The following is a 72,089-nucleotide window of genomic DNA, read 5'->3' on the forward strand; positions in this document are numbered from 1 at the left end:
TTGTTACATACGTCCCCCCCTCAATTAGAAACGTCCCCGTTTCGTCACAAACAAAATAGGTAACAAACAAGGGGAAATAGAGCAGAGAAGAAAAAAAACTTCACAATCTTAATGCACACAACAAATCAACAATATTTTAACTGATCCACACAGTATTACATAGGCTAGCACACTGGCCCCTCAAAACATGCAAAAACTTGCAGATGCGAAGGAGGTCGCTCCAATCGCCCCCTGCGAGATAGTTCAATTGTGCGCAGGAGGTCGCCCCAGTCAACCCCTGCGAGATAGTCCGATTGTGACGCGCCATCATGCCCTCAGACTTGGGGTTATAGGCAGTGAAGGAATCAATAAAGTACAATCTAGTGGTGCTGGCAGAGTCTCTGGAAGGGGGCAACCACCCTGGGACCTGGGACCTGGGACCTGGGACCTGGGACCTGGGACCTGGGACCCCCCCCCCATGGGACTTACGGGCCACTCCAGAATGTCCATGACCACCCTCCTGAGGGGCCGACAAACCTGGGACCACCCCATGGGAACTTCTGGGCCACTCCAAAATGTCCATGGTTACCCTCTGGAAGGACGGCAACAATTCTGGGACCCGCCCACGGGGACTTATGGGCAACTCCAGAATGTCCATGGCCACCCTCTGGAGGGGGCGACAAATCTGGGACCCACCCACGGGGACCCCAAGGGACCGGCGGGCCCGACACGCTCCGCACTGCTCACACCACAATCGGATGTCCTTCAGCATGAAGGGCCAGTAGTAAGATTGCCAAGAACGCCTCCGTAACCAGCCGGCCAACGTCCATAGCAAACATCCCCAAGTTCTCCTCCGGAGAATGCACACGCGCCGATAGGCTGGCCCCAAAGCGGTCCACCAATTGTCTCTGTCCAGCTGAGAAACTCCGGCTCCTGTCGCCGGTGAAGGGAGCGGCCAAGTCCATTCCCGACACTCACGCCGTGTGAGTGTCCGTCAAACAGCGCCCCGCCGGGCTTAAAAGGGTCCTCGTCACACACCACGTGTCCGCAAAATAGCCAGGAAGCTTAGCAGCTAACTGGAAACTCACGAGTCCCGTGTAACACTTTAATCTTTTTTTTTTTTTTTTTTTTTTTAACACAGCGGTTAAAATCCCACCGCTGCCACCAATGTAACCGAGCGTTCTGGGTTCGCATATTCCATGTACTGATACAATATAATAATAAAATAATAAATGGGAGTCATGAGAGCAGGTCCGGTCTCCACCACTTCTTTAATGTCATCTCCACACTTATAGACCTCTTACGTCACAGCCCTACGGCAACCCTGGAGGGATAAAACTCCTTCTCCTTACCTAACACTCCGGTAACTTGGGACACCCTGAACTGTTTGTTACAATAGTGTTAATAAATAAATATGACGTTAGTAAAAATGTGAGAGTAAGAAGTAAACAAACCTGTTCTGTGTAACACAACTTGATGTTTCTTGAAAACAGCGTCCAGTAGTTGATGTTGTCGCTCCTTCTCCTCTTTTGTTGGACAAAGTTCCTCCTCATACTCTGCTATCGTTCTTTCGCACATTTTCACACAATCACAACACTTTACACTCACACTTGATCTCTGCTTAGCGATGTGTTTTCATCACTTCCGCCTCTCTTTGTTAGCGGCTAACACGCTAAGCTAACTAGCACGAGACGCTTCTCAGCTTTACAGTACGGTCTGGCTAAGCTAACTAGCGAGCTAAGTTACAAGGCGTTTTTATACTGAAATAAATGATCAAATAAGTATTTTTGTACGATATAAAAACAATTACATAATAGCGAACTGGCCATTTCTTTCTCCTCCAATGTGCTTTCACGACAGTTAGCACGCTTGACGTTATAAGACAGAGCGCGATGTGTCATGCGCAGAAGCGTCAAAGCTTTAAAGCTATCAAATGATTAGTTGTATCAATTGATATTGTTACATTATCCAATAGTTGTGTATTATATATTGTTCAGAAATGTTGTCAAAATATGTATCTTGTAAATCAACCATAATATAGCGCCATATACAATGATTTGCAAATCATTTTCAACCCATATTCAGTTGAATATGCTACAAAGACAACATATTTGACGTTCAAACTGATAAAAACATTTTCTTTTGCAAATAATCATTAACTTTAGAATTTGATGCCAGCAACACGTGACAAAGAAGTTGGGAAAGGTGGCAATAAATACTGATAAAGTTGAGGAATGCTCATCAAACACTTATTTGGAACATCCCACAGGTGAACAGGCAAATTGGGAACAGGTGGGTGCCATGATTGGGTATAAAAGTAGATTCCATGAAATGCTCAGTCATTCACAAACAAGGATGGGGCGAGGGTCACCACTTTGTCAACAAATGCGTGAGCAAATTGTTGAACAGTTTAAGAAAAACCTTTCTCAACCAGCTATTGCAAGGAATTTAGGGATTTCACCATCTACGGTCCGTAATATCATCAAAGGGTTCAGAGAATCTGGAGAAATCACTGCACGTAAGCAGCTAAGCCCGTGACCTTCGATCCCTCAGGCTGTACTGCATCAACAAGGGACATCAGTGTGTAAAGGATATCACCACATGGGCCCAAGGAACACTTCAGAAACCCATTGTCAGTAACTACAGTTGGTCGCTACATCTGTAAGTGCAAGTTAAAACTCTCCTATGCAAGGCGAAAACCGTTTATCAACAACACCCAGAAACGTTGTCGGCTTCACTGGGCCTGAGCTCATCTAAGATGGACTGATTCAAAGTGGAAAAGTGTTCTGTTGTCTGACGAGTCCACATTTCAAATTGTTTTTGGAAACTGTGGACGTCGTGTCCTCCGGACCAAAGAGGAAAAGAACCATCCGGATTGTTATAGGCGCAAAGTGTAAAAGGCAGCATCTGTGATGGTATGGGGGTGTATTAGTGCCCAAGACATGGGTAACTTACACATCTGTGAAGGCACCATTAATGCTGAAAGGTACATACAGGTTTTGGAGCAACATATGTTGCCATCCAAGCAACGTTACCATGGACGCCCCTGCTTATTTCAGCAAGACAATGCCAAGCCAGGTGTTACATCAACGTGGCTTCATAGTAAAAGAGTGCGGGTACTAGACTGGCCTGCCTGTAGTCCAGACCTGTCTCCCATTGAAAATGTGTGGCGCATTATGAAGCCTAAAATACCACAACGGAGACTCCCGGACTGTTGAACAACTTAAGCTGTACATCAAGCAAGAATGGGAAAGAATTCCACCTGAGAAGCTTCAAAAATGTGTCTTGTCAGTTCCCAAACGTTTACTGAGTGTTGTTAAAAGGAAAGGCCATGTAACACAGTGGTGAACATGCCCTTTCCCAACTACTTTGGCACGTGTTCCAGCCATGAAATTCTAAGTTAATTATTATTTGCTAAAAAATAATAAAGTTTATGAGTTTGAACATCAAATATGTTGTCTTTGTAGTGCATTCAATTGAATATGGGTTGAAAATGATTTGCAAATCATTGTATTCCGTTTACATCTAACACAATTTCCCAACTTATATGGAAACGGGGTTTGTAATAGCAGTCAATTTTTCCAGTATTTTTTTTCTTTTTTGGTGGCGTATCTTAGCAAGAATGTAATTTGTTCCATAATGTAGATATCCTGAATTTATTTGTTCCCATTCAGCAATTGTTTTTTGACAGACATTTTTTAATGATGTATAAAGTAAATAATAATATGCTTCCAGAAGTGGTCCAGAAGATGTTTCAGATGTGAACCAGTAAATATGAACTAAGAGGGATTTATGTGTACTCAAAAAGTAAAAGTATGAACAAATGCAACACAAATGTGTATATCATATAAGAGAGTTCATCTATGGAATCATTTACAATTAGAAATGAAAACATACATACATACATAAAAAACAAACATGTTTAAAACTGAATTGTGAATATTTATATGGTTGAGCTGTCAAAATAAACAAGTTACCTCGTGTGATTAATCCAAAAAAAAATAAAAATACTGCATTGATCATGAACACACTTAGATTAATAATGCAATTTATTTGCATACATCAGTACAAAAATGAGTGAGGAGACCCCGACCGGTGCGCCCGCTGGCAAATTTCACTCCAAAATATATCCTCAAAGAACTTCAGGCAAAATTGCTACCAGGTGTTGCGCAAATAAATGACATGCATTCAAGTAAAATGTTTAAAAACGGTCCTTAAAAATAAAATTCCATTTGTTTACAAATATTGGGGTCTTTTCTGAAGCTATTTTTAACTATAAACTAAAGTAATGCCCTGTGATTAATCATAATAAATCTAAATTCCTAAATGTGATTAATCTTATTTAAAAACCAATGAATTTGACAGCCCTACTATATGCACGCTACATGTTTATTGTAGCTACTGTTTCCTGTCACAGCAAATTGTTTATTTTCAAATATACAGTATGGAGACAATGTTGCATATTAATACATCAAACACTAATCTAAAATATATAATGTATAAATGGTAGAAGAATATTAACAATATTTGGTTATACACACAACAATGATGTCACACATGTTATATGTGCTGATGTTAGAAAGTTAACATTACAGTTTTAAGAGTTTATTTCCAATCCTGCAGCTTCATTTGCTTCTCAGCAGCACACTTATGTTTCTTACACTGGTACTTATGAGAGAATCTTTCTCAACACTTTCTCTCATGTGTGTATTCTCATGTGTACTACACAGTTTCGTGTACAGGAATATGTTTTTTACCAGCGTGTGTTCTCATGTGTGCTTTCAAATTTTGACTCTGTACAAAACCTTTACCGCAGACCGAACAGGTAAAAGGTTTTTCTCCGGTGTGCAATCTCATGTGTTTCTTCAAACACTGACTTTGTGTAAAACCTTTACCACAGATTGAACAGGTGAAGGGCTTTTCTCCGGTGTGTGTTCTCATGTGTACTTTCAAACACTGGCTTTGTATGAAATCTTTACCGCAGACTGAGCAAGAAAAAGGTTTTTCCCCAGTGTGCGTTCTCATGTGAACTTTTAAACACTGACTTTGTATATAACCTTTACCACAAATCGAGCAACAAAAGGGCTTTTCGCCAGTGTGTATTCTCGTGTGTTTTTTCAAATCACAACTTTGCGTGAACCCTTTACCACACACTGAACAGATAAAAGGTTTTTCTCCAGTATGCGTTCTCATGTGTTCTTTCAACACGTCTTTTCGCGCAAACCCTTTACTGCACTCTGAGCAGGTGAAAGGTTTTTCTCCAGTGTGTATTCTCATGTGTACTTTCAGATTATAATGCTGATTAAAGTTTTTGTCGCAGAGAGAACATGTGAAGTGTGTGTTGTCAGTGTGACATGTCTTATCATCTTTAGAGTCTTCATCATCAGTGTCAGGAGAGTGTGACGTTGTGTCCTCACTATCTGATAGTGGAGCTAAGAGCTTGTCTGCTTGTGATCCTCCACAGTGGTCTCCATCAGCTTCTGTTGTCATGTGTTGAGTTAAGCTGCTGCTTGGAGGCTCCGCCTCTCTCTTCTCCTCACTCTCACCTTTGACCTCATCACCTTCACTCTTCACAATGACACGGATCACATGGTCATCCTCCGGTCCTTCAAACTCCTCCTGACTGATGCCGTGTTCCTCATCTTCCTCTTTAATGTGAGGGAGCTGTGGCTCCTCCTCTTCCTCCTTAATGTGGGGGGCTTGCTCCTGCTCCATCCCGAAGCTCCACTTCTGCTGCTCAGGGAGAAGATGTTCTTCACAGACGTCTGTGGGGCAAAAGAAGAAAAACACATGCTTTAAAGGGGAACATTATCACAATTTCAGAATGGTTAAAACCATTAAAAATCAGTTCCCAGTGGCTTATTATATTTTTCAAAATTTTACCCATCACGCAATATCCCTAAAAAAAGCTTCAAAGTGCCTGATTTTAACCATCGTTATAAACACCCGTCCATTTTCCTGTGACGTCACATAGTGATGCCAACACAAACAAACGAAAAACGAACAACTATGAACTAGGTTTACAGCATATGAAATACATTTGGCAACAACATGCACTTTGAGAGTGCAGACAGCCCAATTTTCATCAATTAATATATTCTGTAGACATACCCTCATGTCAGCAGGCCAGGGAAGCTAGGATCGATATTCTTCTCTTGATCATCTTCGGTGGCATAAGGGACGGTGTGAGCCAAGACATCCAGGGGGTTTAGCTCGCTCGTCTGCCGGAACAAACTGCCGCCATTGCTTGCCGTGCTACCGAGGTCCTTTGTCCCTGAATTGCTCACACACTCCGGCAGATTCAATGGGGGTCTGGCGGCAGATTTCTTTGACTTTATCGTTGGAAATGCATCTGCTTTGAGTGTCGCAGGATATCCACACATTCTTGCCATCTCTGTCGTAGCATAGCTTTCGTCGGTAAAGTGTGCGGAACAAACGTCCAATTTCTTGACACTTTCGCATCTTTGGGCCACTGGTGCAACTTGAATCCGTCCCTGTTCGTGTTGTTACACCCTCCGACAACACACCGACGAGGCATGATGTCTCCAAGGTACGGAAAACAGTCGAAAAAACGGAAAATAACAGAGCTGATTTGACTCGGTGTTTGAGAAAATGGCGGATTGCTTCCCGATGTGACGCCACGTTGTGACGTCATCGCTCCGAGAGTGAATATTAGAAAGGCGTTTAATTCGCCAAAATTCACCCATTTACAGTTCGGAAATCGGTTAAAAAAATATATGGTCTTTTTTCTGCAACATCAAGGTATATATTGACGCTTACATAGGTCTGGTGATAATGTTCCCCTTTAAAAACATCCAGCTTTGCTCAGTCACATGAGGCATTCAGTACGTTTACATGACTTTATTGTCAAATAAAGTCATGTAAATGACAAACCAACTTATTGTATGAACTGGCTAAAAATCTTAGTGGGGGACAAACAAGTTGCCCTTTACTAGACATCGACCAATGTGTTTTTGTCAGGGCCAATACTGATTATTAGTAGTCTAGGAGGCCGATAAATAGAGATGTCCGATAATATCGAACTGCCGATATCCACAGAGTCCTTAAAGGGGAACATTATCACCAGACCTATGTAAGCATCAATATATACCTTGATGTTGCAGAAAAAAGACCATATTTTTTTTTAACCGATTTCCGAACTCTAAATGGGTGAATTTTGGCAAATTAAACGCCTTTCTAATATTCGATCTCGGAGCGATGACGTCACAACGTGGCGTCACATCGGGAAGCAATCCTCCATTTTCTCAAATCAGCTCTGTTATTTTCCGTTTTTTCGACTGTTTTCCGTACCTTGGAGACATCATGCCTCGTCGGTGTGTTGTCGGAGGGTGTAACAACACGAACAGGGACGGATTCAAGTTGCACCAGTGGCCCAAAGATGCGAAAGTGGCAAGAAATTGGACGTTTGTTCCGCACACTTTACCGACGAAAGCTATGCTACGACAGAGATGGCAAGAATGTGTGGATATCCTGCGACACTCAAAGCAGATGCATTTCCAACGATAAAGTCAAAGAAATCTGCCACCAGACCCCCATTGAATCTGCCGGAGTGTGTGAGCAATTCAGGGACAAAGGACTTCGGTAGCACGGCAAGCAATGGCGGCAGTTTGTTCCCGCAGACGAGCGAGCTAAACCCCCTGGATGTCTTGGCTCACACCGTCCCTTATGCCACCGAAGATGATCAAGAGAAGAATATCGACCCTACCTTCCCTGGCCTGCTGACATCAACTCCAAAACTGGACAGATCAGCTTTCAGGAAAAGAGAGCGGATGAGGGTATGTCTACAGAATATATTAATTGATGAAAATTGGGCTGTCTGCACTCTCAAAGTGCATGTTGTTGCCAAATGTATTTCATATGCTGTAAACCTAGTTCATAGTTGTTAGTTTCCTTTAATGCCAAACAAACACATACCAATCGTTGGTTAGAAGGCGATCGCCGAATTCGTCCTCGCTTTCTCCCGTGTCGCTGGCTGTCGTGTCGTTTTCGTCGGTTTCGCTTGCATACGGTTCAAACCGATATGGCTCAATAGCTTCAGTTTCTTCTTCAATTTTGTTTTCGCTACCTGCCTCCACACTACAACCATCCGTTTCAATACATGCGTAATCTGTTGAATCGCTTAAGCCGCTGAAATCCAAGTCTGAATCCGAGCTAATGTCGCTATAGCTTGCTGTTCTATCCGCCATGTTTGTTTGTATCGGCATCACTATGTGACGTCACAGGAAAATGGACGGGTGTATATAACGATGGTTAAAATCAGGCACTTTGAAGCTTTTTTTAGGGATATTGCGTGATGGGTAAAATTTTGAAAAAAACTTCGAAAAATAAAATAAGCCACTGGGAACTGATTTTTAATGGTTTTAACCCTTCTGAAATTGTGATAATGTTCCCCTTTAATTACTCAAGTAATTATTTTCACGACTACTTTTTACTTGAGTCATATTATTCAAAAGTGATGGTACTCTTACTTGACGACCATTTTTGGGTACTCCACCCACCTATGGTCAGTCAACAGCTGGACAAGGCTATAAGTCTTTTTTTGTTTTACATTATTTTTAAGAAACGTGGGACCAGTAGCGACATAATGTTTCATGCGGTCCTGATGTTGTGAATAAATTAGCAGCAAGGGATTTCACAAACAACTTTAATATGTTTGTCTAAGGCTGCGGGTCAGAGGAGCGTCCACAATTCCATTTCAAAATATGGGAAATCTTCTGGGGAAATTGATAAAAACAGGTGATTAAAAAAAATAAAAACATTTAAAAAAATGGCAGTGCTGTGCTGCAATGGTTAGCACACACCCCATCTCCAAACAACGCAATGCAATGAAGTCAATTTTTACCTTAAACATGACATCACCGTTTTACGTGAAGAAGCACATGTCAAATGTAAATAGCTAAATGAGAAGGCGCTTCATATCATTTTTTTATTCATCCCCTAACGTATTCCTGGCCACATCATGCTCTGTCACTGGTAAGAATATGGGGACAGATTTTGACTGATCTGGTGGTGAGCGTCATTAGTACATGTTTTGCAAAGCAGAAGGTCTTGGGTTCAAATCCCTATCGTAAATACCATTTTAGCAAGGTTTTTAAATGTATATTTTAATGACGTTCAAATGGTTTAATACGCTAAACTTAAGCACAGAATGCTGGACGACAGCAAAGACTTACTGTGGAGCAAAGACGGCGTCCACAAAGTACACCCGAACATGACATGACAATCAACAATGTCCCCAGAAAGATGGATAAAAACAACTGAAATATTCTTGATTGCTAAAACAAAGTAGATGGGGGGAATATCACTCAAAGTAAGACATGAAACTGCTCCAGGAAAATACCAAAAAAAGAGAAAAAGACACCAAAATAGGAGCGCAAGACAAGAACTAAAACACTACACACAGGAATACAGCAAAAAACTCCAAATAAGTCAGGGCGTGATGTGACAGGTGGTGACAGTACATCTACTTTGAGACAAGAGCTATAGTCATGCATGCTTGGTTATGCTTTAAAGTCATATCCAACAATTGTGACAACAACTTTTTACTGTCAACTGAGTTTAGTTTTTTAATGATTTCTGCTGGTTTCAACGCAAAACATGTGCCTTGGCTCAAAAAAGGTTGAAAAACACTGCTGTGGAGGATGTCAATCATCTGTGGAATGTGAGAGTGTACATGTGTTTTGGGAGGAGATCAGACATTGGCTTAGAAACAATGGTGTGGAGTTGTCCCCATTTGCAATAGAAAAGATCAAATTTGGCATATTTATAAATGACAATAACTTAGAAATGCTCATCAATATTATTATGCTTCAAGATACATTTTTTATACATCATTAACCTAGTGGTTAGAGTGTCCGCCCTGAGATGGGTAGGTTGTGAGTTCAAACCCCGACCGAGTCATACCAAAGACTATAAAAATGGGAGCCGTTACCTCCCTGCTTGGCACTCAGCATCAAGGGTTGGAATAGGGGGTTGAATCACCAAAAATGATTCCCGGGCGCGGCCACCGCTGCTGCTCACTGCTCCCCTCACCTCCCAGAGGGTGATCAAGGGTGATGGGTCAAATGCAGAGAATAATTTTGCCACACCTAGTGTGTGTGTGACTATCATTGTTACTTTAACTTTTTTTTTTTTAGATTTCTGAAAGTAAAACCTACATTTTCCCATTGGATTAATGCTTTTAAATTAAAAATAAAATCTTGGAAATTGATTAAAAGTACAAAAGCACTTCAATTGAAATCCTTGTTAAAACATTTCAAATAATTTAGATATCCCTTTTTGTCTTTTTTTCCTTTTCTTTATTTTTAGTATTATTACTCTCTGTATTTGTTTTTGATTTATTTTCTTGTTGTTGAAAATGCCTTAACCTTTGTCTGAATTTTCAAATGTATGTTTGTTGGTGAATAAAAAAAATAAATAAATATATATATTATATATATAACACCTGTACATAGTGTATATAACCCCCTCCCCCCATTTTTTGTATATATTGTTTTGCAAAGCACCTGACATGTATACTGGGAATATGTACATAATTAATCAATGTTTTAACATAATTTGTTTATATACATGTTACAGGTTATATATCTTTTATTATTGAATGCATCAAATTTTCACCCGAGGTGCTTTTAAATTAACAAAAAAATTAACAATAAAATCTTGGAATTTGATTAAAAGTACAAAAGCCCTTCAATTGATATCCTTGTTAAAACATTTAAAATGATTTAGATAGCCCTTTTCTTCTTTTTTATTTTGTCTTTATTTTATTTCATTTTTTTTTTAGTATTATTACTCTCTGTATTTGCTTTTGGTTTATTTTCTTGTTGTTGAAAATGCTTTAACCTTTGTCTGAATTTTCAAATGTTTGTTTGTTGGTCAATAAAAAACAACAAAATATTTAACACCTGTATGTAGTGTATATAACCCCCCCCCCCCCCCCCATTTTTGCAAATCACCTGACATGTATACTGGGAATATGTACATATATTTATCCATTTTTTAACATCATTTTTTATATACATGTTACAGGTTATATATCTTTTATTACTGAATGCATCAAATGTGATGAATATTTAATGCCATTTTTTCACCCGAGGTGCTTTTAAATTAACAATAAAATTAACAATAAAATCTTGGAATTTGATTAAAAATACAAAAGCCCTTCAATTGATATCCTTGTTAAAACATTTAAAAATATTTAGATAGCCCTTTTCGTCTTTTTTATTTTGTCTTTATTTTATTTCATATTTGTTTAGTATTATTACTCTCTGTATTTGCTTTTGGTTTGTTTTCTTGTTGTTGAAAATGCCTTAACCTTTGTCTGAATTTTCAAATGTTTGTTTGTTGGTCAATAAAAAACAACAAAATATTTAACACCTGTACGTAGTGTATATAACCCCCCCCCATTTTTTGTATATATTGTTTTGCAAATCACCTGACATGTATACTGGGAATATGTACATAATTAATCCATTTTTTAACATAATTTTTTATATACATGTTACAGGTTATATATCTTTTATTACTGAATGCATCAAATGTGATGAATATTTAATGCCATTTTTTCACCCGAGGTGCTTTTAAATTAACAATAAAATCTTGGAATTTTATTAAAAGTACAAAAGCCCTTCAATTGATATCCTCGTTAAACATTTACAATTATTTAGAAAGCCCTTTTTGTCTTTTGTTTTCATATTTTTTAGTATTATTACTCTAGTATTATTGCTTTATTTTCTTGTTGTTGAAAATGCCTTAACCTTTGTCTGAATTTTCAAATGTTTGTTTGTTGGTCAATAAAAAACAACAAATATTTAACACCTGTACATAGTGTATATACCCCCCATGTTTTGTATATATTGTTTTTCAAATCACCTGACATGTATACTGTGTATATGTACATAATGTATCCATTTTTTTAACATAATTTTTTACATACATGTTGCAGGTTATATATATTTTATTATTGAATGTATCAAATGTGATGAATATTCAATGAACCACAATGGAAATAAGCCTTTTGGCTTTTTGTGCCATCCATTTGCCTTTTTAAAGCATTACATGGATTCAATTCTTTAAGTTGTCAATAAACTTATCAATCAATCAATCAAAACCTCCACTCACTAAACTTATTCCAAGTGTTCTTTCATGTTCATAATCAAATATAAAAGTTTTGCTGGAGAAATTTCCCTTTGTACTCTGCTATCTTTTCGAACCCTACAAATATTTCTTCCACGGCCAGTTAGTTGCTGATTCACCAACACTTTCATCATTCCTATTTCACACTTTTCCCACACAATCTCAACATTTATACTCACATTTGGTCTCTTCTTAGCGATGTGTTTTGATCACTTCCGCGTCTCTTTGTTAGCAGCTAACAAGCTAAGCTAACTAGCAAGCTAAGCTAACTAGCAAGTTGAGCCTGAGAGGTCCCAACATTCGCTGAGACGAGTTGAGTTAATCCTGACATAAGAATTAAGCACGTTTAGTTTTTCATACCATGGACAAATAGGTACAAAAGGTAAAAATGAAGGAATAAATGCAGACTTAAAGACCGCACTGCTATGTTGCGTTTTACTGAAGACACAATCGCCCCACGCATGCGCAAGTTACGTCACTTCCTGCCCACTTTTTTTTTTTTAAATAGCTTTATTTGCATACTTCTTTTTCGTTTTTTTTTTGCTGTTGGCAAACCAACTTACGTTGCAATACTGCCACAATTTTAAGATGTACACATTATTGCCAAAAGTATTTGGCCACCTGCCTTGACTTACATATGAACTTGAAGTGCCATCCCATTCCTAACCCATAGGGTTCAATATGACCTTTTGCAGCTATTACAGCTTCAACTCTTCTGGGAAGGCTGTCCACAAGGTTGCGGAGTGTGTTTATAGGAATTTTCCACCATTCTTCCAAAAGCGCATTGGTGAGGTCACACACTGATGTTGGTCGAGAAGGTCTCCGTTCTAATTCATCCCCAAAGGTGTTCTATCGGGTTCAGGTCAGGACTCTGTGCAGGCCAGTCAAGTTCATCCACACCAGACTCTGTCATCCATGTCTTTATGGACCTTGCTTTGTGCAGTCATGTTGAAAGAGGAAGGGGCTCGCTCCAAACTGTTCCCACAAGGTTGGGAGCATGGAATTGTCCAAAATGTTTTGGTATCCTGGAGCATTCAAAGTTATTTTCACCGGAACTAAGGGGCCAAGCCCAACTCCTGAAAAACAACCCCACACCATAATTCCTCCTCCACCCTGCCTGTCCCCGGATCTCCGAGCTTGCCTTGCCCTCTTGGACTTCCGCACTCAACATATAATCACTACACATAGTCGCACACAAACGCATTTTGGATTAGCATAAACTTGCATAAACTCCAAGTGGGATTTATCTCCTCGTTTCCACCCACGAAAACACTGCCTGCACGCACCTGGCACCAGCACCTACGCTTTAAGCCCTGCTGCTTTAACCTCAAGATATGTACTCCTGTCAGCACTACTCAATGCTGAACATGCCGGCTGTGCTTCCCCCACCAAAACACACTGTGGCATTAACACACACGTAGCCTCAGACCAGCCACGAAACTCGCTTGCTTATTGGATAAAGGTCTTGGAACATACATATAACACAATCACAAAAACAATATTCATATTGCAAAAGAGGGTTACAAAGATATTTAATCATACTTGCCAACCTTGAGACCTCCGATTTCGGGAGGTGGGGGGCGGGGCGGGGCGTGGTTGGGGGCGTGGTTAAGAGGGGAGGAGTATATTTACAGCTAGAATTCACCAAGTCAAGTATTTCATATATATATATATATATATATATATATATATATATATATATATATATATATATATATATATATATATATATATATATATATATATATATATATATATATATATGTATATATATACACATATATACATATATATATATACAGTATATATATATATACAATAAATACTTGACTTTCAGTGAATTCTAGCAATAAATATATATTTATTTTATTTTATTTATATATATGTCTTAATAAGGTTATCCAAAAAATAGTGCTCGATACCGTAGTAGAGCGCAATATATGTATGTGTGGGAAAAAAATCACAAGACTACTTCATCTCTACAGGCCTGTTTCATGAGGGGTTCCCTCAATCATCAGGAGAGAAAATCTCCTGATGATTGAGGGAACCCCTCATGAAACAGGCCTGTAGAGATGAAGTAGTCTTGTGATTTTTTTCCCACACATACATATATATATATATATATATATATATATATATATATATATATATATATATATATATATATATATATATATATATATATATATATATAAATAAAAGAAATACTTGAATTTCAGTGTTCATTTATTTACACATATACGCACACACAACACTCATCTACTCATTGTTGAGTTAAGGGTTGAATTGTCCATCCTTGTTCTATTCTCTGTCACTATTTTTCTAACCATGCTGAACACCCTCTCTGATGATGCATTGCTGTGTGGCACGCACAAAAGTGCTTTCATCAAATGCACGAGATGGCAGTATTGTCCTGTTTAAGAGTCTCACAACATTGCTGTTTACGGCAGACGAACTGCTTTACGGTAGACGAAAACGTGACTGCTGTTGTTGTGTGTTGTTGCCGCGCTGGGAGGACGTTAGTGAAACTGCCTAACAATAAACCCACATAAGAAACCAAGAACTCGCCCTCCATCATTCTACAGTTATAACGTGATTGGGCAGGTACGCTGTTTATATTGTGGGAAAGCCTGAGTCCGCCTGAATTTTGGGAGGTTTTCGGGAGAGGCGCTGAATTTCGGGAGTCTCCCGGAAAATCCGGGAGGGTTGGCAAGTATGTATTTAATAGAATGGATTAACGGGATTCAACAAATCATAAAGTCACACATTTTAAAAGTAAATGATCTTGTATAAAACACAACTGCTCAAATGATGTATAAAGTCAATAATAATATGCTTCCAGAAGTGGTCCAGAAGATGTTTCAGATGTGAACCAGTAAATATGAACTAAGAGGGGTTAATGTGTACTCAAAAGCAAAAAGGTATGAACAAATGTAAAACCAATATGTCTATCCTATAAAGCAGGGGTGTCAAACCGACCGTATCAGGCCCGCAAACAGGTTTAATCCGGCCCGCAGAATCTGTTCCCTAAATATAAAAATATGCTGTATTTTCTAATGAAAGAAACTGCTGTTCTAAATGTGTCCACTGGATGTCGTAATAGCAACTCAAGTGTAACCCACGTCACACATGACAGTGTTTAAAGATGACGTGTCAGCTGACTTTAAGCGCCCTCCGGATTGGCCGCCGCTACTCCAATCAGCGCAGGTGCAAGAAGTCAGCTGCTCTAACAGATAAAATAACGAAATGGTAAGATGCAAAGTCAACTCGACTATCATCTTTTGAGTTAAAGTTCCATGCAGCGCATGCGATTGGTTAAATGCACGATGCGCACCCTGAACTCCATTGTAAACATGTGCGTTTCTACATTTGTTGTGTTTGTTCTATTTTATTTTCCATTCATCCATCCATTTTCTACCGCTTATTCCCTTCGGGGTTGCGGGGGGCGCTGGAGCCTATCTCAGCTACAATCGGGCGGAAGGCGGGGTACACCCTGGACAAGTCGCCACCTCATCGCAGGGCCAACACAGATAGACAGACAACATTCACACTCACATTCACACACTAGGGTTGGTTAAATGCACGATGCGCACCCTGAACTCCATTGTAAACATGTGCGTTTCTACATTTGTTGTGTTTGTTCTATTTTATTTTATGCTTAAATCTACTATGTTCACATTGGTTAAGTTTGTAGTCACGTGACCTTGATTTTGGCAATGGCGTCATTTTGATAATTGTTTTGCTTATATTATGATTGTAATATTTGGATGGATGGATGAATTTGTGGCAGTTGCAAATTTCACCAAGACTCAATTGCTTTTCCAAACATTTTTAATGGTGAACTGCCAACATGAGAGTCCCAAAAAGGAAGTGCTTAAAGTTTAAGGGTTTTGTAAAAACACCGAGACAAAGTCTAAGTTCATCGTGTTCTTCATGGTGTTTTTAAAACGGCACCACTTTTTTCCTCAGAATTTTCAACTAACTTGAAACATTTTGCCAAGAGGATTATTTGTAATCTGTACATTTTCAGAATGTGCTTGTTCTATTTTTGGTCAAAGTACGACGCGTCTTTAAGTTTTAATGCCATGATTTTACCACTCCGGCCTGCTTGGGAATATATTTTCCTCCATGCGGCCTCTGAGTTAAATGAGTTTGACACCCCTGATATAAAGGAATTCATACATGGAATCATTTACAGCTAGAAATGAAAATATGCAACACACTTCATACATTTGAAAACAATAGCTGGGATAGGCTCCAGCACCCCTGCGACCCCAAGGGGACAAGCGGTAGGAAATGGATGAATTATGAGTAAGTATATAACTGATTTATGAATATCTGTATACACATGTGTATTGTATTTTAGGTACAATTGGTTGTATTGCTCTTAATGAATAAAACAACTTTATAGATAGGCAACACAATTGTAAGGACAAACATTAGTACACAATGTTGTATATTAAGGCATGCACTTGATTGAAATAAAAGCACTAATCTCATATATAAATGGTAGAAACTGTTCTCACTTCACTTGTGTTTCTTACACTGGTACTTAGAAGATAATCTTTCACCACACACACTGCAACTCAACACTTAAAGGGGAACATTATCACCAGACCTATGTAAGCGTCAATATATACCTTGATGCATACTTGCCAACCTTGAGACCTCCGATTTCGGGAGGTGGGGGGTGGGGGGCGTAGTCGGGGTCGGGCGGGGGCGTGGTTGGGGGCGGGGCTAAGAGGGGAGGAGTATATTTACAGCTAGAATTCACCAAGTCAAGTATTTCATATATATATATATATATATATATATATATATATATATATATATACATATACATATATATATATATATATATAAGAAATACTTGACTTTCAGTGAATTCTAGCTATATATATATTTATTTTATTATATATATATATATATATACATATATATATATATATATATATAAGAAATACTTGACTTTCAGTGAATTCTAGCTATATATATATTTATTTTATTATATATATATATATATATATATATATATATATATATATATATATATATATATATATATATATATAAATAAAAGAAATACTTGAATTTCAGTGTTCATTTATTTACACATATAAACACACATAACACTCATCTACTCATTGTTGAGTTAAGGGTTGAATTGTCCATCCTTGTTCTATTCTCTGTCACTATTTTTCTAACCATGCTGAACACCGTTTTGCAGGTACCCATAAAGGCTTCGAGTACCACCAAAAAAACTGAATCTCTGAAGACAGTATAAAAATCTGTGTTAAAGGTGTACAAATACTGTTTGTATAATAAGCATGTTATTTTTTTTTACAAATGAGGGTTAAGAGTTCAGTACTAAAAAAAAAAAGAAAAGAATGTGGCTTAAGTACAGTTTTTTAATTGGGCTGCTGCATTTTTTGGTTGGGTTGTTTATTTATTTTGAGTAACTTCTATACATTTCTAAAAGGGGAGGAATGTAATAGTGATCTATGTTTGTCTGTTGCCATCTCCTGGTGAATGTTGGCTATAGCGTACTGGGGTTACTTTTTGGTTGGCCAACGATTTACGTGGTGTTGCGCATGGAGCTGGAGGGGGCGTGGCTTCCAGCTCCGCCTGAATTTCGGGAGATTTTCGGGAGAAAAATTGTCCCGGGAGGTTTTCGGGAGAGGCACTGAATTTCGGGAGTCTCCCGGAAAATCCGGGAGGGTTGGCAAGTATGCCTTGATGTTACAGAAAAAAGACCATATATTTTTTTAACCGATTTCCGAACTCTAAATGGGTGCATTTTGGCGAATGAAACGCCTTTCTATTATTCGCTCTCGGAGCGATGACGTCACAACGTGACGTCACATCGGGAAGCAATCCGCCATTTTCTCACTTTTGTCGGTGTGTTGTCGGAGGGTGTAACAACACGAACAGGGACGAATTCAAGTTGCACCAGTGGCCCAAAGATGCGAAAGTGGCAAGAAATTGGACGAAATTTGTTCCAAAATACGAGGCTGTGGGGAAAGCCGACGAAATGGTCAGTCGTTTGTTCCGCACACTTTACCGACGAAAGCTATGCTACGACAGAGATGGCAAGAATGTGTGGATATCCTGCGACACTCAAAGCAGATGCATTTCCAACGATAAAGTCAAAAAAATCTGCCGCCAGACCCCCATTGAATCTGCCGGAGTGTGTGAGCAATTCAGGGACAAAGGACCTCGGTAGCACGGCAAGCAATGGCGGCAGTTTGTTCCCGCAGACGAGCGAGCTAAACCCCCTGGATGTCTTGGCTCACACCGTCCCTTATGCCACCGAAGATGATCAAGAGAAGAATATCGACCCTAGCTTCCCTGGCCTGCTGACATCAACTCCAAAACTGGACAGATCAGCTTTCAGGAAAAGAGAGCGGATGAGGGTATGTCTACAGAATATATTAATTGATGAAAACTTTATTCATTACTCGCGGTTTGACGTAAATTATTATACACAAACTGTGTTTACCAATAATTTAGCTTAAAAACATTTATTTTTTTCAATCATTCGAGTACATTCAGGTAGTCTTGTGTAATGCAGTATTTTGTGTCTATTTAGGTATGGTTAAATATATAAAAATATATGTTCTTAGCGCGCCTGAAATGGGCTGTCTGCACTCTCAAAGTGCATGTTGTTGCCAAATATATTTCATATGCTGTAAACTTAGTTCATAGTTGTTAGTAATTATCTTATCAGACAGTGTTAAGCCGCTGAAATCCGAGTCTGAATCCGAGCTAATGTCGCTATACCTTGCTGTTTGTTTGTATTGGCATCACTGTGTGACGTCACAGGAAAATGGACGGGTGTATATAACGATGGTTAAAATCAGGCACTTTGAAGTTTTTTTTAGGGAAATTGCGTGATGGGTAAAATTTTGAAAAAAACTTCGAAAAATAAAATAAGCCACTGGGAACTGATTTTTAATGGTTTTAACCCTTCTGAAATTGTGATAATGTTCCCCTTTAATAACCAATGTGTGTTCGGTTACATAAGCTTCTGTAGCAGTTTTAACAGGAATATGGTTTTTCACCGGTGTGCGCTCTCAAGTGTACTTTCAAATGTTGACTTTGTACAAAACCCCTGTTGCAGAATGAACAGATAAAAGGTTTTTCTCCAGTGTGTATCCTCATGTGTATTTTCAATTGTTGGTTCCGACAGAATTTTTTACTACACACTGAGCATGTGAATGTTTTTCCCCCGGTGTGTGTTCTCACGTGTGCTACGAGCGCTGATCGGTCAGCAAAGTCTCTTTTGCAGCTCGAACAGGAATACGGTTTTTCGCCAGTGTGCGTTCTCGTGTGTACTTTCAAATCTTGATTTTGGACAAAACCTTTACCACAGACTGAACAAATAAAAGGTTTTTCACCAGTGTGTGTTCTCGTGTGTCTTATCAAAGTTCCCCTCCGAGAAAATGCTTTACTACAAACCGAGCACATGAATGTTTTTTCTCCGGTGTGTATTCTCATGTGTACTTTCAAATGGCAATGGTAATTAAACGTTTTGTCGCAGTGAGGACACGTCAGGTGTGTGTTGTCAGTGTGACATGTCTTATCATCTTTAGAGTCTTCATCATCAGTGTCAGGAGAGTGTGACGTTGTGTCCTCACTATCTGATAGTGGAGCTAAGAGCTTGTCTGCTTGTGATCCTCCACAGTGGTCTCCATCAGCTTCTGTTGACATGTGTTGAGTTGAGCTGCTGCTTGGAGGCTCCGCCTCTCTCTTCTCCTCACTTTCACCTTTGACCTCATCATCTTCACTCTTCACAGGGACACCAATCACTGGGAACTCCTCCAGTCCTTCAAGATGCTCTCCCTCCTGACTGATGCTGTGTTCCTCCTCTTCCATTTTAATGTGAGAGGTCTGTGGCGTCTCGTCTTCCTCTTTAACGCAGGAGGGCTGCGGCTCCACCTGCTCCATCCTGGAGCTCCACTCCTGTTTCTCAGGGAGAAGATGTTCTTCACGGACATCTGCAGGGCCCAAGAAGACAAACAAATGCTTTAGAAACGTCCAGCTTTGCTCAGTCACATTAGGGCATTCAGTACGTTCACACCAGTGACGTGCGGTGAGGTTGATGGCTGGTGAGGCACTGACTTCATCACAGTCAGATTTACAAACATATGAACCCTAAAGAGTATCTTATTCACCATTTGATTGGCAGCAGTTAACGGGTTATGTTTAAAAGCTCATACCAGCATTCTTCCCTGCTTGGCACTCAGCATCAAGGGTTGGAATTGGGGGTTAAATCACCAAAAATGATTCCCAGGCGCGGTGCCGCTGCTGCCCACTGCTCCCCACACCTCCCAGGGGGTGAACAAGGGGATGGGTCAAATGCAGAGGACAAATTTCATTACACCTAGTGTGTGTGTGACAATCATTGCTACTTTAACTTAACTTTAACTTTACACATACAAACTGTAGCACACAAAAAAGCACATTTAATAAAAAAAAACGTTATTATGGTCTTACCTTTACTTAGAAATTAAATCCATGCGCCGCAACTAAAGCCCTCACTTAAACTTTCCACGTGCAAGATTGAATCTATTTAAAAAAGTGTAACCGAGGGTTTATAAATGTCGCCTATACTGTATGAAACTACAAAATAACAAACACGGAGGCTCCAGTTTACACGAGGACCACTTTATTTACCTTCTTTCAAAAACCTCCGCAACGTGACATCACTTCCGCTCTTAGCGCCTTCAAAATAAGAGCTCAAGGCATATACTGTATAACAGCGCATAACAGGAACTTAACATCACAAAGAGGAAAGCCCATGAAAATAGGTTACAAAAGTTATTTAATAAGAAGCCAAAAAGTGCAAAAACAATAATGTTCGTGTTGGAGGAGTTGTGAATTAGGTACACCTGCAGTCTGCAGGTGTATCTAATGTTGTGTCCCTGCAGTCATTCACAACTCCTCCAACACCAACATTATTGTTTTTGCACTTTTTGGCTTCTTATGAAATAATTTTTTAAAATAGATTCAATCTTGCACGTGGAAAGTTTAAGTGTGGGCTTTAGTTGATATAACAATTCTACGGCGGGGGTGCAGGAGGCGAGCCTCACACAGTGCGTCTTTTGCAGCCGTTTTATGATCGCTCAGCACAAGAAATACTTTACACACATACAGTTGTTGACAAAATACACTGTACATTATATACCTCAGCTAACTAAACTATGGAATGTATAATATAGTTCATATAGCAATACAGTCTCACTGCACAGCAGGCCAGCAGTTAGCCGAGTCATTGCGCAATCCATGTTGAGGCACTGAGTGACGTGCCTCAACTGGCTGCTGTTCACCGCACCGTCTCTTCTCAGTATTTGAACGGCAAATGTGAAAATTCTGCGATTTCGAATAAAAATAATCTAAAACTGGTGAAGTTAAATGGAAAATAACTTTATATTATAATCACTGGATACATATAACAATTTAATTTTTTTTTTTCTTTTTACATTTTTTTTCTTTCCATGATGGCAGGGCCATGGTCCTCACCTGTCTCTAGTGACTGCACGTCACTGGTTCACATGTACTAAAGGAAACCAAGTTATTGTATGAACTGTCCCAAAATCTCCGTGGGGGGAAAAAAAGAGCAAGATGGGGCAGAGATTTTTACTGGGGATGGGCAATATGGCTTAAAATCGATATTGTGATAGATTTATATAGAACTAATAATAAAACCATTTTAAAATGGGTTACCAAGGCTCCTAATTTAGTTTTCGACATATGCAGTAACATATTACATAACTTCCTGTCATGATCTGTGGTCTGGATCATGTTTTTTGTTATTTTCTGTTAGTTTAAAGGCCTACTGAAATGCGATTTTCTTATTTAAACGGGGATAGCAGGTCCATTCTATGTGTCATACTTGATCATTTCGCGATATTGCCATATTTTTGCTGAAAGGATCTAGTAGAGAACATCGACGATAAAGTTCACAACTTTTGGTCGCTGATGAAAAAAGCCTTGCCTGTACCGGAAGCAGCAGACGATATGCGCGTGACGTCACAGGTTGTGGAGCTCCTCACATCCGCACATTGTTTACAATCATGGCCACCAGCAGCGAGAGCGATTCGGACCGAGAAAGCGACGATTTCCCCATTAATTTGAGCGAGGATGAAAGATTCGTGGATGAGGAAAGTGAGAGTGAAGGACTAGAGGGCAGTGGGAGCGATTCAGATAGGGAAGATGCTGTGAGAGGCGGGTGGGACCTGATATTCAGCTGGGAATGACTAAAACAGTAAATAAACACAAGACATATATATACTCTATTAGCCACAACACAACCAGGCTTATATTTAATATGCCACAAATTAATCCCGCATAACAAACACCTCCCCCCTCCCGTCCATATAACCCGCCAATACAACTCAAACACCTGCACAACACACTCAATCCCACAGCCCAAAGTGCAGTTCACCTCTCCAAAGTTCATACAGCACATATATTTCCCCAAAGTCCCCAAAGTTACGTACGTGACATGCACATAGCGGCACGCACGTACGGGCAAGCGATCAAATGTTTGGAAGCGTACTCACGGTACCGTGTCTGCGCATCCAACTCAAAGTCCTCCTGGTAAGAGTCTCTGTTGTCCCAGTTCTCCACAGGCCAATGGTAAAACTTGACTGTCATCTCCGGGAATGTAAACAATGAAACACCGGCTATGTTATCCGGCACAACAGTCAGGGGTTAGATTCTACGGCGGGGGTGCATTATCCAGCACAACACCTGCCGCAATACACCGCTTCCCACCTACAGCTTTCTTCTTTGCTGTCTCCATTGTTCATTGAACAAATTGCAAAAGATTCACCAACACAGATGTCCAGAATACTGTGGAATTTTGCGATGAAAACAGACGACTTAATAGCTGGCCACCATGCTGTCCCAAAATGTCCTCCACAATCTGCGACGTCACGCGCAGGCGTCATCATACCGAGACGTTTTCAGCAAGATATTTCGCGCAAAATTTAAAATTGCACTTTAGTAAGCTAACCCGGCCGTATTGGCATGTGTTGCAATGTTAAGATTTCATCATTGATATATAAACTATCAGACTGCGTGGTCGGTAGTAGTGGGTTTCAATAGGCCTTTAACAGTACATTAAAAAGCAGAAAATAATACAGTCATAATACAATTACGTAATATGTTTCTGCATATGTCAGCAGAAAAATTAGGAGCCTTTGTAACCTGTTTTGAAATAGTTATATTATCATTCATCATTTATTTATCAATATATTGTGATTTATATGGTTCTTGCAGGAGGCTGCAATAAATATTGCGATATATCATCCATCCCTACATCTTATATGGATCTTCTTCTGCCATTGGTGGCACTTTACCCACATAAAAATCCTTTAGGAGGATAAGTTCAATCAATCAATCTATCAATGTTTATTTATATAGCCCTAAATCACAAGTGTCTCAAAGGGCTGCACAAGCCACAACGACATCCTCGGTACAGATCCCACATAAGGGCAAGGAAAAACTCACCCCAGTGGGACGTTGATGTGAATGACTATGAGAAACCTTGGAGAGGACTGTGGGTAACCCCGGGGGTTGTACAGTTGTGCAGGTGTTTTAGCATCATATGACACGGACTTGTCCAGGATATTCCACTTTTTCATCATCTTTCCATTCCCTTTCAGCACAATGTTTACAAACGCTGTCCTCCACGATGGCTTGAGTTGTGACGTTGGTGAAAAAATTTTCTACGTTTCTGTTCACTTGCTTCAATCACGCATGGAATTATGTGTTCTATCAAATGGTTGAACTTGCACTTAACATCTTACACAAATTACTCTGCTTTGCTGTGGGCTTTCGTAATATCCACTGCTAGCTAATCTCTAGGGATGATGTTTGATAAGAAATTATCGAGTTCGAGCCTATTATCGAATCCTCTTATCGAACCGATTCCTTATCGATTCTCTTATCAGATAGGTTGTTGTATATGGAAAAAAACACACAATATTTGGTTTAACAAAAGCTCACTTTTATTATATAAGAAAACAACTTAATCTAATAAATAAATAAATATTGATTGTTACGCCCCTAAAAAAATAAAATAAATACATATTGACTGTTGTTACCCAAAGTATATTAAGTGGGATTTTTCAGAAAAACAAATATATACAGTAACACAAAAACAACCTGTCTCTGTGATCACTATAGGTGTATAAATAATAATATAGTGTTAAATGAAATCAGTCCCTTGGGCACAAAACTGAAAATAATACAGCTCTCCAAAAAGTGCACTTCTGCTGCTATTTGACATAACTGTTTGTTATGATGCTTTGACATTTTTGCACTTTATTTCTTTATTGAAAGAAAATTCTATGAAGAGAAAAGTTGTTTGCAAATGTGGTTACAATGCTAAAAAATGAAAAGTTAAAGCTAAAAAAAAGAAGTACACTTTATTGAGTTAACATTATTTCTTTATAGGGGGAAAGATGTGATGTTATGAGCAAGGGAATATAACAACTACACTACCCAGCATGCAACGGGAGTGACGAGCATGCACGGTAGCCCCGAAAAGTGTTGTTGCATGTCGCCACCTGGCAGCTAAGAATGAGGTTATGAGCACGCTGTGAAAGTAAACGTCAAGAACTCAGCCAACACGCCTCGTCTGCATTATTTATAATTAGACAGACAACACATATACAGTGTGATTTTGTTTTCTTTACAAGGAAAGAAAAACTAAAGTTAGAAAAGGGAGATATGTTGTATATATGTATGTGCTGCGGTTGCTTTAAGAACGTTGCGACAGCTGCCGTAAAGGAGGTGCGTTGCTAGCCTGGTTGCAATTCCGGTTGGTCGTAAAAGTGTTGGTCATGTGTTTGTACCCTGCTCAAATCTCTCAGTAAAGTTATTCATTGGATTATACCTTTTGTTTTGAACTCTATTACACCTTCGGAGCACTTTTTCCGGTCCATTGTTTTTCCTGCTTTCGCTATCTGCGCCTAATGACTGAGCTACGTGACGTCATTTCTTGTGATGTCTCACGGGGCATTTCTGGTCGGGACGGGATTTGTTTCGGGGGATTCGAATAAAGAACCAACTATTTTTCTTTACTATAGTGGTCTCGATAACGGGTACCGGTTCTCAAAAAGGGATTCGAGTCCGAGGACTCGGTTTTTTTCTTATCGAACAACCGAGAGAATCGGTTTCGAGTATCATCCCTACTAATCTCTGCTGTAACATACACTTGTCATGCTCCATGAATTCTGATCGGGCTGGACAGCTAATTAGTTTATGAATTTATTTTCAATTAAATTATTGTCAATAGAATTTTTGAGACCTTTCAAGGAAGATATCTTAATAGAATTTAAGACATTCTAAAGCCTTAAAGGGGAACATTATCACAATTTCAGAAGGGTTAAAACCATTAAAAATCAGTTCCCAGTGGCTGATTTTTAAAAAAATGTTACCCATCACGCAATATCCCTAAAAAAAGCTTCAAAATGCCTGATTTTAACCATCGTTATATACACCCGTCCATTTTCCTGTGACGTCACATAGTGATGCCAATACAAACAAACATGGCGCATAGAACAGCAAGCTATAGCGACATTAGCTCGGATTCAGACTCGGATTTCAGCGGCTTAAGCGATTCAACAGATTACGAATGTATTGAAACGGATGGTTGTAGTGTGGAGGCAGGTAGCAAAAACGAAATTGAAGAAGAAACTGAAGCTATTGAGCCATATCGGTTTGAACCGTATGCAAGCGAAACCGACGAAAACGACACGACAGCCAGCGACACGGGAGAAAGCGAGGACGAATTAGGCGATCGCCTTCTAACGAACGATTGGTATGTGTTTGTTTGGCATTAAAGGAAACTAACAACTATGAACTAGGTTTACAGCATATGAAATACATTTGGCAACAACATGCACTTTGAGAGTGCAGACAGCCCAATTTTCATCAATTAATATATTCTGTAGACATACCCTCATCCGCGCTCTTTTCCTGAAAGCTGATCTGTCCAGTTTTGGAGTTGATGTCAGCAGGCCAGGGAAGCTAGGGTCGATATTCTTCTCTTGATCATCTTCGGTGGCATAAGGGACGGTGTGAGCCAAGACATCCAGGGGGTTTAGCTCGCTCGTCTGCGGGAACAAACTGCCGCCATTGCTTGCCGTACTACCGAGGTCCTTTGTCCCTGAATTGCTCACACACTCCGGCAGATTCAATGGGGGTCTGGCGGCAGATTTCTTTGACTTTATCGTTGGAAATGCATCTGCTTTGAGTGTCACAGGAATCCACACATTCTTGCCATCTCTGTCGTAGCATAGCTTTCGTCGGTAAAGTGTGCGGAACAAACGTCCAATTTCTTGCCACTTTCGCATCTTTGGGCCACTGGTGCAACTTGAATCCGTCCCTGTTCGTGTTGTTACACCCTCAGACAACACACCGACGAGGCATGATGTCTCCAAGGTACGGAAAACAGTCGAAAAAACGGAAAATAACAGAACTGATTTGACTCGGTGTTTGAGAAAATGGAGGATTGCTTCCCGAGAGCGAATAATAGAAAGGCGTTTAATTCGCCAAAATTCACCCATTTAGAGTTCGGAAATCGGTTAAAAAAAAAAAGGTCTTTTTTCTGCAACATCAAGGTATATATTGACGCTTACATAGGTCTGGTGATAATGTTCCCCTTTAATGACGACTGCTGCAAACCAAATTGCCCCTCGGGGACAATAAAGATTTTCTAAGTCTAAGTCTACTTGGATGAGAGACCAAACGTCTTCTAAGACAAAGTGAACAGTCCAGTTGTGATGGACTGAATGCCCTGAGAATAAAATGATATGTGCTTACTTGGACTGTGATGAAGCTGTGAGGACTCAGGTGGTTTGTCTTCATGCTCTTCAGTCTTCACAGAGACAACAGTCAGTGGAAACTTGCTGAGATCAGCCTCCTCCTGCCCTAGAAGACACTCTTCCTCCTGAGTGATCCACACTTCCTCCTCTTCCTCTTTAATGTGGGGGGGCTGCTGGACGTCTGTTGGGTAAATAAGTAAATAAGATTAAGGGAGAAGAGAAATAGTTTTTGACTGACACTATTAGTTATTAGTGTTCTCATGTGTGTTAAAAGTGTGTGGCTCAACAACCAATAAAAACACAGGAAAGACTTCATTTTGTCCCAGCCACTAAAATTACTTCAAAAGTGATACAGTGAGTAAAAAAAAAACAGGTTTGGAAATTTGAAAAAGCCTTTATAAGTACACGCCAGCATTGATCGAGGCATGCTTACCTTCACACTCACTGGTGTAAAGTGCGTAACCAATTTTTTCCATATACATGTCAGCCTACTAAACCTAAACCTTATCTCTAACCTTAACCTCGTAAGGCATACTCCTAACAACAATGTAAGAAATAAAAAAAATAGTCATTGCAAAACTCCTTACAAACAGTCATAATATGTTTTTGTCATCACATGAAATGTCATCCATTTTCTACCGCGTGTCCCCTTTTGGGGTCGAGGGGGGTGCTGGAGCCTATCTCAGCTTCATTCGGGCGGAAGGCGGTGTACACCCTGGACAAGTCACCACCTCCTCGCAGAGCCAACACAGATAGACAGACAACATTCACACACTAGGGACCATTTAGTGTTGCCAATCAACCTATCCCCAAGTGCATGTCTTTGGAGGTGGGAGGAAGCCAGAGTACCCAGAGGGAACCCACGCAGTCACGGGGAGAACATGCAAACTCCACACAGAAAGATCCCAAGCCCAGGATCGAACCCAGGACCTTTGTATTGTGAGGCACATGCACTAACCCCTGTACCACCATGCTGCCATTATATGAAATGTTTTTCTTTATTTTTTAGTGATTTTGTTGGCAGGACCAAAAGGAACTCTTACCAAAACATGTTTTACTATGTGGTGTTTTTATGGAGTATCTCCATCAACAATTCCTCTTTAGAGCACAACTCCCACATTCACTTGGAGACCATCTACGACACGCTGAAGGAAAGTCAGTCACCTTTATGTTCTTTTCGTAAATCAACTGTTGACTACTTTGTTTATTGAAAGATGATTGACAATAAATGTTTACTTTCGCTTATTGATGCATGTAGGTCAGAATCAGGAAGTGAAATTAGCCATGAAACTATGAATTATATTGGTTACAATGTATAATATATTTGGTGACAGTGTGAGTTTTGTGTAAACACGTTGATACACCCATCCATCCAATTTCCTACCGCTTGTCCCTTTCGGGGTCGCGGGGATACAGAGGAACATCAACCTCATAATAATTGTGTCTGAAACTAGCTCATTTTCATGCCCACCATACAATTCACCTTCCTATAGACAACGTATTTAAGAATAGTGTTAATAAATAAATACAACGTTAGTAAAGATGTGAGAGTAAGAAGTAAACAAACCTGTTGTGTGTAACACAACTTGATGTTTCTTGAAAACAGCGTCCAGTAGTTGATGTTGTCGCTCCTTCTCCTCTTTTGTTGGACAAAGTTCCTCCTCGTACTCTGCTATCGTTCTTTCGCACATTTTCACACAATCACAACACTTTACACTCACACTTGATCTCTGCTTAGCGATGTGTTTTCATCACTTCCGCCTCTCTTTGTTAGCGGCTAACACGCTAAGCTAACTAGCACGCTAAGCTAGCACGGGAAGCGGCAGAGTGACAGATGTATCCGAATTTCAACAGTTATAAACGATATATACTGTATTAAACAGCATATTGATTAAGAAAATAACACTATAATAACCATAATAACGTTTTCTCCATCAAACGCCATTTTGCGTTTCTTCGTCTTGTTTTGTTCACGCATAGTTTTGTCAGATCTCGCGAGAGAAACGAGCAACCGGCGCCACTTCCTCTTCTTCTTCTTCTTCTTACCGAGAGTTTGCAGCCATGGCTTGACATGTTTATACCGCCACCTACCGGACTGTAGAATGTAGTGTGGGCCATAGGACAGAAGGAGGAAAACCCGTTAAGAACCTGTGGAGGGCAGCAATACGCCTACAACAGGCCTGGGCATTTATTTTGGACTCGAGGGGCCACATATAGAGAAAAAAATGTGTCTGGGGGCCGGTATATCTATTTTTAGGAACACTAATACAAAACCTCACAATAATGTCTGATTGAATGCTAAAAATGTTATGACAGACCGCCTTAAAAAACGGAATTTTACATTTTTTTACTGAATGAGACACCCAGAAACATACTTGCCAACCCTGGCGAATTTTCCGGGAGACTCCCGAAATACAGCGCCTCACCCGGAAACGTCCCGGGACAAATATTCTCCCGAAACTCTCACGATTTTCAGCCGGAGCTGGAGGGGGCGTGGCGGACCTGAGTGAGGACAGCCTTTTTTCACGACGGGAGGACAACAGGGTGACAAGAACTAAATCATCCAGACTAGAGATACATTGTATTATTATGTTTATCTAACCTAAAAATAAATATATTTATTAATTAAAAAAAATTTAAAAAAAAGAATACATTTTTACTATATTTTGCTAAAAACATCAAAATTAATTGTATTTTTATTTGTATTTTTTCCTGACTCCTTATTACATCCAGCCATAGAATTATACATTAAAATAAACATATTTGAAAAAATTAATTTTAAATTATCATAATAATTCATTTAAAATGACCATATTTAATTATTAAAATAATTGCTTGTTTATCAACAACTTTAGCATTTTATTCCTCACATTTTGAAGCTCTCAGAAGCCAAGTTATGTTATATTCCTTAATATTTATTTATGCAAGTTTGAAGTATCAATTATCTAAACACAGTTTTGTTTGCATATTTTCAGGATATATATATATATATGTACACATGTATGAAATACTTGACTTGGTGAATTCTAGCTGTCAATATACTCCTCCCCTCTTAACCACGCCCCGCACCACCCCGACCACGCCCCACACCCCATAGATTTCTTTTTTTTGGAAGAAATGTTTAGAGTTAAGTTCATCAATCCAGATGGATCTCTATTACAATCCCCAAAGAGGGGACTTTAAGTTGATGATTACTTCTATGTGTAGAAATCTTTATTTATAATTGAATCACTTGTTTATTTTTCAACAAGTTTTTAGTTATTTCTATCTTTTTTTCCAAATAGTTCAAGAAAGACCACTACAAATTAGCAATATTTTGCACTGTTATACAATTTAATAAATCAGAAACTGATGACATAGTGCTGTATTTAACTTCTTTATGTCTGTTTTTCAACCAAAAATGCTTTGCTCTGATTAAGGGGTACTTGAACTAAAAAAATGTTCACAGGGGGTACATCACTGAAAAAAGTTTGAGAACCACTGATTTAAGGGATACTGGGGGTTAGGAAAAGGGGGGTTAAAAGATTGAGCAGCAAAGATGGGGTGCTGAGTGTACATTTATGTTAAATTAAATGAACTTTTTTATTTTAGCAAATGGCTGCAATGAAAAAGAGTGAACAATTTAGAGGGGTCCGAATACTTTCCGTACCCACTGTAATTACGGCATGTTTACTGTGATGCTTAGCTCGTCTGTTGATCAATGTGCATTGTCCTTGTTACGAACTGGTCAAGGGGGTGACCGGAATGCAGAGACGGGAGGCAAGTTTGAATAACAAAAAATGAATACATTTAATAAGTCCAAAAAGTGTAACAAAAAGCGATGGGGCAGAAATGCACACCATGAATACTAACTAAAACAGGTTCCTCAGTGGTCGACAGGGGAAAAAAACAGGGAGCACTCAGCACAGCATAATGTCCTTGCTGCTTTAAGGAGGCTGGGAAACAAACACAACAAAGTTAGAAATAACAGGACTAAGGAAAAATAACGTACCAGGACTGACGAGGCGAAGTAGGCGCATGCACGTGGGAGGTGCAGGATAAAATAACCGGCAAGACCCAGCTGTGGGTGACGAGCTTAAATACTCCTCTGAAGAAATAGGTTGCAGGTGTGCCTTAGTGTCCGCCCCTCGCTGGAGACTAATGAGCTGAGGAAACAAATCACAATAAAAGAGAAGGCAGGGAAATAAAAACACAACAGTCCTAATCAAATAACGTTATTGTATTCAATTCAATTGAACTTCAATGCCCACCCAAAACAGCAGGTGTGGCACCCGGGCAACGAAGCCGCCGGGCCAAGCCAGTGGGAGCTCACAGACGCGCCCGGCCGAGGACAAGGCACAGGAGAACCCGGAGGCAACTTGCCCTCAAGCTAGCGTGAGACCACATTCCACACGGGCAGAAGGAAGGTGGGACACCCCACTGGAGGGTCCCAGAGATTCCCTCATCAGGTACGACTCGAACCCCAGGAGAGCACGGCGGTGCCACACTACCCAGTACAGAATGTCCAACACGAGGCCAAGGGAACCACTCACCTCACCCTTATGCTGATCCCAACAATGGAGATGGGGCACTCAGCAGCCGCCCCAGCGGAGCCTCCTCCCAAAATTAAAGAAAATAGTTATAAAATAAAAAACACCTACACTGTAAAAAAAAAAATTCTGTAAAAAAACGGTCATCTACTGGCAGCTACGGCTGCCAAACGAAAGCCATAAAATTAAAGTAAAAAATTGTAAACCAAATAATGATCAAAAACATTATAAATAATAAATAAATTATTATTTATTAAATTCAATAATAATAATAAATTAAATCATTATTTATTTATCATTTAAAAACATTATATTTACAGAAATTTTCATGAAACGTTTTGCGGAAAAATATCGTAATTTACCAGATTTGTACTAAATTATTAAGATCAACCACCTTTAATAAAGTGACGATGCAAACAGTTCTGCAGAAAAATACCTTTATTCTACAGAGTTTTCCCAAATTATTACGATCAAACGCCTTTAATGAAGTGACAATGCTGGCAGTTCCACAGCAAAAATACCATTATTTTACAGATTTTTTCTGAATTGTTAAGATCAACCACCTTTAATAAAGTGACGATGCAGAAAAATACCTTTAGTCTAGATTGTTAGTATGGACATAGACTTTTATATAACTAGCTAGATATTTAATGAAAAATAATTACTGTAATTTTACATGAATTTGAAAGTAATTTAAGAAAACCGAAAAAGGTATGTATAATTATTTTGGTATTTTTCTGTAAAAAAAAAAAAGGAATATACATAGTTTGTCATTACTGGCATATTACTTAAAATAACAGGCGGATTGTTTGTTTACAGATAATGTCTTCAATTCTACAGTTTTATAAACTATTTAAAAAAAATAGAAAAATTACAGTAAAAATTTAGAGTAAATTAACCATACATTTTTTATTTATTTTTACAGTGTATGGCAGGGGTGCTCATTACGTCGATCGCGAGCTACCGGTCGATCGCGGAGGGTGTGTCAGTCGATCACCAGCCAGGCATTAAAAAAATAGTCCTAAAAATGAGCGATCATAAATCTTCACTATGACGTCACTTTCGTCACTTGATTGACATTCACGGCACCCGAGGGTCTTCTGAGATGATGCTGACTGCTGCCAGCTCAATAAAATTACCGACTGGAAGGCGAGAAACACTTTATTTCAACAGACTCTGGCGCCGTACCTGTCGTCAAAACTCCAAAGACCGACTGCACAGTTGCACAATAAAAGCTCTGCTTCATCCTGCCTGCGCTAACAAAATAAGAGTCTCAGAAAGCTGGCGTGCACAAGCTAGCAAGCTACGGAGTTTGCCGCCAATGTATTTCTTGTGAAGTGTATACAAAGGAGTACGGAAGCTGGACAAATAAGATGCCAAAAACCAACCACTTTTATGTGGTATTGGACAGAAAGGAGGACTTTATTTCTCCTCCATTCGAAAATGCGGACGTTATCAGCACCACTGTCTGATTCCAATCCCTGCAAGTAATCAGAATCAGGTAATACACCAATTTATATTCTTGTCTTCATGAAAGAAAGGAATCTATATGTGTTAAACATGCTTGTATTATCTTTAAACACCATTAACTTATTAACAATATTAACTATATGTGTTAAACATGCTTGTATTATCTTTAAACACCTTTAACTTGTAAACAATATTAACTATATGTGTTAAACATGCTTGTATTATCTTTAACCACCTTTAACTTATTAACAATATTAACTATATGTGTTAAACATGCTTGTATTATATTCAAACACCTTTAACTTGTTAACAATATTAACTATATGTGTTAAACATGCTTGTATTATCTTTAAACACCTTTAACTTATTAACAATATTAACTATATGTGTTAAACATGCTTGTATTATCTTTAAACACCTTTAACTTGTTAACAATATTAACTATATGCGTTAAACATGCTTGTATTATCTTTAAACACCTTTAACTTGTTAACAATATTAACTATATGTGTTAAACATGCTTGTATTATCTTTAACCACCTTTAAGTTGTTAACAATATTAACTACCGGTATATGCCTTAAACATGCTTGTATTATCTTTAAACACCTTTTACTTGTTAACAATATTAACTATATGTGTTAAACATGCTTGTATTATCTTTAAACACCTTTAACTTGTTAACAATATTAACTATATGTGTTAAACATGCTTGTATTATCATTAAACACCTTTAACTTATTAACAATATTAACTATCGGTGTTAAACATGCTTGCATTATCTTTAAACACCTTTAACTTGTTAACAATATTAATTATATGTATTAAACATACTTGTATTATCATTAAACACCTTTAATTTATTAACAATATTAACTATATGTGTTAAACATGCTTGCATTATCAATAAACACCTTTAACTTGTTAACAAAAACATATATTTCATAAATAAGTAAATATAAATTATATATATGAATGAGGTAGATCCCCACGACTTGATCAATTGAAAAGTAGCTCGCCTGCAGAAAAAGTGTGTGATAAAAAGTGTGTGATAAGAAAAAGGAAAAATATATACACAAACACACTCTCCTGAAAAGAGAGTCAAAATGATTGAATATAAAAATAAATAAACAATAAAAAGGAGATGCCATTGAGACCCACGGGCGCACTATACCAGCAGCACAGTCACGTGCCACACCGAGGCACCACAACAGGGGACCCATGGGGACTCGACCCAGCAGGCCCCCACCAAGCAGGGCACCCACAACGTAGACGAAATGACTCCTCTGTATGCTGCTGGTATGTAAATATGCTTTATTCTTTCCTCAGGCAAGATAGCTCAGCTTTACACTGTATAAATATTAAATAGAACAAACTACACACAAGCAATACTTACTGTACCAATAGTTGAAGCATACATTGGTTGTTGCATAAAGGTCTGGGGAAATACACCACAATACCAATCACAACACAACATTCATATTACAAAAAGAGTAATAAAGATAACAGAATAGAGACCCAACAAATGATTCATAGAGTCAAACATTTTAAAAATAAATGACACACATATGATGCTCAAATGATGTATGACGTAAAGAAAATTCTTCCAGAAGTGGCTCAGAAGATGTTGAACTAATTTATGTGTACTCACAAGCAAAGGAATGAACACATGTAAAACAAATATGAATATCATATAAAGAAAGTCATCTACGGGATTATTTAGTTAGAAATGACAATATGTAACACTTCATTTGCAAGATCAACACATTACTATAAGTATACACAAAACATCTTCATTGTATGTAACAAATGTTTTGTACGGTTTTTATTTTAAAATGAATGAAAAGCAATTAATATACGGGTAGTAAAAGTAAACTAATGCTTCAGTCTACATCTTTTGAAGGAAAACTGTGTTGTTTAGACTTTGAATATTTGCACACAATGTTGTGTATTAATGCATGAACTAAAACCACACATCTCATCTATACAGAAGGGTATATGAACGAGATCCAGTTACCATCAAAAGTCAACATTAAAGGGGAACATTATCACAATTTCAGAATTGTTAAAACCATTAAAAATCAGTTCCCAGTGGCTTATTATATTTTTTCGAAGTTTTTTTCAAAATTTTACCCATCACGCAATATCCCTAAAAAAAGCTTCAAAGTGCCTGATTTTAACCATCGTTATAAACACCCGTCCATTTTCCTGTGACGTCACATAGTGAAGCCAACACAAACAAACATGGCGGAAAGAACAGCAAGCTATAGCGACATTAGCTCGGATTCAGACTCGGATTTCAGCGGCTTAAGCGATTCAACAGATTACGCATGTATTGAAACGGATGGTTGTAGTGTGGAGGCAGGTAGCGAAAACGAAATTGAAGAAGAAACTGAAGCTATTGAGCCATATCGGTTTGAACCGTATGCAAGCGAAACCGACAGGACAGCCAGCGACACGGGAGAAAGCGAGGACGAATTCGGCGATCGCCTTCTAACCAACGATTGGTATGTGTTTGTTTGGCATTAAAGGAAACTAACAACTATGAACTAGGTTTACAGCATATGAAATACATTTGGCAACAACATGCACTTTGAGAGTGCAGACAGCCCAATTTTCATCAATTAATATATTCTGTAGACATACCCTCATCCGCGCTCTTTTCCTGAAAGCTGATCTGTCCAGTTTTGGAGTTGATGTCAGCAGGCCAGGAAAGCTAGGGTCGATAATCTTCTCTTGATCATCTTCGGTGGCATAAGGGACGGTGTGAGCCAAGACATCCAGGGGGTTTAGCTCGCTCGTCTGCGGGACCAAACTGCCGCCATTGCTTGCCGTGCTACCGAGGTCCTTTGTCCCTGAATTGCTCACACACTCCGGCAGATTCAATGGGGGTTTGGCGGCAGATTTCTTTGACTTTATAGTTGGAAATGCATCTGCTTTGAGTGTCGCAGGATATCCACACATTCTTGCCATCTCTGTCGTAGCATAGCTTTCGTCGGTAAAGTGTGCGGAACAAACGTCCAATTTCTTGCCACTTTCGCATCTTTGGGCCACTGCTGCAACTTGAATCCGTCCCTGTTCGTGTTGTTACATCCTCCGACAACACACCGACGAGGCATGATGTCTCCAAGGTACGGAAAACAGTCGGAAAAACGGAAAATAACAGAGCTGATTTGACTCGGTGTTTGAGAAAATGGCGGATTGCTTCCCGATGTGACGTCATCGTTCCGAGAGCAAATATTAGAAAGGCGTTTGATTCGCCAAAATTCACCCATTTAGAGTTCGGAAATCGGTTAAAAAAATATATGGTCTTTTTTTCTGCAACATCAAGGTATATATTGACGCTTACATAGGTCTGGTGATAATGTTCCCCTTTAAAGACTGATTTTTTGTATTCCTGCAGCATCATTTGCTGCCGCTGTTCTCACCAGCACACTTGTGTTTCTTACACTGGTACTTATAAGAGAATCCTTCACCACACAAATTGCAACTCAACACTTTCTCTCCAGTGTGTATTCTCATGTGTGTTACAAGCTTCGATTGGTCAGCAAAGCTTTTATTGCAACCTGAACAGGAATACAGTTTTTCACCGTTGTGCTGTCTCATATGTATTTTCAAACACTGGCTCTGATTAAAATCCTTGAAGCAAATTGGACAGGAAAAGGGTTTTTCTCCGGTGTGTAGTCTCATGTGTACTTTCAAGTTCTGACTTTGTATAAAACCTTTACCACAGATTGAACATGAAAAATGTTTTGCTCCAGTGTGTATTCCCATGTGACCTTTCAAGTGTTGGCTTTGTTTAAAACCTTTACCGCAGACCGCGCACAAAAAAGATTTTTCTCCGGTGTGTATCCTGGTGTGTATTGTCAAATCTGCCTTCCGGGAGAAGCTTTTACTACAAACTGAGCACGTGAACGGTTTATCTCCAGTGTGTTTTGTCATGTGCCTTTTCAAAACACTATCTTGAACAAAACTTTTACCACAGACTGGACATAAACAATTTTTTTCCCCAGTGTGTATTTTCATGTGTACTTTCAGGTGACTCGGGTATCTAAAGGTTTTGTCGCAGTGAGGACACGTCAGGTGTGTGTTGTCAGTGTGACATGTCTTATCATCTTTAGAGTCTTCATCATCAGTGTCAGGAGAGTGTGACGTTGTGTCCTCACTATCTGATAGTGGAGCTAAGAGCTTGTCTGCTTGTGATCCTCCACAGTGGTCTCCATCAGCTTCTGTTGAGCTGCTGCTTGGAGGCTCCGCCTCTCTCTTCTCCTCACTTTCACCTTTGACCTCATCACCTTCACTCTTCACAATGACAATAGTAACTGGCAAATTGGTGACATCAACCTCCTGACTGATGATGTGCTCCTCCTCTTCCTCTTTAATGTAAGCAGCCTGTGGCTCATTTTCTTCTTCCTCTTCTTTAATGTGTGAGGGATGTGTCTCCTCCTCTTCCTCTTTAAACTGGGGTGGCTCTAATCCCACTTGCCTCATCCCGGAGGTCCCCTCATTCTGATGTTCTTCATAGACATCTGCAGGAGACACACATGCTTTAGAAAAGATAATGTCTCTGACGATCAATCAATCAATCAATGTTTACTTATAAAGCCCTAAATCACGAGTGTCTCAAAGGGCTGCACAAGCCTCAACGACATCCTCGGCTCAGATCCCACATCAAGGCAAGAAAAAAACTCAACCCAATGGGATGACAATGAGAAACCTTGGAGGGGACCGCAGATGTGGGGACCCCCTCCCTGTTAGACCGGTGCAATGGACGTCGAGTGGATCTAGCATAATATTGTGAGAGTCCAGTACATAGTGGATCTAACATAATAGTGAGAGAGTCCAGTCCATAGTGGATCTAACATAATAGTGTGAGAGTCCAGTCCATAGTGGATCTAACATAGTGAGAGAGTCCAGTCCATAGTGGATCTAGCATAATAGTGAGAGTCCAGTCCATAGTGGATCTAACATAATAGTGTGAGAGTCCAGTTCATAGTGGATCTAACATAATAGTGAGAGAGTCCAGTCCATAGTGGATCTAACATAATAGTGTGAGAGTCCAGTCCATAGTGGATCTAACATAATAGTGAGAGTCCAGTCCATAGTGGATCTAACATAATAGTGTGAGAGTCCAGTCCATAGTGGATCTAGCATAATATTGTGAGAGTCCAGTACATAATGGATCTAACATAATAGTGAGAGTCCAGTCCATAGTGGATCTAACATAATAGTGTGAGAGTCCAGTCCATAGTGGATCTAACATAATAGTGTGAGAGTCCAGTCCATAGTGTATCTAACATAATATTGTGAGAGTCCAGTCCATAGTGGATCTAACATAATAGTGTGAGAGTCCAGTCCATAGTGGATCTAGCATAATATTGTGAGAGTCTAGTCCATAGTGGATCTAACATAATAGTGTGAGAGTCCAGTCCATAGTGGATCTAACATAATATTGTGAGAGTCCAGTCCATAGTGGATCTAACATAATAGTGTGAGAATCCAGTCCATGGTGGATCTAACATAATAGTGAGAGAGTCCAGTCCATAGTGGATCTAACATAATAGTGAGAGAGTCCAGTCCATAGTGGATCTAATATAATAGTGTGAGAGTCCAGTCCATAGTGGATCTAACATACTAGTGAGAGTCCAGTCCATAGTGGATCTAACATAATAGTGTGAGAGTCCAGTCCATGGTGGATCTAACATAATAGTGAGAGAGTCCAGTCCATAGTGGATCTAACATAATAGTGTGAGAGTCCAGTCCATAGTGGATCTAACATACTAGTGAGAGTCCAGTCCATAGTGGATCTAACATAATAGTGTGAGAGTCCAGTCCATAGTGGATCTAACATATGTGTTGTAAAAATGTACTTCCGCATCTGTTCCTGACACATGCGTTTCGGGATGGCTGCTCCGGAAACAAACCCCGCTCACTCTGCTTTATTCCTGGTCTGAGTTGCTTTGACATAGATTACCGTAATAACTCCTATAACACTCAAAAGTGCAGATTTCAACCATTGAAATACTTTCTATATCTCAAGACTTACGGTCATTTAAAAACAGCACAGATATGTCATAATGGCGGCTACAGTTTTGATGTTAAAGGTCTAAAAGAATTATGTAGAACGTCCGGTGGGCCGGATTGAAAATCTTAATGGGCCGCGCGTCTGGTTTAGTCCAACAGATGTTATGGCTGGCCACCAAGGTCGACTTAAAGGGGAACATTATCACCAGACCTATGTAAGCGTCAATATATACCTTGATGTTGCAGAAAAAAGACCATATCAATCAATCAATCAATCAATCTTTATTTATATAGCCCTAAATCACAAGTGTCTCAAAGGGCTGCACAAGCCACAACGACATCCTCGGTACAAAGCCCACATACGGGCAAGGAAAAACTCACCCCAGTGGGACGTCGATGTGAATGACTATGAGAATATGTTTTTTAACCGATTTTCGAACTCTAAATGGGTGAATTTTGGCGAATTAAACGCCTTTCTATTATTCGCTCTCGGGAAGCAATCCGCCATTTTCTCAAACACCGAGTCAAATCAGCTCTGTTATTTTCCGTTTTTTCGACTGTTTTCCGTACCTTGGAGACATCATGCCTCGTCGGTGTGTTGTCGGAGGGTGTAACAACACGAACAGGGACGGATTCAAGTTGCACCAGTGGCCCAAAGATGCGAAAGTGGCAAGAAATTGGACGTTTGTTCCGCACACTTTACCGACGAAAGCTATGCTACGACAGAGATGGCAAGAATGTGTGGATATCCTGCGACACTCAAATCAGATGCATTTCCAACGATAAAGTCAAAGAAATCTGCCGCCAGACCCCCATTGAATCTGCCGGAGTGTGTGAGCAATTCAGGGACAAAGGACCTCGGTAGCACGGCAAGCAATGGCGGCAGTTTGTTCCCGCAGACGAGCGAGCTAAACCCCCTGGATGTCTTGGCTCACACCGTCCCTTATGCCACCGAAGATGATCAAGAGAAGAATATCCACCCTAGCTTCCCTGGCCTGCTGACATCAACTCCAAAACTGGACATATCAGCTTTCAGGAAAAGAGCGCGGATGAGGGTATGTCTACAGAATATATTAATTGATGAAAATTGGGCTGTCTGCACTCTCAAAGTGCATGTTGTTGCCAAATGTATTTCATATGCTGTAAACCTAGTTCATATTTGTTAGTTTCCTTTAATGCCAAACAAACACATACCAATAGTTGGTTAGAAGGCGATCGCCGAATTCGTCCTCGCTTTCTCCCGTGTCGCTGGCTGTCGTGTCTTTTTCGTCGGTTTCGCTTGCATACGGTTCAAACCGAGATGGCTCAATAGCTTCAGTTTCTTCTTCAATTTCATTTTCGCTACCTGCCTCCACACTACAACCATCCGTTTCAATACATGCGTAATCTGTTGAATCGCTTAAGCCGCTGGAATCCGAGTCTGAATCCGAGCTAATGTCGCTATAGCTTGCTGTTCTTTCCGCCATGTTTGTTTGTGTTGGCTTCACTATGTGACGTCACAGGAAAATGGACGGGTGTTTATAACGATGGTTAAAATCAGGCACTTTGAAGCTTTTTTTTTAGGGATATTGCGTGATGGGTAAAATTTTGAAAAAAACTTCGAAAAATATAATAAGCCACTGGGAACTGATTTTTAATGGTTTTAACCATTCTGAAATTGTGATAATGTTCCCCTTTAACATAGTCTCAAGCTCCACTCAAAATGAACCGGTGGTTCTTGTAAATCCTTATGCACCCAATTGGGATGATGAGGCATTTGCTCAGAGAGTATTTTCTCTCCTACCAGTCGTACTCTTTGTCATATCCACCTTAGTCTGACACGTTCTTACTCCCAATTGTTCACAAACTACACCTAAATGTACATTTAAAATTAATAGATATAAATAAGTTATCAGTATTGGTCTTAAGGAGCAGGACGTTATCAGTATACATCTCCACCTTTAGTCATAAGTGTGGTCCCTGGATGAACATGTGTTACAAACATTGTATTAGATCAGTGTTTTTCAACCTTTTTTGAGCCAAGGCACATTTTTTTTCATAAAAAAAATACGGAGGCACACCACCGGCAGAAAAGGTTAAACAATGAAACTCCACCAGGTTGTTGTGCCTTATTTTGAGTTTGTTGTTGTTTCCTGTGTGTTGTGCTTTGTTGGTGTTCTCCTGTAGCAGCTTCACACCTTCCTTTGAGTGCTATTGCCCGCTCCTGCTTTGTTTTCGCAATCAAGACTATTTAAATTGTGCATACGCTCTCCTTCTCTGTGGGGACATTATTGATTGTCCTGTCATGTACGGGATGTGCTTTGTGAACGTCGTTTTTGCTCCACACGCTGTAAGTTTTTGCTGTCGTCCAGCATTCTGTGTTTGTTGACTTTGTAGCCAGTTCAGTTTAACTTTTGTTTTACATAGCCATCCCTATGCTTCAGTGCCTTTTCCTAGCGGGACTTGCCTTGTTATTTTTTGGTTTAAGCGTTACATACCTTTTTACCTGCACGCTGTCTCCCGCTGTGCTCGGCATATTGGGATCACGACAAACCATCCTCGACGCGTTCCGACTTCTACAAAGCAATGAACTACCTGCTGCCACCTACTGGTATGGAGTATTACAAGATTACCCTGCCAAACTCTACACAGCACAGGCAATAGACAACGGCACATTATTATGATTATTGATTTGCAAAAAATATTTTTTGGACCAATTAGGTGAAGTTGCATAATTTCCCACGGCACACCAGACAATATCTCACGACACAGTGGTTGAAAATCACTGTATTAGATGATATGTGGATGTTGTGCTTACTTGGACTGTGATGAAGCTGTGAGGACTCAGGTGGTTTGTCTTCATGGTCTTCAGTCTTCACAGAGACAACAGTCAGTGGAAACTTGGTGAGATCAGCCTCCTCTTGCCCTAGCAGACACTCTTCCTCCTGACTGATCCACACTTCCTCCTCTTCCTCTTTAACGTGGTGGGGCTGTGGCCCCTCCTCTTCCTCTTTAACAGGAAGGGAGTGTGCATTTTCCTCTTTATTATGAGGGGGCTTCTGGATGCCTGTTGGGTAAATAGGTTATTCATGTTAGGCAAGAAAAGTACCGTATTTTCCGCACTATAAGGCGCACCGGATTATTAGCCGCACCTTCTATGAATTACATATTTCATAATTTTGTCCACCAATAAGCCGCCCCGGACTAAAAGCCGCGCCTACGCTGCGCTAAAGTGAATGTCAAAAAAACGCTGCGCTAAAGTGAATGTCAAAAAAACAGTCAGATAGTTCAGTCAAACTTTAATAATATATTGAAAACCAGCGTTCTAACAACTCTGTCCCAAAATGTACGCAAATGTGCAATCACAAACATAGTAAAATTCAAAATGGTGTAGAACAATAGCAACATAATGTTGCTCGAACGTTAATGTCACAACACACAAAATAAACATAGCGCTCACCTTCTGAAGTTATTCTTCATTCGTAAATCCTTCGAATTCTTCGTCTTCGGTGTCCGAATTGAAAAGTTGGGCGAATACGGGATCCAAAATGGCCGGTTCCGTCTCGTCGAAGTCACCGGAGTCAGTGTCACTGTTGTCCAGCAGTTCTGTGAATCCTGCCTTCCGGAAAGGTCGGACCACAGTTGTGACCGAAACTATCTGCCCAGGCATTTACGATCCACTGGCAGATGTTGGCGTATGTCGACCGGCGCTATCTGCCCGTCTTAGTGAAGGTGTGTTCGCCTTCGGAGCTGTGTGAAAAAAGCCACCCGGCCTCTTCGCGTAAACTTCCCTTAACCACTCGCTCATCTTTTCTTCATCCATCCATCCCTTCGAGTTAGCTTTTATGATGACGCCGGCTGGAAAGGTCTCTTTTGGATGGGTGGAAGTTAGCATGGCAAGCTAGAACCACAGTGAAGGATGACTTCTCATTCCCTGTGGAGCGAATATTCACCGTACGTGCTCCCGTTCCACAGTGCGGTTCAGTTGCTGTGAAATACGGTAGTAATCCGTGTGCGGATGGAGAGATTGCGTCTTTTTATGAACCGGATCGTTTTGTAGGAGCCATTTTGTGGTCTTTACAGATGTAAACAGGAAATGAAACGTACGGTGATATCCGCGCGTTTTTTCTTCTTCTTCCGGGGGCGGGTGAAGCGCTTCCTGTTCTATGGGGGCGGGTGAAGCGCTTCCTGTTCTATGGGGGCGAGTGCTTTCCTTGGCGGTTGCTTGCGTAGAAGAAGAAGCGCTTCCTGTTCTACCGGGAAAAAAGATGGCGGCTGTTTACCGAAGTTGCGAGACCGAAACTTTATGAAAATGAATCGTAATAAAGCGCACCGGGTTATTAGGCGCACTGTCAGCTTTTGAGAAAAATTGTGGTTTTTAGGTGCGCCTTATAGTGCGGAAAATACGGTAGTAGTTTTTTAACTGACACTGAGATTGTGTGTTCTCATGTGTGTTAAAGCAGTGTTTTTCAACCACTGTGAGATACAGTCTGGTGTGCCGTGGGAGATTATCTAATTTCACCTATTTGGTTTTTTTTTGCAAACCAGTAATTATAGTCTGCAAATGATGTGTTGTTGTTGAGTGTCGGTGCTGTCTAGAGCTCGGCAGAGTAACCGTGTAATACTCTTCCTTGTCGGTAGGTGGCAGCCGGTAGCTAATTGCTTTGTAGATGTCGGAAACAGCGGTAGGCAGTGTGCAGGTAAAAAGGTGTCTAATGCTTAAACCAAATATTAAAAAAAGGTGAGTGCCCCTGAGAAAAGGCATTGAAGCTATGCAGAATGAAACTAAAACTGAACTGGCTACAAAGTCAACAAAAACAGAATGCTGGACGACATAAATAATGTAAATAATTCAATGTATATACTCTGATGATTAACTTGTGTGATGACTGTATTATGATGATAGTATATATTTGTACCATGAATTGATTAACGTGGACTCCGACTTAAACAAGTTGAAGAACTTATTGTTGAACTTATTATTTAGTGGTCAATTGTACGGAATATGCGATGTACTGTGCAATCTACTAACAGAAAGTTTACATTTTCAAAGGCTCTTTACAACACACTAGATCAGGGGTGCTCATTACGTCGATCGCGAGCTACCGGTCGATCTCGGAGGGTGTGTCAGTCGATCGCCAGCCAGGCATTAGAAAAATAGTCCTAAAAATGAGCGATCATAAATCTTCACTATGACGTCACTTTCGTCACTTGATTGACATTCACGGCACCCGAGTGTCTTCTGAGATGACGCTGGCTGCTGCCAGCTCATTAAAATTACCAACAGGAAGGCGAGAAACACTTTATTTCAACAGATTCTGGCGCCGTATCTGTCGTCAAAACTCCAAAGACCGACTGCACAGTTGCACAATAAAAGCTCTGCTTCATCCTGCCTGCGCTAACAAAATAAGAGTCTCAGAAAGCTGGCGTGCACAAGCTAGCAAGCTACGGTGTTTGCCGCCAATGTATTTCTTGTGAAGTGTATACAGAGGAGTATGGAAGCTGGATGAATAAGATGCCAAAAACCAACCACTTTCATGTGGTATTGGACAGAAAGGAGGATTTTTTTTCTCCTACATTCGAAAATGCGGACGTTATCAGCACCACTGTCTGATTCCAATCAATGCAAGTCATCAGAATCAGTTAATACACCAACTTATATTCTTGTCTTCATGAAAGAAAGGAATCTATATGTGTTAAACATGCTTGTATTATCTTTAAACACCTTTAACTTATTAACAATATTAACTATATGTGTTAAACATGCTTGTATTATCATTAAGCACCTTTAACTATATGTGTTAAACATGCTTGTATTATCTTTAAACACCTTTAACTTGTTAACAATATTAACTATATGTATTAAACATGCTTGTATTATCTTTAAACACCTTTAACTTATTAACAATATTAACTGTGTTAAACATGCTTGTATTATCATTAAACACCTTTAACTTATTAACAATATTAACTATGTGTTAAACATGCTTGTATTATCTTTAAACACCTTTAACTTATTAACAATATTAACTATATGTGTTAAACATGCTTGTATTATCATTAAACACTTTTAACTTATTAACAATATTAACTGGATGTGTTAAACATGCTTGTATTATCATTAAACACCTTTAACTTATTAACAATATTAACTATATGTGTTAAACATGCTTGTATTATCATTAAACACCTTTAACTATATGTGTTAAACATGCTTGTATTATCTTTAAACACCTTTAGCTTGTTAACAATATTAACTATATGTATTAAACATGCTTGTATTATCTTTAAACACCTTTAACTTATTAACAATATTAACTGTGTTAAAGATGCTTGTATTATCATTAAACACCTTTAACTTATTAACAATATTAACTATGTGTTAAACATGCTTGTATTATCTTTAAACACCTTTAACTTATTAACAATATTAACTATGTGTGTTAAACATGCTTGTATTATCATTAAACACTTTTAACTTATTAACAATATTAACTGGATGTGTTAAACATGCTTGTATTATCATTAAACACCTTTAACTTGTTAACAATATTAACTATATGTGTTAAACATGCTTGTATTATCTTTAAACACCTTTAACTTGTTAACAATATTAACTATATGTATTAAACATGCTTGTATTATCATTAAACACCTTTAATTTATTAACAATATTAACTATATGTGTTAAACATGCTTGCATTATCATTAAACACCTTTAACTTGTTAACAATATTAACTATATGTGTTAAACATGCTTGTATTATCTTTAAACACCTTTAACTTGTTAACAATATTAACTATATGTATTAAACATGCTTGTATTATCATTAAACACCTTTAATTTATTAACAATATTAACTATATGTGTTAAACATGCTTGCATTATCATTAAACACCTTTAACTTGTTAACAATATTAACTATATGTGTTAAACATGCTTGTATTATCTTTAAACACCTTTAACTTGTTAACAATATTAACTATATGTATTAAACATGCTTGTATTATCATTAAACACCTTTAATTTATTAACAATATTAACTATATGTGTTAAACATGCTTGCATTATCATTAAACACCTTTACCTTCTTAACAAAAACATATATTTCATAAATAAGTAAATATAAATGATATATATGAATGAGGTAGATCCCCACGACTTGATCAATTGAAAAGTAGCTCGCCTGCACTCGATCATGGCCATATTGCACTGGCGTATTTTACATTTTGAAATATTACATAAAACATTTACCTGACGTGCAATGGAATGTGCATTGGTCAATACAGTCACGTTTAGATACCGGCAATGCATTCTGGGAAATATAATACAATATGAACCCCTCTATAGAAAGACAAAGCAGTGCATTATCTTCATAAAACAATGCATCTTCCTATAGCTAATCTATGTAAGCGCATTGTTAATAATTAAATATGACGTTAGTAAAGATGTGAGAGTAAGAAGTAAACAAACCTGTTCTGTGTAACACAACTTGATGTTTCTTGAAAACAGCGTCCAGTAGTTGATGTTGTCGCTCCTTCTCCTCTTTTGTTGGACAAAGTTCCTCCTCGTACTCTGCTATCGTTCTTTCGCACATTTTCACACAATCACAACACTTTACACTCACACTTGATCTCTGCTTAGCGATGTGTTTTCATCACTTCCGCCTCTCTTTGTTAGCGGCTAAACGAGCTAAGCTAACTAGCAAGCTAAGCTAGCTATATCAAATAATATCAAACTATTATTGATATTCACTCTATTAAACAACATATATGTGAACATATACGCACTGATCGATAACACAATACTATCATCAACACAATCGCATATTATCCATCAAACCCCATCTTGTTTTTTTCCCCTCGTCCTGTTTTGTCCACACGCAGAATGGTGAACCGAAATCCACTTTCTTAATAATTATTATTTCTTTTGACTCTAAATAATATACTAGCCTTTCATTAATATTTTTTTTCCAAAAAGATTCAAATAATTGATACTCTCAAAGTCAGACATAAATCCACTTCCGCTTCGCAGCTGACACGGCGACGAGGCGGAAGTGCGTTCAACCATAGGAGTCCCCCGCGCGCGGCGGGTGCCAACACTTTGGTTCCGACATCCCGTTTTCCAGTATTATTGTTTTGCTTCACGGAAAATGTTGCAATAATTACTCCCGGTCATCACAACAAGGTTAGACCGTAACACTATTTGGGAAATACAATACTCCACAGTGTAAATAAATGACCACCATTTAAAAAAAAAAAAAAAGTTTTTATTTATTTTTATTTATAATTCACACAAAAAGACAAGGCACTTTCAACATCAAGGGAATTTTTTTTTTAATAAATAGAGTAATATTACTAAAACAATTTGAAAAAAATTAATAAAGAAGACAAAAAGGGCTACCTAAATCACTTTAAATGTTTTTAACAAGGATATCAATTTAAGGACTTTTGTACTTTTAGTAATTTTCCAAGATTTGATTGATAATTGTAACCCATTAAGCCAATTGTAAAATCATCAATCAATCAATGTTTACTTATATAGCCCTAAATCACGAGTGTCTCAAAGGGCTGCACAAGCAACTAAACTATAAGGTAATAATAACAATAATAATAATAATAATAATAGATTTTATTTGTAAAAAGCACTTTACTTTGAGTAAACAACCTCAAAGTGCTACAGTGTATTTAAAAAAATTAAATAAAAAGATAATAAAAAATATAAACTAGAACAGCCAAATAGCTAAAACTAGTATGCATATATTTAAAAAAAAAAGGCTTTTTAAAAAAGAAGGGTTTTTAAGCCTTTTTAAAAAGCATCCACAGTCTGTGGTGCCCTCAGGTGGTCAGGGAGAGAGTTCCACAGACTGGGCGCGGCGGAGCAGAAAGCCCGGTCTCCCATTGTCGTAGCTTTGTCCTCGGAGGTTGGAGGAGGTTAGCCTGTCCGGAGCGGAGGTGTTGTGTGGAGGATTTGGGGGTGAGTAGTTCTTTGAGGTAGAGGGGGGCATTTCCATAGAGGCACTGGCAAAGATCTTGTTATTGTTCATGCGCCTAATGGCCGAGGGGGAAAAAACTGTTCAGGTGGCGGGAGGTGTGGGTCTGGATGGACCGTAGTCTCCTGCCTGAGGGGAGAGGGGAGAATAGTTTGTGTCCAGGGTGAGAAGAGTCAGCTGTGATCCCACCCACACGCCTCCTGGTCCTGGAGGAGAACAGGTCCTGGAGGGATGGGAGTTTGCAGCCAATCACCTTCCCAGCAGCACGTACCATGCGCTGCAGTCGATGCTTGTCCCGGACTGTGGCGCCGAGGAACCACACGGCATACTTGCCAACCTTGAGTCCTCCGAATTCGGGGGATGGGGGGCGGGTTTTGGTGGTAGCGGGGGTGAATATTGTAGTGTCCCGGAAGAGTTAGTGCTGCAAGGGATTCTGGGTATTTGTTCTGTTGTGTTTATGTTGTGTTACGGTGCCGATGTTCTCCCGAAATGTGTTTGTCATTCTTGTTTGGTGTGGGTTCACAGTGTGGCGCACATTTGTAACAGTGTTAAAGTTGTTTACACGGCCACCCTCAGTGTGACCTGTATGGCTGTTGATCAAGTATGGCTTGCATTCACTTATGTGTGTGCAAAAGCCGCATATATTATGTGACTGGGCCGACACGCTGTTTGTATGGAGGAAAAGCGGACGTGACGACAGGTTGTAGAGGACGCTAAAGGCAGTGCCTTTAAGGCAAGCCCCCAATATTAATGTCCGGGTGGAAATCGGGAGAATGGATGCCCCGGGAGATTTTCGGGAGGGGCACTGAAATTCGGGAGTCTCCCAGGAAAATCGGACTAAGGAGAACATGTTTCATTTGATTTACACAGTTCTTGTAATTTTGACAGTACCACGTAAGATATGTTTTGATTGCTGAAGCGGATTTATTGAATGTTAAATGCGCCGAAAAATAGACCCCTTTGTACACTGTTGAGGGGTTTCAATGCCCAGTAGAGTGCAAGCGTGTTTCTGTATAGTATCTCCAGCCGTGTCCATGTGGTGACATCAATTAAGGTATTTTGAAAGGGTGAAGTCGGACAAAGTAGGACATCACTGAAGGCCTAGGTGGGAAACGCACGGCCCGCCACGGCATCTTGATAATCTTTACATTTAAGTTCAGTAAATACGTCCAAGAGTCACCGTCCATCTTCTTTGTCGGTTTGTTGGCAGATCGTCGAAGCTGACACGTCTGAGTTTTATCTTTACTTGCTAGCCATTGGTGACCCTATGATGTCATCATTTCAGTTTAGATTTTCACACAATTCAAAAGTCTAATCAACCAAATATTTCACAACCTCTCTGCAGTACCTCCGATGCACCCATAGGGGTAAGGGACCCCGAGTAGGAAACCTCTAATTTAGACAACAAAAAACAATTATGTGCAGCTAAATAATGAAACATGTGAGATGTTGAGAGTTACATGTGGGGTCCCACAAGGTTCAGTGCTGGGTCCAAAGTGATTTATGTGATACATGAATGATATCTGTAATGTGTCTAATTGATTATATGTTTTGTTTGCTACCTTGCTCTGGTAAAGATCTGAGGCACCTTTCTGTATACAGTTGAGAGAGAACTTGGACCCCAAAAATACTGCTTGATATCAATAATCTCATTCAACTTTGATGAAACTATCAAATTTGGAAAGAGTAAAACAAGTAAAACACAAATGTTGATAAAGATACATTTGAAATAAAAATGTGCTTACTTTTACTCTTATGGGAGTTACTATAGATGGAAAACTAAGCAAGACACAATATGAATTAAAGAACAAAATATCAGTTACTGCAATATTTGTCATGTCTGTGTAATCATGTTTTGTTTTAGTCATGTTTTGTTTTGTTTAGTTATTGGACTCTTTAGTTTCTGGCTTTTCACTCCCTTGTCTTCTTTCCATAGTTACCCATTAGTTTCACCTGTTCCACGTTTGGACTCATTGTGCACTCTTGTTTGTCACCATGGTCAGAGCAAGACATAAACCGGTGTGGCATAAAGACAATGCAGGCAGAACGAGTGATGAACAAAGGTAGGCTTAAATAACAGTGGCATGATTGGTGAAAACAGGTGCGTGACTCAAAACGTGAAACAGGTGCGTGACGTGACAGGTGAAAACTAATGGGTTGCTATGGTGACAAACAAGAGTGCACAATGAGTCCAAACGTGGAACAGGTGAAACTAATGGGTAACTATGGAAACAAGACAAGGGAGTGAAAAGCCAGAAACTAAAGAGTCCAATAACTAAACAAAACAAAACATGACTAAAACAAAACATGATTACACAGACATGACAATATTTACCGGTAATCAAATATTCACTACATGTATTGTACCAGACCTTTGTTGAAGCATACATTGATTAACTGCATAAAGGTCTGGGAACATACATATAAAACAATCACAAAACAATATTCATATTACAAAAGAGAGTAATATAAATAATAGAATTAATTATAGAGACACAACAAATTATTCATAAAGTCACACATTTTAAAAGCAAATGATCTTGTATGAAACACAACCGCTCAAATGATGTATAAATCAAAAAATAATATGCTTCCAGAAGTGGTCCAGAAGATGTTCCAGATGTTCACCAGTAAATATGAACTAAGAGGGATTGAATTCAAACCCGAGTCATACCAAAGACTATTACAAAAAAATGGGACCCATTACCTCCCTGCTTGGCACTCAGCATCAAGGGTTGGAATTGGGGTATAAATCACCAAAAATGATTCCCGGGCGCGGCCACCGCTGCTGCTCACTGCTCCCCTCACCTCCCAGGGGGTGATCAAGGGTGATGGGTCAAATGCAGAGAATATTTTCGCCACACCTCGTGTGTGTGTGACAATCATTGGTACTTTAACTTATGTGTACTCAAAAGCAAAGGTATGAACACATGTAAAACAAATATGTATACCATATAAAAGGTAATGTAAATGTAATACACTCCATTTAAAAACCTGCTATAACACTATCATGAATACAAGTACAAAACTTTAATTGTATTGTCTATTCTGCATACATATTGTATTCAATGCTTCTTTGATGTAAAATACATGTTTGGATTTGTTTAGATTTTTAAAACGAATAAAAAAGTGAACATAAGGGTAGTCAAATTACATTGATGCTCAAGTCAGTGTACAAAGTTTCAATCACAGAACATTTAAAAAAAAACAAAAGTACACAATTGTATGTATTAATGTGTGTACTTGACTGAAAGAAAAGGACAAATCTAAAACAAATCTCATCTATAAATGGTAAAAAAACATGTTAAAGGGGAACATTATCACAATTTCAGAAGGGTTAAAACCATTAAAAATCAGTTCCCAGTGGCTTATTATATTTTTCGAAGTTTTTTTCAAAATTTTACCCATCACGCAATATCCCTAAAAAAAAGCTTCAAAGTGCCTGATTTTAACCATCGTTATATACACCCGTCCATTTTCCTGTGACGTCACATAGTGATGCCAACACAAACAAACATGGCGGAAAGAACAGCAAGCTATAGCGACATTAGCTCGGATTCAGACTCGGATTTCAGCGGCTTAAGCGATTCAACAGATTACGCATGTATTGAAACGGATGGTTGTAGTGTGGAGGCAGGTAGCGAAAACGAAATTGAAGAAGAAACTGAAGCTATTGAGCCATATCGGTTTGAACCGTATGCAAGCGAAATCGACAAAAACGACACGACAGCCAGCGACACGGGAGAAAGCGAGGACGAATTCGGCGTTCGCCTTCTAAACAACGATTGGTATGTGTTTGTTTGGCATTAAAGGAAACTAACAACTATGAACTAGGTTTACAGCATATGAAATACATTTGGCAACAACATGCACTTTGAGAGTGCACACAGCCCAATTTTCATCAATTGATATATTCTTTGACATACCCTCATCCACGCTCTTTTCCTGAAAGCCGATCTGTCCAGTTTTGGAGTTGATGTCAGCAGGCCAGGGAAGCTAGGGTCGATATTCTTCTCTTGATCATCTTCGGTGGCATAAGGGACGGTGTGAGCCAAGACATCCAGGGGGTTTAGCTCGCTCGTCTGCGGGAACAAACTGCCGCCATTGCTTGCCGTGCTAGCGAGGTCCTTTGTCCCTGAATTGCTCACCCACTCCGGCAGATTCAATGGGGGTCTGGCGGCAGATTTCTTTGACTTTATCGTTGGAAATGCATCTGCTTTGAGTGTCGCAGGATATCCACACATTCTTGCCATCTCTGTCGTAGCATAGCTTTCGTCGGTAAAGTGTGCGGAACAAACGTCCAATTTCTTGCCACTTTCGCATCTTTGGGCCACTGGTGCAACTTGAATCCGTCCCTGTTCGTGTTGTTACACCCTCCGACAACACACCGACGAGGCATGATGTCTCCAAGGTACGGAAAACAGTCGAAAAAACGGAAAATAACAGAGCTGATTTGACTCGGTGTTTGAGAAAATGGCGGATTGCTTCCCGATGTGACGTCATCGCTCCGAGAGCGAATATTAGAAAGGCGTTTAATTCGCCAAAATTCACCCATTTAGAGTTCGGAAATCGGTTAAAAAAATATATGGTCTTTTTTCTGCAACATCAAGGTATATATTGACGCTTACATAGGTCTGGTGATAATGTTCCCCTTTAACAAGGTTGTGTTACACACACAACAATGATGTCACACACAATTTTTTACAGTTTATTTAAAATCCTGCAGCTGTTTTCACCAGCACACTTGTATTTCTTACACTTTTACTTAGAAGAGAATCTTTCATCTCAAACACTGCAACTCAACACTTTCTCACCAGTGTGTGTTCTCATGTGTTTTTTCAAATGTTGACTCTGTGCGAAACTTTTCTTGCAAAATGAACAGAAAAAAGGTTTTTCCCCAGTGTGTCTTCTCGAGTGTTTAACAAGTGATGACTGGTCGCCAAAGCTTTTGTTGCAGCTCGAACAGGAATATGGTTTTTCACCAGTGTGCGTTCTCACGTGTTTTATCATATCACCCTTTTGTGCAAAGGCTTTACCGCAGACTGAGCAGGAAAAAGGTTTTTCCCCAGTGTGTATCCTCATGTGTACGCCAAGTGATGATCGGTCGCCGAAGCCTTTGTTGCAGCTTGAACAGGAAAAGGGTTTTTCACCAGTGTGTATTCTCATGTGTATTTTCAAATGTTGTCTTCGTCCAAACTCTTTCCTACAGATTGAACAGGTAACAGGGGTTTCTCCAGCGTGTGTTCTCATGTGTACTTTCAGATGCCAACCGAAACTAAACGTTTTGTCGCAGTGAGAACACGTCAGGTGTGTGTTGTCAGTGTGACATGTCTTATCATCTTTAGAGTCTTCATCATCAGTGTCAGGAGAGTGTGACGTTGTGTCCTCACTATCTGATAGTGGAGCTAAGAGCTTGTCTGCTTGTGATCCTCCACAGTCTCCATCAGCTTCTGTTGTCATGTGTTGAGTTGAGCTGCTGCTTGGAGGCTCCGCCTCTCTCTTCTCCTCACTTTCACCTTTGACCTCATCATCTTCACTCTTCACATGGACACCAATCACTGGGAACTCCTCCAACCATTCAAGATGCTCTCCCTCCTGACTGATGCTGTGTTCCTCCTCTTCATCTTTAACACGGAGGGTCAGTGGGTCCTCCTCTTCCTTTTTGAAGTGAGGGCTCTGTGGCGCCTCGCCTTCCTCTTTAATGTGGAAGGGCTGTGGCTCCTCCTTCACCACCCTGACGCTCCACTCCTGTTGATCAGGGAAAGGATGTTCTTCCCTGACGTCTGCAGGACACAAGAAGACAAACGCATGCTTCCAACTTTGTTCAGTCACATAAGGCATTCAATACGTTTATATGTACTAAAGAGAACTAAGTTATCGCAAGAACCGGCCCGAAATCTTCAGTTCAAAACTTGGGGGACAAACATTTTTGCAGCAACTTCCTAAAAACACTAGAGTGCTCCTGCTGTATAGAGGAACTTGGACCATGTAAACACATTAGCAGATGCTTGTGTTGACATTTTAACGTTCACTAAAGATGATAAGTTTGTTTGCAGTTGATTTCCTGCTACAAATATTAGTCTCACCTACAATTAATGTAGTACCGTATTTTTCGGACTATAAGTCGCAGTTTTTTTCACAGTGCGATTTATATATGTTTTTTTCCTTCTTTATTATGCATTTTCGGCAGGTGCGACTTATACTCCGGTGCGACTTATACTCCGAAAAATACGGTAGTTAGTTTTATGGTGTGAAGTTCATATTTTGTCATTATTTAGCTGTAGATGTCCCTGTTGTTCAACAATGTTTGCTAGCGATATCCCGATTCAGTATGAATATATTTTCTTGATGCTAACAAATATCACCAAAGACGCTAAAATGTGGCCATGTGTGTCGAATAAAGCACTTGGCTTTCCTGCACGACAACTCAGCTTTTAGTTTCTGTTATGAAAATGAACAATGAAAATACGGTGGATTGGGATAAAGACTGATGGGATGTTTGTATCTTTCAGGACAAGACTTGTACTCTCTGTTTAGCTGGTGAATTCAGCATAATCCTCACTTCTTAGGTAAAAAAGTATGTAAAAAAACAAGCATTTTGCCTTGTCTTCCTAGCGATGTCTTTGGGTTTAAAATCAATTTGATCAACTTCTCGGTTTATGGCCACGACCTTCTACGATGCAAGTCTGAGGCGAGCGTTTTAATCTATCACCAACTTTTACCAAATCCAGCTCAGTAGCTATCTTACCTCTCTGCAAGCAAAGCGCCGTTTGACTAAACGTAGTTCCTCGACATTAGCTCTTACAATTACAATGCTGCTAATACTTGGTTAATGTACAGGTCGCTACAAGTACCGTATTTTTCGGAGTATAAGTCGCTCCGAAGTATAAGTCGCACCGGCCGAAAATGCATAATAAAGAAGGAAAAAAACATATTTAAGTCGCACTGGAGTATAAGTCGCATTTTTGGGGAAATGTATTTGATAAAAGCCAACACCAAGAATAGACATTTGAAAGGCAATTTAAAATAAATAAAGAATAGTGAACAACAGGCTGAATAAGTGTACGTTATATGAGGCATAAATAACCAACTGGTATGTTAACGTAACATATTATGGTAAGAGTCATTCAAATAACTATAACATATAGAACATGCTATACGTTTACCAAACAATCTGTCACTCCTAATCGCTAAATCCCATGAAATCTTATACGTCTAGTCCAGGGGTCGGCAACCCGCGGCTCCGGAGCCGCATGCGGCTCTTTGATCACTCTGATGCGGCTCAGCAGCTTACTTGCTGAACCCCCCAATTTTCCCGTGAGACTTCCGGATTTCAGTGCCTCTCGCAAAAAACTCCCGGGATTAATATTCACCTATTTACACCCTTACAGCTATAATAAGGGCATGCCATGATGGTACAACATTTGGCACTCTCTACAATCTGTATTAACAGCGTGCCAGCCCAACACTTGTTATACAATATACATCTTCTGCTTGCACACGTACGTGACAGCAATGCATACTTGGTCAACAGCCACACAGGTTACACTGACGGTGGTCATATAAAACAACTTTAACACTCTTACTAATAATGCGCCACACTTTGAACCAAAACAAAACAAGAATGACAAACACATTTCGGGAGAACATCTGCACCTTAACACAACATAAACACAACAGAACAAATACCAAGAATCCCATGCAGCCCTGACTCTTCCGGGCTACATTATACAAACCCTTGCTACCACCAAACCCCGCCCCCACCCCAACCCTGCTCCCTCACACATTAACCCCCCCCCCTCTGTGCGTCGGTTGAGGTGGGCGGGGTTTGGTAGCGGGTGTGTATAATGTATCCCGGAAGAGTTAGGGCTGCATGGGATTCTGGGTATTTGTCCTGTTGTGTTTATGTTGTGTTACTGTGCAGATGTTCTCCTGAAATGTGTTTGTCATTCTTGTTTGGTGTGGGTTCACAGTGTGGCGCATTATTAGTAAGAGTGTTATAGTTTTTTTTATACCGCCAACGTCAGTATAACCTGTGTGGTTGTTGACCAAGTATGCGTTGCTGTCACCTATGTAAGCAAGCGGAAACACCATACAACGTGTGGCTGATTAGGCACGCTAGTTGTAGTGTGTGCTATATGCTGTACCATCACGGCACGCATGACGCTGACAAGCGCCATTCATTTAAAACCCGCGTGCCGCACCAGCTTTCAAATTCCTTATAAAAGGCGTGGGCAGCGTGTCTGAGACCCCTGGTTTATACATAGCACAAAGCAAAAAGAAAACTTTGTATGCAGTGTTATTTAATTTAAAATTTCAAAAAAAAATTGCGGCTCCCATTGTTTTCTATAATTTGCGAAACTGGTCAAAATGGCTCATTGACTGGTAAAGGTTGCCGACCCCTGGTCTAGTCTCTTACGTGAATGAGATAAATAATATTATTTGATATTTTACGGTAATAATTTCACACATAAGTCGCTCCTGAGTATAAGTCGCACCCCTGGCCAAGCTATAAAAAAAATTGCGACTTATAGTCCGAAAAATACGGTAAGTGGAGTATTGTTGGTGGTTTTTGGATATTTTGTTAGAGGGCTTTAAGGGCACAATAGAGAACTCACATTACCTGTAATGTTAGCCGCCTTGTACTACCAGTTTTTACTATTTAGAATGCACCGTAAAGAGATGGTAGTGTTTTTGACTCACATAAGGAATGTGAAGGATGGGCAAAAAGACCCCAAAAAGCGCAGTTCCTTTTTAATAAAGCATATTATTTTAAAAAGCAAGTATATCTCCAACGTGTTGGACCCTGGATGAACATCTGTTACAAACATTGTATTAGGGGCGGTATGGCTCGGTTGGTAGAGTGGCCGTGCCAGCAACTTGAGGGTTCCAGGTTCGATCCCTGCTTCTGCCAACCTAGTCACTGCCGTTGTGTCCTTGGGCAAGACACTTTACCCACCTGCTCCCAGACCCACCCACACCGGTTTAAAGGGGAACATTATCACAATTTCAGAATTGTTAAAACCATTAAAAAATCAGTTCCCAGTGGCTTATTATATTTTTCGAAGTTTTTTTCAAAATTTTACCCATCACGCAATATCCCTAAAAAAAGCTTTAAAGTGCCTGATTTTAACCATCGTTATATACACACCCGTCCATTTTCCTGTGACGTCACATAGTGAAGCCAACACAAACAAACATGGCGGAAAGAACAGCAAGCTATAGCGACATTAGCTCGGATTCAGACTCGGATTTCAGCGGCTTAAGCGATTCAACAAATTACGAATGTATTGAAACGGATGGTTGTAGTGTGGAGGCAGGTAGCGAAAACGAAACTGAAGAAGAAACTGAAGCTATTGAGCCATATCGGTTTGAACCGTATGCAAGCGAAACTGATGAAAACGACACGACAGCCAGCGACACGGGAGAAAGCGAGGACGAATTTGGCGATCGCCTTCTAACCAACGATTGGTATGTGTTTGTTTGGCATTAAAGGAAACTAACAACTATGAACTAGGTTTACAGCATATGAAATACATTTGGCAACAACATGCACTTTGAGAGTGCAGACAGCCCAATTTTCATCAATTAATATATTCTGTAGACATACCCTCATGTCAGCAGGCCAGGGAAGCTAAGGTCGATATTCTTTTCTTGATCATCTTCGGGACGGTGTGAGCCAAGACATCCAGGGAGTTTAGCTCGTCGTCTGTGGGAACAAACTGCCTGCCATTGTTTGCCGTGCTAGCGAGGTCCTTTGTCCCTGAATTGCTCACACACTCCGGCAGATTCAATGGGGGTCTGGCGGCAGATTTCTTTGACTTTATCGTTGGAAATGCATCTGCTTTGAGTGTCGCAGGATATCCACACATTCTTGCCATCTCTGTCGTAGCATGGCTTTCGTCGGTAAAGTGTGCGGAACAAACGTCCAATTTCTTGCCACTTTCGTATCTTTGGGCCACTGGTGCAACTTGAATCCGTCCCTGTTCGTGTTGTTACACCCTCCGACAACACACCGACGAGGCATGATGTCTCCAAGGTAGGGAAAACAGTCGAAAAAAACGGAAAATAACAGAGCTGATTTGACTCGGTGTTTGAGAAAATGGCGGATTGCTTCCTGATGCAACGTCACGTTGTGACGTCATCGCTCCGAGAGCGAATAATAGAAAGGTGTTTAATTCGCCAAAATTCACCCATTTAGAGTTCGGAAATCAGTTAAAAAAACATATGGTAATTTTTCTGCAACATCAAGGTATATATTGACGCTTACATAGGTCTGGTGATAATGTTCCCCTTTAAAAATGTAACTTAGATATTGGGTTTCACTATGTAAAGTGCTTTGAGTCACTAGAGAAAAGCGCTATATAAATATAATTCAATTCAAGATGATATGTGGATGTTGTGCTTACTTGGAATGTGATGAAGCTGTGAGGACTCAGGTGGTTTGTCGTCATGCTCTTCAGTCTTCACAGAGACAACAGTCAGTGGAAAGTTGGTGAGATCAGCCTCCTCCTGCCCTAGAAGACACTCTCCCTCCTGAGTAAGCCGGAGATCCTCCTCTTCTTCTTTAATGTGGGGGAGCTGTGGATCCTCCTCCCTCGAAGAGGAACTCACCCCCTGCTGCTGAGGGGGACCTTCTTCTTGACGACCGTTCATCTGTTGGACGTCTGCAAGGCAACACAAACAAACTTTAGCTTAAGCAAGTCAAATATGATTTTGTCTATCAAATTAAATATTTTACAAGTGGACTGAAATAAGATGTTCTTCCAAACATGGAATTAACATACTTATATAACATACTGATTTGGTGTAATTGATCTTGTTTTCTACATTTACATGAATTATTGTTACAAGATGAGCAGCTTTTTACAACAAATAGCAAACATCATGCTGGGATTTTAATATACACTATATTGCCAAAAGTATTTGGCCACCTGCCTTGACTCACATAAGAACTTGAATTGGCATCCCATTCCTAACCCATAGGGTTCAATATGATGTGGGTCCACCTTTTTTTAGCTATTACAGCTTCAACTCTTCTTGGAAGGCTGTCCACAAGGTTGCGGAGTGTGTTTATAGGAATTTTCCACCATTCTTCCAAAAGCGCATTGGTTGAGAAGGCCTGGCTCTCAGTCTCCGTTCTAATTCATCTCAAAGGTGTTCTATCGGGTTCATGTCAGGACTCTGTGCAGGCCAGTCAAGTTCATCCACACCAGACTATGTCATCCACGTCTTTATGGACCTTGCTTTGTGCACTGGTGCACAGTCATGTCGGAAGAGGAAGGGGCCCGCTTCAAACTGTTCCCACAAGGTTGGGAGCATGGAATTGTCCAAAATGTTTTGGTATCCTGGAACATTCAAAGTTCCTTTCACTGGAACTAAGGGGCCAAGCCCAACTCCTGGAGCGGGCCCCTTCCTCATCCAACATGACTGTGCACCAGTGCACAAAGCAAGGTCCAAAATGATAGATAGATAGATAGATAGATAGATAGATAGATAGATAGATAGATAGATAGATAGATAGATAGATAGAAATTGTTGCGTTTTGACCAGTTGTTCCTCCCAGGGAATTCAAGTTGCTGGTCACTCCCAAGCTCTTTTGATGACACATAAAGCTGAGTAGAAGAACCACCAGAGACAGAATAGGTATTTTGTAATTTTATTTCCAAAGCCTTTGGAAATAAACTTGAGACCAAATCCCGTACAGAAGTGCTCACTCGCACAGCTAAAATGGTCTAACCTCACATACGGAAAACTTCTCTTCTATATCGTCTCTCTTCCCCCCATCCTCCTTGTCCCATCCTCCTTGTCCCTTCCTCCACAGCTGGGCAAATGGAAAGATAAGAGAAAGGGATTTATTGCTACTCCCCCCTCTCTCACCTCACTCCAGGTCCCTTTTGTTTATTATCTAAAGTCGGTTTTAGACGAGAAGCAGAGAAGATCTCCCCCTTCACATTCTTAAAAGTTGGCACACAGTACTTGCAGACAACCAAAAGATAACGAATAAAGAACACTAGCTGTTTTGTAATATGACTATGAAAATAAAGAAGTAACACACAAATATGGATATATCTAATTATCTGCCTCCGTCAATAGATAGATAGATAGATAGTGTCGGAGGCAGATATTTACATATATCCGTATTTAAGTGTTACTTCTTTTATTTCATAATCATATTACAAAACAGCTAGTGTTTTTCTTCCAATTGTGGTCTTTTGGTTGTCTGCAAATACTGTGTGCTAACCTTGAGTGAGGAATGTAAGAAAGAGAGATACTCCTTTCTCTTATCTATCCTTATGTCCAGGTGCGGATGACAATGGGCATGTGTTTGGGCTGGAGGGACAAGACTGCGAGGGTGGGAGGGTGAGAGACTTGATAGGGGAGAGGGTTTTTCATTGGGGGGGGGCAGACCATCTTAGCGGCGCGATTGAATGTTCTATGCTGGACTGGTCTCAGTATATTTACAAAGCTTTGCAAATATATTACAAAATACCTATTCTGTCTCTGGTGGTTTTTCTACTCAGCTTTAAGTGTCGTAAAGAGCTTGGGAGCGACGGCCAGAAACTTGAATTCCCTGGGAGGAACAACTGGTCCAAACGCAACAATAGATAGATAGATAGATAGATAGTACTTTATTGATTCCTTCAGGAGAGTTCCCTCGGGATAATTAAAATTCCAGCAGCAGTGTACAGAATTGAGATCGAATTTAAAAAGTATAAAGTAAATAATGGGGGTATAAATGGAAACAAAATAGAAAAATATTACAATAAGAATAAAAATAAAAAGCAACAATGAGAATACAAATATAACAGTAAAATAAGAATATAACAAGAGACATGGATGACAGAGTCTGGTGTGGATGAACTTGACTGGCCTGCACAGAGTCCTGACCTGAAGCCGATAGAACACCTTTGGGATGAATTAGAATGGAGACCTTCTCGACCAACATCAGTGTGTGACCTCACCAATGCGCTTTTGGAAGAATGGTGGAAAATTCCTACAAACACACACCGCAACCTTGTGGACAGCCTTCCCAGAAGAGTTGAAGCTGCAATAGCTGCAAATTTTGAATTTCGCGCGACATATCCTGCTGAAAACGTCTCGGTATGATGACGTCAGCGCGTGACGTCGCGGATTGTGGAGGACATTTTGGGACAGCATGGTGGCCAGCTATTAAGTCGTCTGTTTTCATCGCAAAATTCCACAGTATTCTGGACATCTGTGTTGGTGAATCTTTTGCAATTTGTTCAATGAACAATGGAGACAGCAAAGAAGAAAGCTGTAGGTGGGAAGCGGTGTATTGCGGCCGACTGCAGCAACACAAACACAGCCGGTGTTTCATTGTTTACATTCCCGAAAGATGACAGTCAATCTTTACCATTGGCCTGTGGAGAACTGGGACAACAGAGACTCTTACCAGGAGGACTTTGAGTTGGATACGCAGACGCGGTACCGTGAGTACGCATGCAGCTGCGGCTTCCAAACATTTGATCGCTTGCCCGTACGTGCGTGCCGCTATGTGCATGTCACGTACGTAACTTTGGGGACTTTGGGGAAATATATGTGCTGTATGAACTTTGGAGAGGTGAACGGTACTTTGGGCTGTGGGATTGAGTGTGTTGTGCAGGTGTTTGAGTTGTATTGGCGGGTTATATGGACGGGAGGGGGTAGGTGTTTGTTATGCGGGATTAATTTGTGGCATATTAAATATAAGCCTGGTTGTGTTGTGGCTAATAGAGTATATATATGTCTTGTGTTTATTTACTGTTGTAGTCATTCCCAGCTGAATATCAGGTCCCACCCGCCTCTCACAGCATCTTCCCTATCTGAATCGCTCCCACTGCCCTCTAGTCCTTCACTCTCACATTCCTCATCCACGAATCTTTCATCCTCGCTCAAATTAATGGGGAAATCGTCGCTTTCTCGGTCCGATTCGCTCTCGTTGCTGGTGGCCATGATTGTAAACAATGTGCAGATGTGAGGAGCTCCACAACTTGTGACGTCACGCTACTCGTCTGCTACTTCCGGTACAGGCAAGGCTTTTTTATCAGCGACCAAAAGTTGCGAACTTTATCGTCGATGTTCTCTACTAAATTCTTTCAGCAAAAATATGGCAATATCGCGAAATGATCAAGTATGACACATAGAATGGACCTGCTATCCCCGTTTAAATAAGAAAATCGCATTTCAGTAGGCCTTTAAAAGTACAATACGAAGATGTTCCTTTCTACCAACATATATTTAATAATGTTAAGCGTGACTGTAATTTATAGAAAACACAGTTAAAATGTTAAATAATACAATATAATTCTCATTGAGAACATTTAATTGCTCAAAATAACGCTTGCATTTGTTACATAGGCCTGCTAGCATGCTAACGATAGCATGTTAGCTTCGAACAACATGTCAGGTAAATAACATAAATAATGTAAAAAATATATATAATTGACATTACCTCATTAGTTGCTTGCACTAAAGTAGAGTCAAATATATTATTCCAATTGTTGCACCAGCAACTCTTAAATGTGACTTTTTGTTCCGTGGCTTGGCGGAGCAAGTGTGCACCGTTCACTATTGTCCCTGGGAAACACGTGTTCCGCGCACATCTGTTCCGCGGTTGAGAACAGGACGAATACAAATAAGATGGCGTTTGACCCAGAAGGCGTTGTTGTGGTTATTATATTGTATTGATCTTAATCGGAACGCACATGTACACTTATATGTCGTTTAAAATAGAGTACACGTCGTTAGTGATTGTATTTGGATACATTAGTAGTACATCGTGGTAGCTTAGATTGCTACTTAGCTTAGCTTGTTGGCTGCTAACAAAGACAAAACACATCGCGTTTTAGTGTGAGTGTAAAGTGTTGTGATTGTGTGAAAATGTGCGAAAGAACGATAGCAGAGTACGAGGAGGAACTTTGTCCAACAAAAGAGGAGAAGGAGCGACATCGTCAACTGCGTGTTGTTGTCAAAGAGCCTAATGTTGTGTTACACCCAGCAGGTATGTTTATTTTCAATCAATCAATCAATGTTTATTTATATAGCCCTAAATCACAAGTCTCTCAAAGGGCTGCACAAGCCACAAGACATCCTCGGCACAGAGCCCACATAAGGGCAAGGAAAAACTCACCCCAGTGGGACGTCGTTGTGAATGACTATGAGAAACCTTGGAGAGGACCGCATATGTGGGTAAATATTGTGAAAGTCCAGTCCATAGTGGATCTAACCTAATATTGTGAAAGTCCAGTCCATAGTGGATCTAACATATCAGCGAAAGTCCAGTCCACAGTGGATCCAACATAATAGTGAGAGTCCAGTCCATAGTGGATCTAACATAATAGTGTGAGAGTCCAGTCCACAGTGGATCTAACATAATAGTGAGAGTCCAGTCCATAGTGAATCCAACATATCAGCGAAAGTCCAGTCCACAGTGGATCCAACATAATAGTGAGAGTCCAGTCCATAGTGGATCCAACATATCAGCGAAAGTCCAGTCCACAGTGGATCCAACATAATAGTGAGAGTCCAGTCCATAGTGGATCTAACATAATCGTGAGAGTCCAGTCCACAGTGGATCTAACATAATAGTGAGAGTCCAGTCCACAGTGGATCTAACATAATAGTGAGAGTCCAGTCCATAGTTGATCCAACATATCAGCGAAAGTCCAGTCCACAGTGGATCCAACATAATAGTGAGAGTCCAGTCCATAGTGGATCTAACATAATAGTGTGAGAGTCCAGTCCATAGTGGATCTAACATAATAGTGAGAGTCCAGTCCATAGTGGATCTAACATAATATTGTGAGAGTCCAGTCCATAGTGGATCTAACATAATATTATGAGAGTCCAGTCCATAGTGGATCTAGCATAATATTGTGAGAGTCCAGTCCATAGTGGATTTAACATAATAGTGTGAGAGTCCAGTCCATAGTGAATCTCACATAATATTGAGAGAGTCCAGTCCATAGTGGATCTAACATAATATTGTGAGAGTCCAGTCCATAGTGGATCTGACATAATATTGTGAGAGTCCAGTCCATAGTGGATCTAGCATAATATTGTGAGAGTCCAGTCCATAGTAGATCTAACATAATAGTGAGAGTCCAGTCCATAGTGGATCTAACATAATAGTGAGAGAGTCCAGTCCATAGTGGATCTAACATAATAGTGTGAGAGTCCAGTCCATAGTGGATCTAACATAATAATGTGAAAGTCCAGTCCATAGTGGATCTAACATAATATTGTGAGAGTCCAGTCCATAGTGGATCTAGCATAATATTGTGCGAGTTCAGTCCATAGTGGATCTAACATAATATTGTGAGAGTCCAGTCCATAGTGGATCTAACATAATATTGTGAGAGTCCAGTCCATAGTGGATCTAACATAATATTGTGAGAGTCCAGTCCATAGTGGATCTAACATAATATTGTGAGAGTCCAGTCCATAGTGGATCTAACATAATATTGTGAGAGTCCAGTCCATAGTGGGGCCAGCAGGGGTTCATCCTGAGTGGAGACAAGTCAGTAGTGCGGTGACGTCACCAACTGAGTGGTCAACCCCGGGTCCCGACTTTGAACAGCTAGCACTTCATCTGTGGTCCCCTAATAACCTCTCCACGCAGGAGAGGGGGGCAGAGCAGACAAGAGACGGCAGATCAACTGGTCTAAAACTGTCCAGTTCCACTCTAGCTAATCTCAAACACGCAGTACTCAATGTCAGATGTTTAAGTGATAAATCGCTTTCAATAAATAATTGTCGTTCTTTTTCCGAACTCCACATATGTGGGTAAATATTGTGAAAGTCCAGTCCATAGTGGACCTAACCTAATATTGTGAAAGTCCAGTCCATAGTGGATCTAACATATCAGCGAAAGTCCAGTCCACAGTGGATCCAACATAATAGTGAGAGTCCAGTCCATAGTGGATCTAACATAATAGTGTGGGAGTCCAGTCCATAGTGGATCTAACATAACAGTGAGAGTCCAGTCCATAGTGGATCTAACATAATAGTGAGAGTCCAGTCCATAGTGAATCCAACATATCAGCGAAAGTCCAGTCCACAGTGGATCCAACATAATAGTGAGAGTCCAGTCCATAGTGGATCTAACATAATAGTGTGGGAGTCCAGTCCATAGTGGATCTAACATAATAGTGTGAGAGTCCAGTCCATAGTGGATCTAGCATAATATTGTGAGAGTCCAGTCCATAGTGGATCTAACATAATAGTGAGAGTCCAGTCCATAGTGGATCTAACATAATAGTGAGAGAGTCCAGTCCATAGTGGATCCAACATAATAGTGAGAGTCCAGTCCATAGTGGATCTAACATAATAGTGTGAGAGTCCAGTCCATAGTGGATCTAACATAATAGTGAGAGTCCAGTCCATAGTGGATCTAACATAATATTGTGAGAGTCCAGTCCATAGTGGATCTAACATAATATTATGAGAGTCCAGTCCATAGTGGATCTAGCATAATATTGTGAGAGTCCAGTCCATAGTGGATTTAACATAATAGTGTGAGAGTCCAGTCCATAGTGAATCTCACATAATATTGAGAGAGTCCAGTCCATAGTGGATCTAACATAATATTGTGAGAGTCCAGTCCATAGTGGATCTGACATAATATTGTGAGAGTCCAGTCCATAGTGGATCTAGCATAATATTGTGAGAGTCCAGTCCATAGTAGATCTAACATAATAGTGAGAGTCCAGTCCATAGTGGATCTAACATAATAGTGAGAGAGTCCAGTCCATAGTGGATCTAACATAATAGTGTGAGAGTCCAGTCCATAGTGGATCTAACATAATAATGTGAAAGTCCAGTCCATAGTGGATCTAACATAATATTGTGAGAGTCCAGTCCATAGTGGATCTGACATAATATTGTGAGAGTCCAGTCCATAGTGGATCTAACATAATATTGTGAGAGTCCAGACCATAGTGGATCTAACATAATATTGTGAGAGTCCAGTCCATAGTGGATCTGACATAATATTGTGAGAGTCCAGTCCATAGTGGATCTAACATAATAGTGTGAGAGTCCAGTCCATAGTGGATCTAACATAATATTGTGAGAGTCCAGTCCATAGTGGGGCCAGCAGGGGTTCATCCTGAGTGGAGACAAGTCAGTAGTGCGGTGACGTCACCAACTGAGTGGTCAACCCCGGGTCCCGACTTTGAACAGCTAGCACTTCATCTGTGGTCCCCTAATAACCTCTCCACGCAGGAGAGGGGGGCAGAGCAGACAAGAGACGGCAGATCAACTGGTCTAAAACTGTCCAGTTCCACTCTAGCTAATCTCAAACACGCAGTACTCAATGTCAGATGTTTAAGTGATAAATCGCTTTCAATAAATAATTGTCGTTCTTTTTCCGAACTCCATTGTATGTTTTTAACTGAGACATGGCGCGACGAAAACACCGCAAATGCAGTTATGATTGAAGCTGGTCCCCTCACTGTGTTTGAGACTGGACAAGACCAGAGGTTCAAGTGTGACGTGTATTTTCCACAGATGAGCTTGTATGTACGTACGCTTGAAGAGTCGTTTGTAACGTGACATTGATGCTCTCGCAGAGTGTTTTGGCCATCTGCTTCATCTCTAAACATTGGAACTAATTAACTAGCCTCTCAACGACATTTACATGATCTTGGGTTTGGGGGAACCTGCTTGTCTTGATGGAGCGGTTGTTGCTGGACATACGACGGATTCTTGGGAGAAGGAGTGCCGCGTGCCTGGCGACCCTTTCAGTCGAGGACGTGAAGATATCCACCTATTCGTAATCAAGACAACAGGACATCTCCTGATTGGAGTAAGCATTGCTCTAGTTTGTCGACAAATTGGAAGTTGCTGGCGGTCTTCAAAGTACCCCAAAGCTGCCACGAATGATTGGAGGATGCGGGCAGAACTGTGGACACTCTTGTGATTTGGATAACACCGGACTGTCTGCCCTGCAGGATGAATTTGAGGACCAGTCATAGACAATTTAGAGTGAAAAGCAAATTTTATTTTCACTCGCATACAAAACATTCTAACTTGGATTGTTTCCCTGGCTTCGAGACTCTCCCGAAGGACAGTGCGGCGAAGACACAACAAACTCCCTTCTTGTCTCTCATGGACACACACCTGTTGTTGTTGACTAAATGTGTTGATGACGTCACTTCCACCAGGATGGTAGCCCTCTGCCCGATTAAGAAACCCTGGTTGAATGCTGAGGTGGAAGCTCTGCTGAAAGCTAGGAAGGCTGCGTTCAGTGCAGGTGAGACATCAGCACTCAGACTGGCGAGGTAAGGCATCGCGAGGGCCAAAGCCACATATGCCCAAAAAAATCCAGGGTCACTTGAACGCCAACGACCCCCGGAACATGTGGAAGGGCATTATGTGCATCCCTAACGACAACATCAGGGATGCACAATGCCCAGGGGACAACCCCCTCACCCAACACCAGACTCACCCCACCACCAGGTGACACACCCCTCAGTGTGACCACAGCAAACGTGAGGAGGACCCTTCCAAGGATCAACCTCCCCAAAGCTGCAGGTTCCGACAGCATCCCAGGGTGGGTACTGAGAGACTGTGCACACCAGCGGTCTGAGGGGCTGACATACATCTTTAAAGGGGAACATTATCACAATTTCAGAAGGGTTAAAACCATTAAAAATCAGTTCCCAGTGGCTTATTTTATTTTTCGAAGTTTTTTTCAAAATTTTACCCATCACGCAATATCCCTAAAAAAAGCTTCAAAGTGCCTGATTTTAACCATCGTTATATACACCCGTCCATTTTCTGTGACGTCACACAGTGATGCCAACACAAACAAACAGCAAGGTATAGCGACATTAGCTCGGATTCAGACTCGGATTTCAGCGGTTTAACACTGTCTGATTAGATAATTACTAACAACTATGAACTAGGTTTACATCATATGAAATACATTTGGCAACAACATGCACTTTGAGAGTGCAGACAGCCCATTTCAGGCACGCAAAGAACATATATTTTTCCACGATTTCAGCACTCAGGTTAACCATACCTAAATAGACACAAAATACTGCATTACACAAGACTACCCGAATGTACTCGAATGATTGAAAAAAATAAATGTTTTTAAGCTAAATTATTGGTAAACACAGTTTATGTATAATAATTTACGTAAAACCGCGAGTAATGAATAAAGTTTTCATCAATTAATATATTCTGTAGACATACCCTCATCCGCTCTCTTTTCCTGAAAGCAGATCTGTCCAGTTTTGGAGTTGATGTCAGCAGGCCAGGGAAGCTAGGGTCGATATTCTTCTGTTGATCATCTTCGGTGGCATAAGGGACGGTGTGAGCCAAGACATCCAGGGGGTTTAGCTCGCTCGTCTGCAGGAACAAACTGCCGCCATTGCTTGCCGTGCTATCGAGGTCCTTTGTCCCTGAATAGCTCACACACTCCGGCAGATTCAATGGGGGTCTGGCGGCAGATTTCTTTGACTTTATCGTTGGAAATGCATCTGCTTTGAGTGTCGCAGGATATCCACACATTCTTGCCATCTCTGTCGTAGCATAGCTTTCGTCGGTAAAGTGTGCGGAACAAACGACTGACCATTTCGTCGGCTTTCCCCACACCCTCGTATTTTGAACAAATTCCGTCCAATTTCTTGCCACTTTCGCATCTTTGGGCCACTGGTGCAACTTGAATCCGTCCCTGTTCGTGTTGTTACACCCTCCGACAACACACCGACGAAAGTGAGAAAATGGCGGATTGCTTCCCGATGTGACGTCACGTTGTGACGTCATCGCTCCGAGAGCGAATATTAGAAAGGCGTTTAATTCGCCAAAATTCACCCATTTAGAATTCGGAAATCGGTTAAAAAAATATATGGTCTTTTTTCTGCAACATCAAGGTATATATTGACGCTTACATAGGTCTGGTGATAATTTTCCCCTTTAACACCTGACTGTCACTGGCATCTGTCCCCATTGTCCCCGTTCCAAAGCTCTCCACAGTGACAATCCTGAATGACTACCGACCTATTGCACCCCATCCAATGCCCTTGACGCGAATCCCTTAGGGGTGATGGACGGCTGGGCAGCGCCTGAAGAGCTGCAGCCTGCCACCGTAAGCCCCACTCCCTCCCCTCTGTTGCAAGTCTCGAGTTGTTTGTTGTAATATGTATACTGTATGTGCTTTGCTATAGAGTTTTTTTCCCCCAATCTAGACTGGTCCCCCTTAGGAGCCCAGTCTAGATTGTATTTTTTTACTCAACATCCCTCAGCGTTGACCTTTTTCCCATCTTTTACGGGGCGCCTTGTGGCGACCCATCAGCGTTCCTGTCCTGTGACCCTGCACACTGTTTGTTTGTCTAACCTTGAACGGGTTTGTGCTGAAAGCAAAGTATCGTTGTACTTGTGCAATGACAATAAAGACCTACTGTGGAAGTCGTTCCCTACCCGTTCCACGGATACCACCTCGCGGGAGCCAGGCGTGCCGTTTTAGCAGAGTTTTTAATGCCAAGGACAATCTTTTCAGATGTCTTTTCTCTCCAGACTCTCCCACCTCTCTCCTCCGCTGGCCGCTCACTGTTGAAGACAACAGATGATTAGATCACCACGTACCACCTGTGAAATCTAATCACCTGACAGCTGTGTCTCGCCGTCCCGCACATGCCCCGCCCTTAGCCGACGGTGCTCTGCCCTCAACACCATTGACAGAGGCGGTGACCTTTGCTCCTGCAAGCGCGCTGATCACACTCTGCCCCCACACCGACCGACCTAAAATATATGATAACTTACAAGCTGACATAGGTTCAACATTTTCTACTCGCTCTGTCCACTTGTAAAATATTTATATTCAATGTACTATGCAATATTTGACATGTCTTAGTTGAAATGTATTTTGTTTGTGTCTTGCAGACATCCAGCCACCGATGAGATGTCAAGAGGAATCTCTCTCTCTTTCGCACAGAGGACGCTTCAATTGGAAGCAGGAGGATCCACAGCCCATCTATTTTAAACTGGAAGAGCAGGACCCACAGTACCCCTGTGTTAAAGAGGAAGAGGAGGATCTCTGGATCACTCAGGGTGGAGAGTGTCTTCTAGGGCAGGAGGAGGCTGATCTCAGCAAGTTTCCACTGACTGTTGTCTCTGTGAAGACTGAAGAGCATGAAGACAAACCACCTGAGTCCTCACAGCTTCATCACAGTCCAAGTAAGCACAACATCCACATATCATCTAATACAATGTTTGTGACACATGTTCATCCGGGGTCCAAAATTCTCTCTCAGGATGGAGATATACGCGGTTATTTTTGTGTTTTTAGTACCTTTTTTTTTACTCTGAATTTATGTAACTTAATTTTTCTCCATTGAGTACAAATTACTGAGCAAAATGCGTGTTTTTTTAATTTTATTTTATTTGTTAGAATAAAGTGTTTTAGAATTTTGTTTATAAATGGGTAGGGATGTCCGATAATGGCTTTTTGCCGATATCCGATATTCCGATCTTGTCCAACTCTTTAATTACCGATACCGATATCAACCGATATATGCAGTCGTGGAATTAACACATTATTATGCCTAATTTGGACAACCAGGTATGGTGAAGATAAGGTACTTTTAAAAAAAAATTAATAAAATAAGATAAATAAATTAAAAACATTTTCTTGAATAAAAAAGAAAGTAAAACAATATAAAAACAGTTAGATAGAAACTAGTAATTAATGAAAATTAGTAGGGATGTCCGATAATGGCTTTTTGCCGATATCCGATATTCCGATATTGTCCAACTCTTTAATTACCGATAGCGATATCAACCGATATATGCAGTCGTGGAATTAACACATTATTATGCCTAATTTGGACAACCAGGTATGGTGAAGATAAGGTACTTTTAAAAAAAATTAATAAAATAAGATAAATAAATTAAAAACATTTTCTTGAATAAAAAAGAAAGTAAAACAATATAAAAACAGTTACATAGAAACTAGTAATTAATGAAAATTAGTAGGGATGTCCAATAATGGCTTTTTGCCGATATTCCGATATTGTCCAACTCTTTGAAAGAAAAACAATATAAAAACAGTTAGATCAGTGGTTCTCAAACTTTTTTTGTCATCCCCCACTTTGGACAAGGGGGAGTTTTCAAGCCCCACCTGCCCCCATCGCCCCAACAGAACGCTAATGCCAAGCTTAACATTTTCAAATGTATTGAACATCAAGTTGTATACATTCAAACTCAATAACATAACATAACATCAAGTTCAATAATAAATCAAATAACTGTGCAGCTGTGGTATAACTTGCATCAAGTTCAATAATAAATCAAATAACTGACACCAGGTCTATTGCAGCGGGGAGAATGAGCTGCTCAGCAATTGTGTGAGGTGTCATGTACTGTTTTGTCATGTCCGAGCCACCGTAGCATGTGTTCAGTGTGTGACGTCACGGGAGGGAGGAAGAGTTTGGACTCTCGAAGTTGTTAATAAACGGGAGCGATCCGAGGCATTGAGTTGAAACGTGTTGCTTGATTATTATTAAATGAAGACACCTAAATAAGCACATAGGTGAAACCGAGGACATAACATGTGTTTTTTTGCATTGTGCAATTGTGTATGCAACTCTATATGAAGCCATTTGAGCGTTACTGTTTACTGATGCAGCTTTTACCATGCGCTTCTCCTGTTGACACTTTTCTTTGAAAGAAATCAAGTGGCTTATTGACGTGATTGGTCTCGAGGTGTCTCTTTCATTTGTTGGATCTCAGTCTGCTCCTAGCGCTTTTCGACACAGAACACACAGGGCCGTCTCTCCTCTGCCGTCAATCCAAGAGCAAGATACCCTTCATCATATTTTCTTTTTGGTTGATTAGGCCCGTCAGATTTTTGTTTTTCTGCAGGCGCTGGCTCTGGCTCGACGACCTTTGAGGTGCCAGTCACAAATGTATCCATTTTGTGTAATTGTGATCCACACATTAGCCTGCTACCCATCCGCGCGAAAGTTTGATCCGCTTAGCCACACCCTCGTTAGTTACTGTTGCTATGTCTGTCAAACTTTTGCTCCTACCGAAACATTTAAAGCCTACAGGAAAAATAAGTAATTTACATTTATTTATATAGCGGATTTCACAGACAGAATCACAA

At 40.2% G+C, this 72,089-nt stretch overlaps 2 protein-coding genes across 2 annotated transcripts in view; one reads left to right on the top strand and one right to left on the bottom strand.

Moving 5' to 3' along the window:
• Window positions 1–4,670: 4,670 nt before the first annotated feature.
• LOC133623992 (uncharacterized) lies at window positions 4,671–47,027 on the bottom strand. Its single transcript, XM_072916118.1, has 5 exons — window positions 46,450–47,027; window positions 26,974–27,156; window positions 19,179–20,132; window positions 17,341–17,375; window positions 4,671–5,742 (listed from the first exon to the last, which is right to left on the bottom strand). Exons 1-5 carry the CDS (start codon window positions 46,571–46,573, stop codon window positions 4,702–4,704), a joined length of 2,337 nt encoding a protein of 778 aa, XP_072772219.1. The 5' UTR covers window positions 46,574–47,027; the 3' UTR covers window positions 4,671–4,701.
• A 15,462-nt stretch (window positions 47,028–62,489) lies between these two features.
• Window positions 62,490–72,089, top strand: part of LOC133623526 (uncharacterized) — a 92,648-nt gene continuing 83,048 nt past the window's right edge. The window contains exons 1-2 of the mRNA XM_072916119.1: window positions 62,490–62,972; window positions 69,866–70,159. Of these exons, the coding sequence (XP_072772220.1) occupies window positions 62,852–62,972; window positions 69,866–70,159 (415 nt within the window). The 5' untranslated portion in view covers window positions 62,490–62,851. The remainder of the gene's footprint in view (window positions 62,973–69,865; window positions 70,160–72,089) is intronic.

Source organism: Nerophis lumbriciformis, linkage group LG26 (assembly GCF_033978685.3).
Source record: "Nerophis lumbriciformis linkage group LG26, RoL_Nlum_v2.1, whole genome shotgun sequence".
Classification (NCBI taxonomy): domain Eukaryota; kingdom Metazoa; phylum Chordata; class Actinopteri; order Syngnathiformes; family Syngnathidae; genus Nerophis; species Nerophis lumbriciformis.

What these genes read in the sequence shown, in the direction of transcription:
- LOC133623992 (XM_072916118.1), bottom strand. Translation starts at nt 46,573, where the DNA reads ATGTGCGAAAGAACGATAGCAGAGTACGAGGAGGAACTTTGTCCAACA. An exon ending in ACAGCTTCATCACAGTCCAA is followed by an intron (nt 20,133 to 26,973) that starts GTAAGCACATAT and finishes TGGGCCCTGCAG; the next exon opens with ATGTCCGTGAAGAACATCTT. An exon ending in GCAAAACGGTGTTCAGCATG is followed by an intron (nt 5,743 to 17,340) that starts GTTAGAAAAATA and finishes TGCCCCACAGAC; the next exon opens with GTCTGTGAAGAACATCTTCT.